This window comes from Carex rostrata, chromosome 7, assembly GCF_964058835.1.
Source record: "Carex rostrata chromosome 7, lpCarRost1.2, whole genome shotgun sequence".
Classification (NCBI taxonomy): Eukaryota; Viridiplantae; Streptophyta; class Magnoliopsida; order Poales; family Cyperaceae; genus Carex; species Carex rostrata.
The window spans coordinates 10188201-10258927 of record NC_135924.1 but is presented as its reverse complement, the minus strand read 5'-3'; the positions used below and the strand labels follow the sequence as shown (position 1 = coordinate 10258927).

The 70727-nt window shown below is 34.1% G+C and overlaps 8 protein-coding genes across 14 annotated transcripts; 5 read left to right on the top strand and 3 right to left on the bottom strand.

The window, feature by feature from the left end:
- The first annotated feature begins 8093 nt into the window (after nt 1–8093).
- On the top strand, nt 8094–10159 carry LOC144557273 (non-specific lipid transfer protein GPI-anchored 9-like). Its single transcript, XM_078305825.1, has 3 exons — nt 8094–8514; nt 9431–9475; nt 9920–10159. The coding sequence occupies exons 1-3, from the start codon at nt 8184–8186 to the stop codon at nt 10012–10014; spliced, it is 471 nt and encodes a 156-aa protein (XP_078161951.1). The 5' UTR covers nt 8094–8183; the 3' UTR covers nt 10015–10159.
- Nucleotides 10160–11004: 845 nt separating this feature from the next.
- On the bottom strand, nt 11005–14618 carry LOC144557322 (G patch domain protein). 4 transcript variants are annotated; one of them, XM_078305883.1, is made up of 4 exons: nt 14394–14618; nt 13266–13548; nt 11800–12064; nt 11005–11486 (listed from the first exon to the last, which is right to left on the bottom strand). In XM_078305883.1, the coding sequence occupies exons 2-4, from the start codon at nt 13432–13434 to the stop codon at nt 11189–11191; spliced, it is 732 nt and encodes a 243-aa protein (XP_078162009.1). In that variant the 5' UTR covers nt 13435–13548; nt 14394–14618; the 3' UTR covers nt 11005–11188. The 4 variants fall into 4 exon arrangements, with proteins under 4 accessions (XP_078162009.1, XP_078162008.1, XP_078162011.1 ...); XM_078305882.1 differs by having other exon boundaries at nt 13266–13495; XM_078305885.1 differs by having other exon boundaries at nt 13266–13491.
- A 2331-nt stretch (nt 14619–16949) lies between these two features.
- Nucleotides 16950–18182, top strand: LOC144557426 (RING-H2 zinc finger protein). The gene has a single exon (XM_078305993.1). It carries the CDS (start codon nt 16965–16967, stop codon nt 17880–17882), a length of 918 nt encoding a protein of 305 aa, XP_078162119.1. The 5' UTR covers nt 16950–16964; the 3' UTR covers nt 17883–18182.
- A 14574-nt stretch (nt 18183–32756) lies between these two features.
- LOC144557314 (calcineurin B subunit-like protein) lies at nt 32757–38959 on the top strand. Of its 2 annotated transcripts, XM_078305873.1 has the most exons (14): nt 32757–33257; nt 33807–33987; nt 34693–34752; nt 35329–35492; nt 35827–35890; nt 36498–36566; nt 36745–36840; nt 36946–36993; nt 37202–37272; nt 37354–37420; nt 37804–37854; nt 37953–38060; nt 38153–38197; nt 38389–38959. In XM_078305873.1, the coding sequence occupies exons 1-14, from the start codon at nt 32839–32841 to the stop codon at nt 38530–38532; spliced, it is 1587 nt and encodes a 528-aa protein (XP_078161999.1). In that variant the 5' UTR covers nt 32757–32838; the 3' UTR covers nt 38533–38959. The 2 variants fall into 2 exon arrangements, with proteins under 2 accessions (XP_078161999.1, XP_078162000.1); XM_078305874.1 differs by lacking the exons at nt 37953–38060; nt 38153–38197 and having other exon boundaries at nt 32759–33257.
- A 736-nt stretch (nt 38960–39695) lies between these two features.
- LOC144557315 (FAM63A-like protein (DUF544)) lies at nt 39696–47277 on the bottom strand. The gene is made up of 12 exons (XM_078305875.1): nt 46981–47277; nt 46728–46846; nt 46151–46257; nt 45881–45968; nt 44684–45596; nt 43855–43909; nt 43679–43760; nt 43507–43587; nt 43086–43190; nt 42952–43001; nt 40806–40989; nt 39696–39970 (listed from the first exon to the last, which is right to left on the bottom strand). The coding sequence occupies exons 1-12, from the start codon at nt 47123–47125 to the stop codon at nt 39899–39901; spliced, it is 2001 nt and encodes a 666-aa protein (XP_078162001.1). The 5' UTR covers nt 47126–47277; the 3' UTR covers nt 39696–39898.
- A 9525-nt stretch (nt 47278–56802) lies between these two features.
- Nucleotides 56803–60060, top strand: LOC144556933 (F-box/LRR-repeat protein At3g26922-like). Of its 3 annotated transcripts, XM_078305440.1 has the most exons (4): nt 57584–57785; nt 57878–58036; nt 59023–59067; nt 59211–60060. In XM_078305440.1, exons 1-4 carry the CDS (start codon nt 57720–57722, stop codon nt 59562–59564), a joined length of 624 nt encoding a protein of 207 aa, XP_078161566.1. In that variant the 5' UTR covers nt 57584–57719; the 3' UTR covers nt 59565–60060. The 3 variants fall into 3 exon arrangements, 2 of the variants coding, with proteins under 2 accessions (XP_078161565.1, XP_078161566.1); XR_013512521.1 differs by lacking the exon at nt 59023–59067 and having other exon boundaries at nt 56803–57785; nt 59211–59323; XM_078305439.1 differs by lacking the exons at nt 59023–59067; nt 59211–60060 and having other exon boundaries at nt 56803–57785; nt 57878–58256.
- A 4080-nt stretch (nt 60061–64140) lies between these two features.
- LOC144557027 (putative serine/threonine-protein kinase-like protein CCR3) lies at nt 64141–65848 on the top strand. Its single transcript, XM_078305564.1, has one exon. The coding sequence runs from the start codon at nt 64256–64258 to the stop codon at nt 65714–65716; it is 1461 nt and encodes a 486-aa protein (XP_078161690.1). The 5' UTR covers nt 64141–64255; the 3' UTR covers nt 65717–65848.
- Nucleotides 65849–68407: 2559 nt separating this feature from the next.
- Nucleotides 68408–69275, bottom strand: LOC144557125 (F-box protein SKIP23-like). The gene is made up of 2 exons (XM_078305656.1): nt 68565–69275; nt 68408–68428 (listed from the first exon to the last, which is right to left on the bottom strand). The coding sequence occupies exons 1-2, from the start codon at nt 69273–69275 to the stop codon at nt 68408–68410; spliced, it is 732 nt and encodes a 243-aa protein (XP_078161782.1).
- Between the last annotated feature and the right edge of the window lie 1452 nt (nt 69276–70727).

Below are 70727 nucleotides of genomic sequence, written 5' to 3'. Positions count from 1 at the left end.
CAGGGACAGCGTACAGAAATCGGTTTGGGCTCGGCGAAAGATGTGAACAAAAGATGAGCCGAACAACAGCCTTTTGATTTGCCAAGGGGCCCACTGGCCACAGACACTGCGCCTTCTTTCGTTTCTTTGTATGAACTGTGAAGTGTGAACTATCCTTTGCGCGCCACTTGGTGGTCCCACTCTTCATTTAAAGACCAAAAATCCAAATTTTCTATTGTAATTATATGGAACATTGTCCAGTAAATCGTTGGGTCCTACCAGCCAAATAGGCACCCGATGTCGATGCGTGGGGTCATAGATGATAATATGGAACCGAGAATCTCGAGAAAAGATGTGTTAACTTAATTATGGTTCTTTTTCCTTTTTCCTTTTTCCTTTTTCCTTTTGAATTATGGTTCATTATCTGTTCTATAAAGAAAGAACGGGTATGGGTCTAGGAGCACTCTAGCTGGATGCTTTGATTTTTCTTTTTGCTGAAATTATAGAAGAGAGATGTTTGCTGGCTAAAATCCAAACTTCTAGAAAGTTCGTTCAATGATTTTGTTTTCTAAGAGGATATTGAGCAAAGTTCTCTTTACTCATAATGCGCTAGTCTACGCAACCCCGCCAATTGCTGGTAAGTGGGTTGGTGCCACCTCCACAGATAATTAAATTGGAACATTGAGAAGGAAAAAAATATATATGACAATGAGGGATGGAGGTAGAATTATGATCTCAGAGCATCTTCAATCCAGAAATTCATTATAAATTAATTACTGCTGCCAAGAAGACAATAAAAATTAAAGTTAATTTTTAATTTCTTAATCCCTCCATCTCAGCAATTGCTTTTTAATTTGTTTGAACTCAACAGCGAGAGAGTGTGGTTTTTTGGCCAGAGTAGTTTTAATAGCCAATTAGAGTAATTCTTTTGACCAAGGTGATTTTAGCAAACGTTTTCTTTATAAGAAAATTTACTAAATTATACAACCTCCCACAACACAACAATTTAAAAAAAAAACTGTCAGCGCAGATTACAAACTAAAAAGCAATTGGCATTGCAGATGCTCTTACCTTTTTTTAGGATTAATATACACGTATCATTTTTTATAATTAGACAATTATGAAAATCAATTAAATAATTTATAAAATAGAAATGGGTATAAATTTAGCGTCTATGCATCATTTTTATATTATATATTATAGAAATTAGTATATGTTCAAGTAGATTTTTAGAAAAACGGAGGTTAATTGTCCTTGTTTAACATATGTAAATCCGTCCTTGATAATGATGACAAGATCAAATAATTCAAAGGAAAAAGAGGGTTGTAGAATTGTTGACATGCCATGTACTTTATCTGCTAGAGCATTAATTACTTAGGCCAGAAGTCTAGAAAGAACCAAGAAGACAAAAAGGACCTGCTTATACGAGGTGAAAACAATCCAACATAATTTGCTTGACAAAAGAGGTGAAATTTGCTCAATCAACGCCATAACAAATTTTGTAATATTAGATTGTTTGCCAGAATTTGTGCAGATTTGTTGACTTTGCAAAGTAGGCTCGAGCGGTAACCCCGGAGGGTTTTATTTAGTGAACCAAAAAAAAAAAAATCTAAATATGTTGGATAAATAATCCCATTTTAGAGATAGATCAAATATGAAATTTTATTGGTGCTGGAAAAGCTCGCATTATGATGGGTACAAGAAGTGATTCATGCTTTAATGTATAATTAAGCTTCTCATGATATTTTGCTATTTAGTAATTTTAATTTATTTTAATTTTGTTTTGGATAGAGCGGTTCAAACACGAGTTGTATTGAAAATTTGAAACAAATTTCTCTGCTACAGCAAGATATGTATTTTAATGTAAATACCTGACTGGATTTTAATCCCAAATTATCAGCCGAAAAACGCAACATTACAAAACCCTAAAAGCTGCGAGGAAATTTTTCATAATATTAAGGTTCCCAGTCAAGTGAGAACCGAGGAATGGTGTAAAACAGACAAATTAATGTGAAATATGCATGCTGGGAAGACAAATAATTTGGACTTAATTTGACAATAGTCAAACTAAAGTAACATGTCGGTATTGAGTACGTATTGACCAACTACTTTCTTGCTGCAGCTAAATGCGGTTTCTATACGGTATGTGAAAGGTTACCGCATAACGTATATACAGTATGCGACTGCGTTTGTAGATTTTTACGTAGATTTATATATGCAGATTTTAAAATGAGAATTTGTATATATATAAACAAGTATGTAGTAATATGCGGTAATATTCGGTATCATACTAACAAGTATGCAATTAATTGCTGCTGAATATGCGCTAAATATGCAGCCGCATATGCGGAACCGCATATATTGACCGCATACAAATTTCTATACATATTACATCTGAATACGCATATGCGGCCACATAGACCGTATTTTATTACACTGGTTGCAGCTAGTTCATACTAAAAAATAAGTATTTCCTAAGGAGGAAATGTTAACTAAATTAATTTATAATTATGACTACTGATAAAATTATTATCAAATTAAAAAAAAATGTTATAATATATCTTCAGAGAGATTGTGTGTTAAATTTGACTTGAAGTATTGTTCGATTACTTATTAAGTGCTAATAAAATAAATTATTACTTGTTTTAAGTCGCTATATGGATGACCGATAATTAGTTTCTAAATTACACCGAATTTATATACAAATCCTATTCTAATGATATAGATATATTAGCAACTTTACTTTTTTATTTTGACAATAATTATTTTATCAATTTTCATGATCACTGATAATTTTGTCATTAATACAATATCCATTTTATCGTGTGTATATATAGTTTGGGGCCTTTGGGCCGATCGAGAGAGAAACAATAGATTGCTGTGATCTTTTATAAACCATAATTTGAAAAAAAAAAAAAAAAAAAAAAAAAAATTTATGAAATCAACATGATTATTTATTTATTTTTACAAAATTCATAAGAACTAAAATGCCATTTCGTCCGATTTTTTTTTTTTTTTTGGGGGACTGAAATGGCAATTCGGTCCGATATATTTTCACAATTTTTCAACGTATTTTTTTTCTCAAAATCTATGAAAACGGTTGGGACCGAAATGGCATCTTAGTTCTTATGATTTTTGTTAAAAAATAAAGCAATCAAGTTGGTTTGGTAAAATCTATATTTTTATTTATGGTTTTTTTAAAAAAAAATTGATCTACTAGATTACTTAACCTCAAGCATTTACGAAATCTGATTAGATAATTTCTTTTAAAAAAAATGATCCTATTTTATCCGAAAAAACATGACCATGTATAGAGGTCAGTTTATCTGTACTGAGATTTGTCTTATTTTAAACCTCAGCGCAGGTCAATACTCAACATTTTAATTGAGCTGAAGTTTACAAAACGAAGTACCTGTAGTCCTTCATTTAAAAGAAAAAAATGTTGGAGGGCATATGCGCACTAAATTGAGGAACTTTATTTAGAAATCATAAAAACTGAGATGTCATTTCAATCTGACACATATATTTTTTTTTTTTTATGAAACCGAAATGTCATTTCGGTGCGAGGTGTTTTCACAAGTTTTATCCAACAACTACATTTTTTGATCGAAATTTGTAAAAATGACTTAGACTGAAATGATATCTCAGCCCGAAAAAAAAAATCGGATCTTATGATTTTTGTAAAACTTAAATTAATTAAGTTGGTTTGTAAAAAAGTTCCTAAATTGAGAGAATTCTCACTAAGTACTGGTTGTTCAGTTTTCACATGGGAGGGAGTAGGGACAGGTTGGCGGATCAGACAGCATATGCCTTGTTTTCAGCCAAGTTTGCTGTCATAAAATTATCTCTTGAGATAAGAAATTCCATTTACATTTTACAGCAATCTCAACAGTTAAATTAAATTAATACATTACCTTTATAAAATCAGAGTTATGTACAAATTTAATTGATACCGTGGTTGAACGGTTCTCTGTTCAACTTTTTTTTTAATCTGATAATTATGAAAACGAAAAATAAAAAAATTAATTTGAAAATTACATATGTTTAGAATTATAGAATTCATATATATTATCTGCAAATCTATTTTTGTTTCATATACATTGTTTGTGAATCCACCACATGATATACTGCATGCATGTTCAGTTGTTCACAAGCAATGTCGGCAAACTATAGACATTGTCCACAAACTTCTCATTTTAAGAAAATTTTCACCACTTTTCCTTTTTCACTTTGTAAGTTAAAATAGGATGAAGATATAATCAATATCAAGCAAAAGATTTTTTTTTTTGAAAGTAGAAAAAAAGTTACAGGCATATTTTGTATCACATATTACATGCAATTTTCATGCTGTTCGATATTATGTAGAATATCGTTAAATTAGATTGTTGCCCACTGATAAACGAGAACATATCACTGATTGTAGGGTCATGTTATTCTAAACTCAACCTTTCATTCGTTTTGAGATTCGTGCATAAAATATAACTTCTATAGAAATTTGTACAACTCAAAAAATAAAAGGTTGAATTTAGAATAACAGAATCCACAATCTCCTTGGGATGTATGTTTATTAGATCCCTGTCCATAAAGAATTCACGGTTGCATGCAAATCAGCAGGCATTGACATGTTGTAAGGAAAAAACAAATCTACTGAATAATTAATTTATATTATTATTGTCTCGTAAATCTAAATAGGCACCAAAAGAATTTAAATCAAATTTATCATAAATAAAAAGTTATCTCAAAGAAACAAACTCAAATTTCTAAAACTTTCTATGCAGCTTTCAGGCCCAGCTTGGCCCGTTCAGAAATTGGCTACGAACAAGTCAGACTTCAATGCAAGCATGGCAGGCTGGCAGCATATCCACAAAAAAGTAATTAGAATAAAAAAAGACAAGACAATGTTGCAATTATTTCGGAAGAACGTACAAATTGTCCTTCATTTTCAAACTAACAAACAAAATACACCTCTTCATAAATTATTAACAAAATATCCTTGTGGACTCCACTTTCTCTTCCCTTTTCTCTCCCTCTCACTTCTCATCATTTACTCTCCATCATCTTTTATTTAAAATGAAGAATTATGCAACATACCAACAAATATAAATACATTTCCTTGTTTTTATAATTTGTCGTGTTTTATTTAATAAACCAATCTCTTTATGCAGTTTTTTTTTTTTTCAAATGGAGGATTATACAACAGATCATAATATATAAAATGCATCAAGATTGATTTATTATTTAATGTTGGTCATTAAATTGCTTTCAATTTAAAAATTGTAATAAAATTATTTATTATTATGTTATTAATATTTTCTACTAGATTCATGAAGTCTGTAGCGAATATTATTTTCTTAATATTTTGTACTTTATCCATAAAGTTTGTAGGATGTAGCAGATATTTATTAATTTTTTTTTGTTGCTGATTAAATTGCATTGAGATTGTTTCATGATGTGTTAAATTAGTTTATTATTTTTGTAGCAAATATGAATTTTTTTGTCGCAAATATTTTGTACTTCATCGCATCAAGATTAGTTTATTATTTTTTATATCATTTTTCAAGCTTGCGTACAAAGTAGGAACAGATGCTTTTTATATCATGATTTATAATGTTTTTAATCATCCTTTTAACTACTGTTATTATGTTAAATTCAACTATTTAAATTTCAATTGTCGATTCTGGTAAAATATTTTTTTTTCCTACTGCACATTTCAAACTGGTACAAAGAATGTATGGGGGTGTCATTCATTTAATTCATGTCATGGAGCTAATTTAATACTTCATGAAACAATCTCAATGCAATTTAATCAGCAACAAAAAAAAATTAATAAATATCTGCTACATCTTACAAACTTTATGGATAAAGTACAAAATATTAAGAAAATAATATTCGCTACAGACTTCATGAATCTAGTAGAAAATATTAATAACATAATAATAAATAATTTTATTACAATTTTTACATTTAAAGCAATTTAATCGCCAACATTAAATAATAAACCAATCTTGATGCGTTTTATATTTTATGGTCTATTGTATAATCTTCCATTTGAAATAAAAAATTGTATAAGGAGATTGATTTCTTAAATAAAACACAACATATTATGCAACAATGAAATATGTTTTATATTTGTTGGTATGTTGCATAATCTTTTATTTTAAATAAAAAATGATGGAGAGTAAATGAGGAGAAGTGAGAGAGAAATTGAAGTCCACATGAACATTTTGTTAATAATTTATGAAGAGAAGTATTTTATTTGTTGGTTTAAAAATAAAAGACAATTTGTACATTCTTCCAATTATTTCTCATCAAACTTCTTAATCTCCGAATCCTTTTGTACCCGCAATATATATTAATATTGTCATGCTGTACTTTGTACTAGCGAACTACTCTAGTCTAGTCTAGTCTAGAAAGAACCCCATAAATGCAAACGAAATGATTAAACAGCCGTCCCCTAAAATTTTCCTCTTTCCAAAATGCTGTCATTTTGCTTTCACATTACAAGCAAACAAAATGGCTTGAAAAACATCGAATGCGGTCGTGGTAAAACACAAGGATTACTGTCAATTTTATTAGTTTATTACCAGGATAAATTTTGCAGGTGCAATTTAAATATAACATTTCATGATTTCAAAAAATTAATCGTATATGAAAATAATAAAATTTGGATAACGCCGAACTGAAGTACTAAAAATTTTAAGCGCAGATCTAATACTATTCGATCCTCCGGGGAACATTCCCTGGAGCAGTGTAGCATTTCCCGTTGCCACCAAACTCCGTCGCTCAGTAGCTGGCACTTGGCTGTAGGACTGGCAAAAAAAAGCTCGTGGTTTGTGACCTGCTTGGTATTCGTTCGTGACTCGATTGGTAACAACTCATTCGTTAGTGGATTAAGTTAAAATTAGCTTGCTCGCTGCATACTCAAGCAAGAATTAATGAGTTTGAGTTTGGCCTAGCTCGGCACGAGCCAACTCGGTCATTAACGAGCTATTTAATATACATAGTTTAATAGTTTAATCGGATCTGTTCACTTCAGATTAGGGATATTATGGTATATGGATGTTATAGCCAGTGTTATGACAATTGCACTTTGGACCGTGTTTAAGTTGATTGATAATTTTATATGGAATATGTGTGAATTAATTATAAGCAATTAAGTTAATTTGTATGAATTTATTTGGTTTGTTATGCATGAATTTATTATGGGAATATATTTGTATGAATTTAGGATTTTGATATATTTGTATGTATGAATTTAGCTATTTATTGATTTATAGTAGTTAATTTGCTTAATTACAATTGAATTAAGAGTATTCCTCTGTAATTAGTCATATAAATATTATTTTGTTTTAGCTATAATTAATAAGATGTGTTATGAAAATTTAAAATATAGCAGGAAAAAATATACAAATTTATAAATCTGCCAAGCTAGTAAGGAGCTAGCTCGGCTCGTTTGAACAAGCCACGAGTCGATCTTGGACAATAATTTTAGCTCGAAACCTAAAATCCAAACTCGTTCACTCAGTTTTTAATGCCTTAATATACCAACAAGCCAAGTACGAGTGTAATATAACTCGCTCCTTAAAAGCTCGTTGCCATCCCTACCTTCCTGAAATATCACTCAGCCGTACCGGCCACCATAACTGGAACAATAAAGGAAATAATTCTTTCAATTTTCTGTTCTCTCCATTTGGTATAAACTGGTGAGATTTCCAGTCAGATTGGTCAGAAACCAAGCTACATTTGTCGAGGCTGTAGATCTCATGTCCCAACAAGAACGGAGAATTTAATCCCTCAAAAGAAAATCAAGATTATCTGAGGCATTAGGAAACACGGAATTATGTTAATTGTCACTGATAAGTAGTTCAATGGACTTTTTCTGTGAAATGACTAGTATAAATTTCACAGAAGATCCGGACACGCAAAAGAAGCCCAATTATAAACACAAATATAACTTTTCCTCGCGGATCTAGAGACCATGTGGCGGGTAACAATGGTCTACAAAACTAACGCACTATCAACTCGTTTCACATTACATCTTGTGAGTAAGACACAGAAGATCTAGACAGACCTAGAAAAGACCGTCAAAGCGTCAACTCGTTACAAAACAGAGCCGCTTCTCTGTTTCTCAGTAGTTAAGTCTCTACTCATCACAAGTAAAACAAAACCTGTTACCACCTTAATCCACACAATCCCGTGATTCCATGGCATTCGATCTAAGAACCCTAGCCCTCTTCGTCGCGGTCTCTGCCTTGGCCGCTACAGTGGTGAGGGGGCAGGACGTGCCGCCGTGCGCGTCGAGTCTCGCACCGTGCGCCAGCTACCTGAACTCGACAGCAACGCCGCCTGAGACTTGTTGTGGGCCGCTGAGAGATGCGGCGGTTAAGCAGGCCGCATGCTTGTGCAATCTTTTGAACAACAAGGAGCTGCTTAAGAACTTCAACGTTGACCCCGCACAGGGGCTTCGCTTGGCCAAGAGCTGTAATGCCTCTGCTGATGCCTCCACCTGCGCCAAAGCCTCCGCTCCTACCACCAGTAATGATTTCTTTTAATTCCTGATTTAGAAAGTGAAATTTCGGAGTATGAAACGGACGGATCTGCGTTTCATGAAAAGTATCTTTTTTTAAGATCTGCTTGGGGCCCGCAAATATAAAATTGCAGAAAAAGTGAATGAGATTTACTCTGACTGTAGAAAAAGGAATACTTTTGAAAATTTCGTGCACCAGTAGCAGTACAAATTGATAATTTGATATATTAAACAATGGAAAGTTGTCTTAATTAAAGCGTAGATTTGCTGTCGATTCTCTTTGGTGCGGAAGAAGCTTGATTTTTCATAAGCAAGTTCTATTAGGACGTGGGAAATTCAATGCTTTTCCATGTTGTTTTGTTAGGAATTAGGAACATGTTGATTTTCATTTATTTTTTTAGTTTTGGAAGAAAGCTTATGTAGACTTTAGTTGAAATTTTTGTGGTTAACGTTTGATTGTTTGAAATTGATCTTAATTAGCTACCCTTTATTTTTTATATTGGATTTTCTGACAAGCATTAGGCACCAAAAATTAGAACATTAGTGGAAAACTTTTCCTCTAGTAAATGTGAAAGTTTTGTGTTATGTGAAAATGAAGTTTCAAATTATGGAAATTGTATTTTAGGTGTAAAATTCTGGTCATTTTCTGCTAGGAAAAACCTTTGGGTGGGATTTGCTTAGTACATGAGCTAATCTTTGATCTGCTTTAATTACGGTTTGCACTTATGATTTATGTAATGGCATTTTTCTCCAATGCCAGTTTACTTAGTATAGATTATTCTAGTAATTGAAAAATTGAAGACACTTTTCTACTATTGTTCTGATTTAGGTTGCACAAGAAAAGAATTTTTTTGTATAATAGAGATCTAATTGGCGCTATTTTAGCTAATAATTCTTTATGTTGTGTTTGACTTGTGATTTCAGCTCCAAGCACAAGTACTCCGTCAGCTTTATCAAAAAGCACCCCAGGTTGGTGTTTTAAGCTTTTGTATTGCAATTTGAGTCCATTTTTATGGTATAATCTACCAAGTTATTCTCAAATAGGTTTTCGATGAGTTTTAGTTACTCAATTGTATACCTGACTGATCTGTGGATCAATGTTTTCATTTTTCCTTAATTGTCAATGCTTTTTCTATAGTCATTTATGAATCAGAACCAAATAAGAAAACAGAAACCCAGCTATGTAATTATAATTTTTTATTAATGTATGAATAGATGTCAAAATGAACCAATTAAAGAAATTAATCTTTCTTCTCAAACTGAATGGAGACACGAAGAAAACTAAGTCTGAAAATCTTAATTTGTTAACCGGCATGTCACTTACCTTAATCTTATCAAACATCTTCAGATAATGTCTTTGACTAATTGAATCTGTTTTAGCTATATCTAATGTTGTTTATTATTTTTTAACAGCAAACAGCACCAACTCTGCACAAAAGGCGAGCTGGACAGCTAGTAGTGGAATTATATGCTTGCTATTTCCTTTCTTGTTGACAGTCATGGCTTAAGATAAAATGAGGTTGTTTGTGTTATTTATTGCGGGGTTTCTTGTGTTTTTCTTCTGGAATGAGGGATTACTTTTAAGCTTGTTTTGAATCTTTTACTTGTTGAATAAGACTCTTTTAGTTCAAATAAATTAGATTTCATAGCTCAGTTTACGTATTGTGCGATAGTATAAGAAAACTCACTTCATATGCCATGCCAATCAAATAAATTAGATGATTTGACTGTTATTGGTTCTTAATTAAAAAATTAAACAAAAGAATCGTGGTCTGCGAGTCAATTGTGTGTTGCAGTTCATTTACAAGCTTCACAAAATAACAATAGTAGTGCCACAAAGTAAGACCACTAATTCAACTCATGAGTTTGTTTTGTTTTAAAATCAGAATAATTGGGCCTCAAATGGACTTAGTTGGTGAGCAAACCATTTTATATTTTCTTATAAATAGAGGACTACTGTACCGAAGGTGTTAAACAGAATGGACCAGTACATCAACAATGAATTGTCAATTTACAATTCGTGACCCAAACAGAACAAAACTGACCATCTGACTTTTTTTTTTTTGTGTGAAGAAAATAGTTGTCAGTTCTCGCTCTAAACAGGATTGGCAAAAGAAACTATTTACCAATAATTAAATACCAAGTATTTCTACACCGTGCAAGGATTTCTGTCTTTTTCAGAAAACTATAACAATCCATTGTAAAATTCTAAGTGACTAGTCAAAACTACAAAATAAAAGAAAAGAAAAGGGAGTGAAGGTCAATTAATACTCAAGGCACCTACATCAATTAGCTTGCAAATATTCAGGAGCTTAACAGCTTAGGCAAAACCAAAGAAGATGAGATCAAATTCAGTTTGCAATTACAAAACAGTCATCGCTGCTGCACTAGTTTACCGTTCAAAGTATAAAGCGTACATTTCCATGCAACAGAAACTACCCTTGCTACTACACATATCTTAAAACACATTAGAACATAACACACCAGGAGGTTCTTCATAATCCAAATCATTCCCTTTCTTCTGCATTGATATTACATATTTTGTTGAAAAACCTACCACGAGAATACAAGCACTAAATTTTCTTTAATCCGAACCATTCCCTTATTTTCCTTGGATAAACATCGCTTATAGCAAACCAATGCCAGAAAGTATACAACAAGGAAGTTCATCTCTAATCAAACTCATTCACTTCTTCGGCTTTTGTGACTATGTTTCGATCTCTCCTCTCTCCTCTTCTTCTTGTGTTTGTGTCTTTCCTTCTTTTCCTTCCTTTTCTTGTCCTTGGAGGAGCTACTCTCCTTTGTACTCTTTTCTGAAGAAGATGATTTCAGAAAAAGCGGCTTTTCTGGTCCAAGAGCCCTTCGCTTTTGTTTATCTTCACCACGTACGTTGGAGCAATAATCAACATGGTGCATTGAAGTGAGGTATGGACCAGGCTCATCCATTCTCGAACCTATCTCACCTCTTCCTCGTTTTACTCTAAAATAAAATACAATATACAACCTCTGTGACTTTCTGATATTGAAATCATTTCTCAGTTGCAAAATAGTGCTTGTGCGTCATGTCATGCCACACCAGATGCAAGTACCCACTACTCACGGATTGTTGTGCCAATTTGGTGAGGTACCCCAGTATACCCCTCCAGTATCAAGCATAATTTTGCTTTAATATATTAAAATTTAAAATTTGTTTATCTTATTTTTTAAGCCAGTTAACATGTGTTGAAATAAATATTCATATTAGTTATACTCTCCTTTTTAGCAAAAATATACAATATAATCAGAAATCTAACCTTGAACGAAGAAACTGTTCGATTTCATCATCCTGTAATCCAGATCGATCCTCATCAGAGTAACAGTCTGACCGATCAGGATTGCGAGAAGAACAAGAGGTGACTTGATTTCCTTTCTCATGTTCACTTCTATGGCTTGAACTTCCTTTTGAGGATTCACTATGGTATTTACTTCTCTCCTTTGATCTACTTCTATGCTTAGTTTCTAGCTCTCGTTCCTTCTCCCTGGCTCGCCACATCTCGTCTACCTCAACTGCTCGATTTGCTGACATCAGAATAGGAAACAAGAACAATGGAGTGTAAATAAAAATGAGGGATGACATTCTGACATGGGAAGTAACAAGGAAATGTGTTTGCCACATCCAAAGAAAGTAGCAGTCTGTTTGGCCTGTGCAATTTTATCATGACCAAACTCAATCAGTAGCTAACTAAGGTTAGCATGCAAAGCTCTGGTAAACTTTATTTTTCCTTTCATTTAGTTGGATCAACCATCGAATGTCTGCAACCCATAAGGGAATTCAATGTGTTTCAGCAATTAACGGAACACATCTCATGCCCTAAATATCATCCATATCGCATTCAGCTATTATGTGGTTTTTAAACTTACCAAAACAAAACCCCACAATCAATCGATCAATAACCATAGAATGCCTTCAATCAAGAAACTACAGACAGATTTCCTACAAGTCGATCGAATAAAGGGAAATCACACAAAGAAGCAATAACACTAAGTTTCAAGTGGTTTGGCCACACCACCAATAAAAATCAACTCAATTACAAGCAATCCTTCAATTTCTCAAGTTCACACCCCCACTCTGTCTAACAATGTGTCTCTCTATCTCTTGCTAGATCCCAGTTTTCTCTCAAACCCTAGAGTGCAAGAGTTACAAGCAAGCTACAACATGTATAAGAAACAAGAGAAGGACTTTATCCAACCAGCTACAAAGATGTGGCTTCTCTGGTCCTAGCAAGGACAGGGCCATTTTAAGCAGAGATCCCAATAAATATGGTGGTACAGAGGCAGTACCAGAGCGGTGTAATGGCATCGACAACTCAGATTGTGTTGGGTTTAGCATCAAACCTGTCCAACTATGTACCTAATAAGTCGTATCGGATCAGACTTCATTTCCATAAACTGGTTGGATACTTCGAGATTCAAGCTGTACCAAGGCTAAATTGGCTTTCAAATTTTATAAACTCAGAAGATATCACACGTCCACAATACTAGCTACGATACTATATCATATCAACAAATTACTTGTATTCAGCCTATATGATAACACACAATCTACAATACTGGCTAAATATTGCACAAAATCGGGTCAGGTGAGGTCTAGCTATGTACATACTCTACCCAAATGGTCTCCTACTTGGGTTAGAATAGGCAAGAATAGATCTTGACACTCCGACTTTGCAAAGGTTGTGTATCTATTAATAAAATAAACCTAAAAGAGGGGAAGCAAAACCTTGTTGCACTCCAAGTACAGTTGCAGTAAGAAAGCGTGAATTTGGCCGTGCCCGCGCACCTGGCAGATGTAGATACGCCTGAACGCCTTCCTTCTCAGCTTCCATGCGCATTCTTCGTGCCTCTTCAAGCAGCGCTTTAGCAATTCTATTCTCTGTCTGGAGATCCATCTTATATGCTCACAATCAGAGACGGCGTGAGGCGGTGGGACAGCAGCAGTCCACAAACTGACTGGCCAAAAGCATTTTGGGAGAGAGAATTCAATCAAGGGTGGGCAAGCATAACTATATAAATAGTTGTAAAAAAAAAAATTAACATAAATAAACATCAAAAGTTTCAACTAGGTCAAAAGTTTATAAATTCAAAGAAAAAATTATAGTAGTATCTGTCGATTCTCTATTAACAAATTCAAAGAAAAAATTAGAGTTACCTAACAAATTGAACAAGATGTCATACTAAAGGGACTTTGAGTCTTACAATATCTAATAAATTTTGTTTTAGACAGTAAATGTTAAGCAAATGGTAAAAATAAACTTGACCTGATCCGATTTGATTCGCAAAATTTCAGCTTGTTTGAATTTTGGATACAGAAAAAATGCTATGTTTGAGTGACACAGAAAATTAACCAGGAGAAAAAATATTACAAATAGTATACCATATTTTTATGATCCAATTTCTTTGAGAAATTGTTGCAATTAAATCTGCTCCAAATGGAAAACCAATATTCTCCCTGAATGAGTTAAAGGTAGTGATTATTGTAACAGATATTTTATGCAACATTCAAGTCTTATAAAAGGCAAAAAAATATTGGTAAAGAGCAGTACCAGTACAGCCGCCTTACATACTGGCAAGATGATTATTCAATAATCAAGGTATTTACAAAATTAGTATCACTGTACCACCATGACAAAGAATACCATCAAGACATCATAATAAAACATGTTCGCAATAATCAGAAGCTTATTCTATATATTATCATATACACTTACCTCTTTTTCAAAAACCCAATAACCCAATAAGTAGACAGTAAATGATAACCAAGAGTCTAAGCAATTCTAAATTTCTAATCATCTGATTCAGACATTCAGTTCTAAGCAAGATTAACAAGAAATTTCCGAATTTGATTTACCGGCAGCGGCGGGCTAGGCGGCTAGGGTTAGCGGAAACGGCGCCAGGCACAGGTTGACAGACGGGCTAGGCGCCTGGCACAGGCGGAGGTGGGGCTGGCGGAGCGGAGGCGGCGGTTCTTCTCTTCTCGCAGAGGCGCGGAGCCGGTCTTCTCCTTCGGCGCAGGGGCTTTTTTCCCTTTTCCTTTCCTTCGCGCAGGGGTCTTTTCCTTCTCTAAGTTTTTTTTTTTTTTCTCTCTCTGGGCTTCGGTTATTGGGTTTGAGCCTAGTTAGGTAAAATTAATTATTTGGAGTAGACAGCCCAGTAAAAAAAAAAAAAAATTCTCAGGAGATCGGAAGAGATTAACCGTCGGAGTTGCGCTGATTCTTTTTGTTTGCGAGTCTCTTCAGATTTTATTCGTTCTTTTATCAATTCGAGATCCTTCGAAGGGAAAGCCGTAAAGGTAGTGGGATTAATTGATGATCAGAGAAATTTGAGGATGGGCTGAAGTATTTTCGTTGGCGGAAAAAATCGACCGTTATCCATTGGAATAACAGAACCTTGTTATTCTAATAACAGCCGTTCCGATTTTTGTGCACGAATCTTGACGAAGAAACTATTTCATGCGCGTATTTAACGAAGTTTAACGGCAGTCATTTGAATAACAGGGTCCTGTTATTCCATAAGAATAACATTTAATGTGCCAAGGAGCATGGAACTCTGATCCTCTGAGTCAACTCAAATTTTGAATTTAAGGTCAGGACCGTCCGATTTAGATTCGCACAAATATTAAAGATCTCCGTGCGTTTGAGTAGCATTTCATCCATGGTAATGTGCTAAGACGCTAATATGGTACTATTAATTTAACAAATTTTATTTAATTAATAATTTATATAAAAAATTATATAATTTTTTAAGCCTGATAATTACCCCTTAAAATAATTTCCGAATGTGTCATCTAGTATTTAATGTCTAACCTTCACTTCTAGTGCTCATATTTAAATATTTGAAGATCTGATTATAATTTTTTATAATACTAGTCGTAAGCATTTACACCTCTATTTGTAGAAATTTTTTTATTCATAGAAATTATTAAAACCAGACGTACGAAAATAGAAAGAGTGTCTCGTTTTCAACAAATATAAAAGGATATGCTTTATTGAGTTCGATCCAAATATTATGGATCAGACACAATGATTCAGATCCATGTTTTTTTTTCTTTTCTTTTTTAGTTTGGATCTAGGTCGTCTGATTAGAGAAGAATCCAGCTCTGATACACAGATGATCAGAAAAACATAATATTTGGATCTCATTCATTAAGTCAGATCTTTCTATATTGTTGGAAACGACTCTTTCTATTTCTATACATCCAGATTTAATAATTTCTATGGATAATTTTTTTTTCTTTATTTATAGAATAATTATATTCATCCCCACACTCCTATCCCCCCTCTATCCCCACATCTACAATTTAGGAAGGTTGTATTATGGTCCCCATCGAATATTTAAACACTTCTAAAATTAGAGAGTCCACGTTAAATAAGGAATGTGATAATTATTTAAAGGTTGTACTATGTCTCTATTAATTATTTAAACACTTCTAAAATTAGAGGTTGTACTATGGTTCCCACTAATTATTTATCCATACAAAAAATATTTATCACGATAAACGTATACGAGGTGATTATTCAAGTATTTTTTACATAGATATAAATACTCTAGTGTATAGGCATAAATACTTGTAATACCTGATATTAATACTTTGATATGTCCAGTGTCATATGTAAAAGATACTTTCAACTTTTCAAGTATAGGTATAAATACTTGCACGACTAGGTATAAATACTTGTGTGACGACGAGCCTGAAAATATGTTATCATGGATCTCATTTGAAATAAAAAATTACGTAGAAGACGTTCGTGGTTTTAGATTCGTAAAATTCTTCATAGATCGTCTAAAATTAGATATGTGGACGAGATTGAATGAAGAAAAAAAAAATTCACCTCTAAAAATGTGTATGGTCCCCCATGCAATTTGAGATTTGGTTGGAGATACAATTATTTATGTAAAAATTATTCACCTTATAGATATAAATATTTTCGTTGTTAGATATAAATACCTATGTGCACGAATATTAATACTTTAGAAAAAAAATCAGCTTTGAAACTTTTGTGGTTCCCAAGACAGCTATAGGAGTTAAGTGGGGGGGATAAATGGGGAATAGAAGTGTAAGGACAATTATCATGATCCTTATTTATATATTGTTCAATCTATATATAAATTAATTTAGGAAAAAATATCAAATAATGTAGGATCTGACAATAAAACTTACATTAATTTATCAATAATCATGCTTAATGTGGCATAAATAAATTATTTCATTGAATAGTGAACATTAAGATAATCTCTTATTTTTTCGGTAATTTATATTTTTCTTTTTTCTTTTTTCTTTTTGTCCAAAGTCCAAACAGCTTTGGAGTCAATTTGACTCTCATGCTCATGCGTGAAAAAGAAAGAATGAAACAGAAAACGCTCGACGTGGACCAATGGAGAGCACGACAAGAAATATAATATCCTTTTATCCTTCAATTTCATGACCACCTCCACCAGAAATCTACAATTTCTCTACTTACTTCCTCCACCCCTCAAAACGCCGCCTCCACCAAAGGCACCGCACTATGCCCTCTTTATCTCTTCCTTTCTCCTCCAATCCATGATTCCACCTCCCCCTTGCTACCCTCCCTTCACCTCCCTTAACTCCCCTTATCGCTCCCGTCGTCTCCTCTCTCTCGTCACCACGCCCATCTCCTTCCTCGTCAGATCCAATCCCCTAGGAAGAAACCGCCACCTGTCTTTCTATCCCATGGACAACTCTCCCCTCCAATCCCCTCCCATCACCTTCACCTCCCCCGATTCTCTCTCCTCCTTCCTGTCCCCTCGTCTCAGGGGCAACTCCCTATCCACCTGGGGCAGAGCTCCTGGCACCAAAACCCTTCACAATCTCTTTCTCGAGATCTCCCAAGGCGAGACCTCTCTTCTCGTGTCGGATCAAACCCTAATTCGAACTGTTAACGTCGCTTCTATCTACATACGGAATTCCCGAGGTTTGATTCTGATCGAATCGAAACAGCTGTTGTCAGACGGATCAATTCGCGAAAGATCACGGCCCTTGTCAGAAAAGATGAAACCTTTGGAGTCGATTGAGGAAGCCGTGGTTCGGGCAGTGAGAGAGGAGCTCGGTGAATCTGTGGTTGTGAATATACTGGAGGGCTCCAGTAATATCAGAGTGGAGGAGCGAGAGTCGCTGTCGTATCCTGGTCTAAGAGCGCAGTATGTTTTGCACACAGTAGAGGCTAAGGTGGTACAGGGGTTACCTGAGGAAGGCGAATTTGAGACAGAGGAAATTGGAGAGGATCCTGTGGATGGAACAGGAGAGGAGTTTGAAGGGAGGGCAGTCACTGTTAAGCGCCACTATTGGAAATGGGTTGATGAGAGAGATTTGAGACGATGAGGTAAGAATGTAAAATAGTTCTTGGGAAGGTAGGATAATAGAAATTTTGGTATACGATTTTTGAGTTGGTATAGTATTGTTGGGGAGTGAGATTATATTTGTTTTTTTTTTATCTTTTTTCTTTGTTTTGGTTTTGGAAATGGGTTGATGATAGAAGTTTTTGTGCAGTCAGAAATTGTAGAAAGGTAATCAGTATGTTAATTTTGCAATGACAGTTGAGATCGTTTTGACCACAGTACCCTTGATTTGTAGCTAACAATATTCTGGTTAATACTTTATAAATAAATAGATTGTTTTTAATTCTTCCCTGCAATTGAGTTTTTCTATTATACATGATTTTCAGTCTGTCATTTGCCAGAACTAAACTATACTGCTGCCATTTAACCTGATTGATAACTGGTACAACTGGCATTCTACATTGTATCACATCGTACCAGATTCTGGTAATGCCTAGAACTTATAATGCTCTTGTTATATTTAATATTTACCTGTGAGTACTTATGTGAATAATCTAAATTGATTGATCAGAGATACAATTGGATGAGGGATTACTTTTGTTTTGTGAGCATCTTGGATTTGAATTGCTTTTATTTTACTTTTTGTTTTTGGTGATGTGTGAATGCTGAAGCAAATTTATCAGGAAGGCATAAATCATGATTTAATACCGAGGTTTAAATTGCTTAATTAGCTGAAGATAAGATCTTAATTCAATCCCTTAAAATTAAGAGTTGTTTTACACTTAACAGTAGTTTCCGGATCCTTGAAGTTAAAAAGACGTAGTTCTTGGTATTCTTAAATGTACAGTGTTAAAGTGTTTGATAAATTTTATGTTTTTGTATTCCATTAAATTTCATTAAAATTTGCGTCTTATAATAGTAATCTAGAACAATTGTTTACTTGAAAGAGAAAAAAAAAATGAGGATTTGGAAATTATAGGGATATAAGTTGTCAAATTTGGCTTATATATTGTACCACATAAGCTTTAAATTTGTTATTAATAAAAAAATACCAAATAATCTTTTACTCAAAAAAAAAAAAACCAAATAATCATCCAGGGTCTATTATTGAACATTTTTATGTGATAAGTCAAAATGACATATTATAATTTAACTGAACTTATGTTAATTTAACTGAAACTAAAATGACCAAATAATAGTTCAGAATCTATTATTATCCCATTCCTGATCAAATAATAAGGGCGTAATTAAACAATGAGAATCGCTCAGATTTTTATAATGCAATTCATGCAACCAATTTTGCATCTCTAATCTTGGAGAATCCAGAAATATCTCTCAGACAAATTTTAGCTAGAATGGATTCCTGCAATTTTGATATCAACTTTTCAAATATTTTTGTACGTGAATTTCTAAAACGTTTTCAGAAAAGTAAGTTTTCATGCACTCATTTCGAGAAAGACCAATGGTTGAGATCAAAGATCTTATAATTCACAGAGAATTACAGCAGATTTATTTTCGAAAGATATGGAGAAATGGTCACTTATTTTACACCTACGGCCTACGGGTTATACTTAAAAAAAAAAAAAAACCAAAAAAAAAAATCTCTGACAATAAAATTGATGATTCCAGGCTGTTGACTTAGTGGCGGGCCACTTAATTACTTTTCATAAGATGTTAATATACCCCCTGAATTTATTTTTCTGACTTTTTTTCTCTTGACTTTTCGTTTTCCTTTAACATTGATTGTAATTTAGTTGCTGTCACTGAGCTGTTATCAGTTAATACGTTTTTCGTTTGGGATTTTAACCGTTAATGTTATGTACCAAACCAGACCAGGCCCAATAAAGTGTGAAATAGCTGATCAAATTATTTTTCATATCAGAAAACCTCTTCGAACTACACAATTATCCAAGAACGTGTTCAAAACATGATTTTTCATACCTTTTTAAATAAAAGGTTCATGAGAAATTGTTCAACAAACATTCAGAGTCATTCCAAAGAAGTAAAAAAAAAAAAAAAATTGGAACATGAAATTGAAAATTTAGAATCTTGACCGGAGAATTATGTTTAATATTTCTCGTAAAATTGTATAGCTATAACTTTTTCAGCTTAGATATTGATCTAACTTTAAGCTTGTCATTATGTAATCCCAAAGCATCATTAATTGGAGTACGAAAGTGGTGCGATGAGCATCTAATCAGATGTCGAGTTAAATGCCGCCTCATCCACATCAAGATTTGTTTGTACTCTATCTGCATGAATCTTAAAGTTGTTGGCACGGATCTTAATGCTCGTAGGGAAACTTTGACCGGACATTAGACTAAATTTGATCATATGCTCATCGGACCTCATTATTTTTTTAAGCGAGGTTAATTAATAACTTAAGTTGCAAGTGCACAAACAGTCAAACACCAAATTGTCATTTCTCTATCTGATTAATTTATCTCATGAGACAGCGGTAATCAGGGGAGATCAAAGGTTTAAATAACACTTATTGTGTCATAGCGAAACGGTTAAAAAAACAGCGCTATTCTCATATAACACTGCTATAGAGTGAATAGCGCGCTATACCGCCGATAACGCAATAGCTTATAATCTGAAAACACTATAACGCACTGTTTAGAACCTCGAGAGAGATTCATCGGTTTATGTTGACCCATAAAAACAAAAACAAAAACAATTAAAAGAAATAGTTTAGTACAAGTTGTTATGTTATGCATTCAATTAATCATAAATAATTTTCGTGAATCAGTCAATTAGGGGATTCGATCTTTCACTTAAACAAGACGAAAACTACGAAAGAAAAACAGATATTATATTATATTATACGCCCGTAATCAAAGGATTCAGAGTACATTTAATAAAATATAGAATGAGTTCCACGAGGCTTGTCAGTCGCATTCATTACTTGCCAAGTATATCTACCATCTTTCTTTCAAATTTTCAATGCGTTTCTTATACAGATGTGCAAGGAATGATGTAATAATAGTAGTTATCCGGATCAGTGGATGAGAATATCAGAATAAGTATATAAAAAGTGTAGATGTTAATTTTGCGTTATTCAAAATAATATACATGTTGTTTTGATTGTATGATTCAGAGTTATACAAACCCGAAAACTGTTAATTTTTCTTTTCTTTTAATAAATTATTGAGTTAGTAAAATAATACTAACTCAACACTATTTCCAAAAAAAAAAAATATTAGTATTGTGATATTTTATTGCATTCAAACAACTCGTATTATAACAACATAAATGACATATATTCAGTAGAGTAAGGCTGGGGTGCTATGGATAGCATAGAGGGCTACGGTGCTACGGCTCAATATTTAAGTTTTCAAAATCCTAACGGTTGATCCGAACCGTTCATCTTGTTCTCCATATTAATATGTGTTCGGAGACCAAATTTTAATTTTTTTGGAAATTTTTTACTATTTTTTTAGATAGGTAGAAAATCAAATATCTGAATGGTGCAGAATTTTTTAGATCAAGTGATTTTCTACCTATCTAAAAAAATAGTAAAAAATTTCCAAAAAATATAAAATTTGGTCTCCAAACACATATTAATATGGAGAACAAGATGAATGGTTCGGATCGACCGTTAGAATTTTGAAAACTCGAATATTGAGCTGTAGCATCGTAGCCCTCTATGCTATCCATAGCACCCAAGCCTTGTTCTATTCAGTATTATGTCAATGTTACCATGTAATTCTGACCGGTGATTGTGAGATTGCGAGACAGGGCAGGGGCGGGTCTAGGATTTTCGTCGGGGTTCAAAAAAATATCAAATCGGATTTAAACAAGTTAACTAATTGGGTACTCCATAAAAAAAAAAAAACAATGCTTTGATTTGTATTTTCTAATGCTCTGACTTACAATTTCTGATGCTTTAACTTATAATTCTAATTACCAGTAATAATTCATGATATTTATTTTGATTTTAATACTAAACTAATCCGAATTAAAAATCAAACATCTAGAGAGGGGCAAAAAAATTTTTAGGAAAAGATAAAGTCGATAAGTGCCAATAGATCACTACTAAAACTCAAAATTTAGAGGAAAGCAACTGCCCCTGTGACATGCTGGGTCCGCCCTTGAGACAGGGTATACTAACAACTGTAATATTGCTTAATTATGCATAAGATGACAAAAAAAATGTAAAACTAAATCATGAAAAGACATTACTACAAGTATTTATATCAACATAAATTAATCTAATTGATCCCATATACCATGATCTCATATTGTATAAATTAATAATTTGCTGTTTTTAGAGTTTCATACGCCAATGAAATCATTTTTTTTTTTGTATTAGTTCACATTAGAGAATTGACAAAGAAACTGTACAATTTTATTAGCATGAGAATTGAGTCATCTAATTTTGGATTATTCGTTAAAGAAAGGGAGAGATCGTCCTATTTAAAAAAATAAAAAATAAATAAAAAGCTAACAAACATCACTCTTCACACCTTATTGAAGCAAGTTAGCAAACCAGTGTTGACTTTAGAAATTCAGATTCAGTGCAGCGGCTTGTAAATGAGTACACTGTGTGCATCCTTACTGTCTACTGACAGAGTAACTCTGACAGGTTTGGGCCCGGCAGGGCAATGACCCGCCGCCCCGTAAAACACTGTAGAAAGGTCACATATAATCTGAAAGATAGTTTTCTGTGCAGACGTCGGACCTGACCCCAATTTGACTTCTAATAACAAGTGGGTAGAATGAGGCCTCAGATTTTTAATCATTGAAAAGATATGAGATCCCCACTTGTCAGCTGCTGACAAGATTTCAAAAAAAAAAAGAAAAGAGGCTGTTAGGCAACAACCCTTAATTCTAGTTAGGATTAAGTTCTAAGGAAGCTTAAGGAACCGGTATTCAGTAAGTTAAAGGAATGATCAACGGATTAAGGAAGCTAAAGGAGAGAGGAAGGTGTCTTAAGAAATGGGCAACGGATTAAGATCCGGATAAAAGAAGGCTAAAGGAAATAAGCTTAATCTGTGCTAAGGAACCGGTGTTTGGTAGGATTAAGCGGCTAAGGAAGCTAATGGAGGCTCCTTTAGCCTTAAGGAGACTTAATCCTGTCCAGCCGAACAACCCCATAATGCTGTGATCACTAGATAGCTACAATGATTCGGAATGTTTTTTAAATTGTAACCCATATAAATCTGTCCACCTTTATATCTATTTTCTGATGTTATTACTATCTTTCTTTCCATCGTTTTTGTTTCTTTTGAGATGATGTCAAATTGTCAAGAATTAAGTAATTGAACTATCTTATAAATGAATCTTCATTTAAATTTTAAACATGTGATCTCATACGAAAAATCATTGATTTTTGTCACTAGACTAATAGTTAGTTTTCTATTATCTGATATTATTGGAATATTACCGGTATATTTCCAAATCAATATAAATCTTTTGTGCTTCGAGTATTGAGTTGGATTAAAATATCCCATTCATGTTTTTGTGATCCCAATGACTCACATCATTATTTTTGTTTTTACACTCATCAATTGATTCAAACTGCTTAACACGATCTCTATATTAAAATATGTTTGATGACCAAATTGTATATTATTTGGAAAAAAAATTACTATATATTAAATAGATATAAAATCACTATTTTTAATATGATTTCAAACCATTAAAAAAATAATGATTTTGTACTTCTAAAAAACTAGTTAAAAAAACTATTTCCAAGTTTAATATGGAGTAATGGAGATCGTGTTAAGCAGTTCAGATTAATTGTTTGATTTTGAAAATAGAGATAAAAATTGCGAGACATGATTGAAGTTAAAAAAAAAAACAATGAACCATTTTAACTCAAGTATAATATTAGAGGGGTAAGGCTACGGTGCTATGGGTTGCATAGAGGGCTACAGTGCTACGGCTCAATATTTGAGTTTTCAAAATCCTAACGGTCGATCCAAACTGTCCATCTTGTTCTCCATATTAATATGTGTTTGGAGACCAAATTTTACATTTTTTTTGAAATTTTTATAACATATATTCACGATCAAAGTTATTTTATAATTGATAACATATATGTTAAAATAAAAATAAAATAAAAAAACGATATATGTTTCGCCACATTATATGTGTTGTGAATAAAAATTGCAGTAATTTGAGAATTATTTGGTAAATAATTAAAGGAAGATGCTAACAGTTTCTGGATATTAATCTCTGGATTATCTTCGAATTCAATTAAAAAGTGTATGTAATTTTTTTTTACGGGATTCTATAAACTTCAGTACTAATTTTGTAAATCAATTTAACGAATGCTACAAACATAACAACTTTTATTATCGTGTGGTTCCTAATAAACCTCCAATTTAACAGGTTTACCTGCTTTGAGCGGGACCACTTGTAGACCTTTAACCATGACCACTAGAACCGCATCTAGAAGATCTTTAAGAACTTTTCAAAAATTAGTAATTAACAGGAACCATTTAAAATTCAGTAAACAGATACAGGAAAAACAAATTAAAAAATTTTCAAAAAAAATTCCCAAGTATTTTATTTAAATATGCATCTAGATGCTACTTCTAATTATTTAAAATTTTGTAAACATTATCACATAAACAGTTTAGTATTTAAATTGGTAAAAAATATTCAAATTATAAATTTTTTATTTTTATTTTTAATTTAGTTTTCAATTTTTTTTTAATTCTACATCTAGATACTTCTTTCAATTTTTGTAATTCTGTAAATCTTATCACATAATTTGTAAACTTAATGTTTATTATGTTTACAAGATTCAAAGAAACGGTTTACGGGATTCATAGAAACAATTTATAGGGTTCAAAGCGGTTCCGGGTTAGTTTTTAGTTTTAAAAAGTAATTATAGAACTTCTACAAGCAATTCCAGTAGTCCTGGTCAAAATATTACAAGTGGTCTAAGTAGTTATGATGAAAGCGGTTAAACTAGGAGATTTATTGAGGACCACACTATAATTAAAAGTCACTATTGAATATTGAAGTTTACAAAATTATGAGAAGAAGTTTACATACACTTTTAAATTGTGATAGTTGATTTGGAAGATATTTGAAGATTGATGCTGGGGGCCGCGTGAGGGAACCGCTGCTATGATAACAGTTGAAAGCACGTGGAGACTGATTCAGAAATTTTCCGAAGATTATCTTCTCTCATAATTAAATACTCATAAATCCGAACTGTTAAATTTTCAATAGCTTAACGGATGACCCATAAACTTTTTAAATTATATAAAATTTAATATACAAGTTATTTAAATTAAAACGGACATAAATATAATTCAATTTCTTAATTGTCACTTGTCAGTTGTCAGTTCAGTCGGTTTGGTACGGCTGATTTTTGTTTAGATATATTGTTTTATTTATTTTGGGTAGTCTTTTCCATCTGTTTAGGTAATTTTTGTTCCACCTAGTCTCTACTTGAGGTAGGTGATGACATACCATGCCTTGCTGTCCATCTAGCTCTGTTTAATTAGTAGGTAAAGCAGTCCAAGCAGAATCAACAAGCACATGATACTAATTACATATGTCACCCCCGGTTGTAATTAAACTAAATTAAATCATCTTTAATTAAAGTCTAAATCCGCCTTCAAAAATTAAAATAACAAATAAAAGACCTGAGAAAAACAGTGCATAACAAATGCATTTAGCAAATTGAAAACCTAAAATTATGGATAGTGTAAAACATCTGAGGTACTCCTGCTCTGGTTTCTTGCTTTATTTGCATGTGGTTTTATTTTATACTTGTTTTAGTCTTAATAGAAATATGCAATTCTAAGAATTCTACAAAATCAAGTAAAATAGCAAAAGTAATATGATTCAACCTAAATTGGACATTTCTAACTCGATATTTGCAATATTTTAGATCAAGTGATATGAAAAAACACGACTTATTTCAACACTATTAGCTACTAGGCAAGACCCTCTTCGCTCGATTCAGAGACGCGAGATCCAACTCAATTTCCGTCATCATCTTGTTAGACTCAATTGTTAAATCTGATTTTCTGATATTTATAAAATCATTTTGTATTCTTCTTAATTTTCTTTTACTATAAAACATTGGCTTTCTTAATGTTCTAAGAATATAACAGCTTCCTCTTTTTGCTAGTTTTTTTTTTGGGGATAGAGATCAACATCTACCCCTTCCAAAAAATTAAGATGGAATTGTAGTTAGATTTTGCAGAAATAATTAAAACTTCCGATTTCCGAAGAAAAAAAATTGAGTAAAGGATATTTGAAAATTAATAGGAATTATAATTTTTTGGGTGAAATTTTTTTCTAAAAGAGCCAACCGGTACACATCCGCTCGATATATTGTATCAGTGATTTTCTCTTAGCATTTGATTTCTTGGAGAACCAACTGGTACAAGACTAAACGTGATTTTCTTGGAAAGTTTGAATGAGAAATAAATTTACTATTTTTGTTTTAACTGGTAGAGGTCCTAGTAATTGGAAGGGAGCTTCTCGTTTTACAATGAATGAGGATCTTAACAAATTTTATAACAATCATAGTTACAGGGATTGAGAATAATTGAGATGCAATTTTGTTTATTATACCATACAAATAATAGTCTAATATTAGCCAATATTTCATGTATATATGGTTTGAGCATTTTGTATGTGGACTTAAATACTTTTAACTCATAACTTATGCATGAGCTACTCACATAAAACTCCATTTACGTCCGTCCAAATCAGATATCTAAGGCCACACTTATCTATCGACACAAAAATCTGTGCATCTTCATACAGTAAACCGGACTATCATGGATGCATCCAGTACGGTTCAGCACAGGAGATGATAAGCACAAAAAGGAACAAGGAAGCAATGTCTGTTTCTCCGCCCTTTGACTAGGACTCGAGAGAAAAAGGAAGCCCCCACGTAGCACTTTCGGTATTCTTTTACTGTCTCAGGAGGCCGACCATTTACTGATATGAAGATTCGGCATTTTAAAAAGGCATGTTCTATATTCTGAAATTTATGCGGTTGCAATTAATAATTATGATTTTATCTCCAACAATTAATTATTATGAAAAGGCCCGGAGAGGGAATTGTGTTTGCACTTGAAATCACAGAAAATAGAAACCTAAGAGGGCCACACTTGTAATTACAAGTGTAGATGGGCCTCAATTTTTTTTTTTTTTTTTTATAGTATTCAAATTTTGTGATATTTACTAATTTAGACGTGGCAGACTATAAGTCTATAACGTCTTCAGATAGTATGACATTTACGGAGTCTTTTTTTTGCTTATTTTTTTTTTTTTCGTTTTTGTTTTTGTTTTTCTATGCATGTGTCAGCAAAAATGCTCAACCGGTCATTTGATGAGTCCAGATCGTCTGCATTAACTCAAAAGAGCATCTTTTGAGTTAGTACATATCGGCTGTCGGATTGTAAACAAAATTTATATGGCCTTCGCTTAAAACATAGAAGGATCTTTAATGTTAGTGCGGATTTAATTCGTACGAATTTTGAAGCTGATCGGACAGTCCAAATACATTAACTCAAAAAATTCCTTTTTGAGTTAACGCAGAGGATACGAATTCTTGTTTGATAGTCTATTGCTGAAATGTTTTTCTTATTGCTATAAATTATTATAATTATTATAAATTAAATAATTTTATAGTCATATGAATTTACTTATTAATAGTATTACACATTATTATTATAAAAATAATTTAATTAGCAAATATACAAGAATTTTTGTTTTGATATTTACTATTTTGATTTATAGAAATAAATAACGAGATTAGATATTTTTTGAAAAAAAATATATTAAAAAGTGAAACTGTGAAATGGTTTGCAAATTCGAATAAATCAAACAGATTGAACAATTTACAATTGCCATCACCCTGCATGGCTGCATCATAGTGACAAACCTAGCAAAAAATTATAATTCGAGAATGATTCGGCACAATATGGAAGCAAAAAAAAAAAAAAAACCCAGCAAAAAAAAATTGGTTTTTTTTTCACGTTTTTCTCACAAATAATTCGTGATTCATGCTTTATACGCGTTTTATTCGGAGTTCGGTTCAAAAACATTAAAAAAAACAAATAAAACGTAAATAAAACGCGAATGTATTGCAAGTCTTGTCACTGTGCCCTGCATAGGTCACTCTCTCAAGGATCAACTGCATACGGAAGTGCACTATTCTGTCGCCGCATACAATCCATATATAATTCTGACATAATTTTGATATTTATTCTCAGTCAGAAAAAATTTAATTCTAGAAACTGGAGAAGCAGAAACTTGATTTGGAGTGTGTATATTCCACATCTTCCCGAATTCTTATCCTCTGAGATATCTCAAACTTTGCGTGACTTTATGGAAAATCCTAACCGTTTAAATACGTTCTACACGAATCTCAAAGCACACATAATACTGACCCCTGCATCACACCCGAATAGGCACCGGACACGTCGGTCACGCAAAAGTTGAGATATCTCAGAGGATACGCACTCCATGTTCCCGAATTCCCACGAGAAGGCACCAATTGGCAACTATGGCAAGCTTTTCATATTTAATCCTCCTGACAGCTTAGCAAGCCAGCAAGGCAACAGACGTCTCTGCATTATAAATTCCCATTTAGTTACGGGTTTGCACGTACTGAAGAAAAAACAAACATTAAATTTGCCATTTCGCATCCTTTTGCCACGTTTTACGCAGTTGAAATATCACCATGAATATCTGAACATTTTTTTATTTATTAATAATTAACTATTTGTTCTTGACAGATATTTGCACAAAAAGATGAGGCTGATTTTTTGGACAGTTTCTGCATGGTTGTCGAATCAAAGCAGAAGATTATCATTGAAAGAGCTGAGAGAATTTGACGATAATATCGAAAAAAAATATTACAAAATTAAAAAATACTTACAAATCAAAATATTTATAATTCTCATTTAATTTGGGGGGGGGGGGGGGGGGGGGGGGGGGGGAGTATAAAATAATTTTAAGATGAATAAAATTGTACACATAAAAAATTACTTCTTTTTATTAATCTTGTTTTTAGAATCTGCCTCTGCAAACAAATTCACATCCCCTCAGGTTACCTCACTGAGTACAATTGATTTAGACGGCTCAAATTTGGAATTTTTAACTTGATACGAATCTCAAAGTACAAATAATACTGGCCCCCCGTGCTATCCCGAGCAGGCACAGATTGAGATTAAATCTGAGCCGTCCGTTTCAATTGTATTGAATCAGATATCTATGAGGATACGGATCCCTGCAAACAATATGATTTAAATATATATGTGCCAATCTTGCATTTAGACATATTGTGGAAGTATGTATTCATAATACATGTCAGAATTATACAGTCAAGTATTGTGAGGGATGGACTTTTAGAAAAATTTATAAATTCGTAATTTTTTTTTATCATTTTTAACACTTGATCGGAAAAAAGGTACATATTCTTACAAAAATTGTTAAAATCATATTGTGCATCTAGTCTTTATTACGTTGCCTCGGGCTTCCCTAGAGGTTTGCTTTTACCCGAACGGGTAGTATCCGTTTTGCCCGGCTCGTATCCGTGTCCGGGTAGGGTACCGATATTTGAGAAAAAAACCCGTCCAATCCGTACCCGTCCAATCCGTACCCGTCTTACCCGTACCCGAAACCCGCCTATCCGCACCCGTTGTACCCATACCCGCACCCATTTACTCGAACAACTTTACCCGCTTATCCGTTTACCCTTTACCTGTTTACCCGTTTTTTTTTTAATTCAAAATTCAAAATTATTTTGCCGTCGGAAAAAACAGTATTAAAAACAGAAAAAACCGTCGGAAAAAACAGTATTAAAAACAGAAAAAAAAACTAAAAAACAGAAAAAACAGTATTAAAAAACTAAAAAAAAAAATACCCGTACCCTACCCGAGGTACTTGAACCCGTTACCCGAGACGGGCACTGGTATGAAACGGATAGGGTACACCCTTTTAAAAAATTACCCGACCTACCCGTACCCGTTCTACCCGACTACCCATCCTACCCGCACCCGCCCTACCTGTTACCCATCCCGAATTTACCCAAGGTACCCGTACCCTGCCCGAGAGCAAACCCCTAGGCTTCCCCTAAAAAAACTTTATTACGTATCTTTTATTCTTTTTATATTTGAAACGTGGAAAATGGATAGTTTCCCAGAGTCACCAACTCTCATCATTCTGGAATCTGGATGCACCCGGAATAGAAACTTTTCCCCATCATGGGCTGTACCAACCATGTTCGGCGAAGATTATTTCGTGTCCTCTGCATTACTTCAAAAAAGAATTTTTTAGTTAATTCATATCGACCGTCCGATCCGTTTTAATATTCGTGCGGATTTAGTCCGCACTAATATTAAAGGATCCTGTGAATTATATGTAACGGTCGGATTGACTCTGTTTAAAATCAGACGGCTGAGATGTATCAATTCAAAACATGCTCTTTTGAGTTAATGCAGACGATGCGGACTCGGCGAAGATGGCCTCAAAGAACGAGTACGTATCCTCTGAGATATCTCATATTTTGCATAACCGACATGTCCGGTGCCTATTCGGAGGTAGCGTAGGGGGCCTATTATTATAGCTTTGAGATTCGTGCAGAACATATTTAAACGGTTCAGATTTTCCAGAAAGTCACGCAAAATATGAGATATTTCAGAGGATGCGAATTCTCAAAGAACGAGATCAGGAAATGCACGTGAACCAGGTGCCAAACGATTTTTTGTCGGCCGTTGCCCCCATGCGCATTGCACATGAGCACGAAGATCTGGATTCTCATCCTTTACCGCGTAGGCGTAGCACGCGAGAGCTTTTGATTTTCAGAGATTATACTTGGAGATTGGTGCTAACACAAATTTTGACACAAATAAACGATTCACAGTACGTTGGGACGATGTTCCGTTGGAGAGGATCTGGATCTGATCAAAGATCTTATGCAGCACATGCATCGCATCCTGATGCGATCTTCTCTCAGTCAATGAAAAAAGGCCATTTGTGTAGGCCAGTAACTGACGTGGATTGTCTGATGCACATTTAATGCAGCCATTTGTGTAGATCCTTCTAGTTTTGTTACACACTTACACGGTGTGGAGAGACTAGAGTAAAAACAAAATTGAAAATCGACACATCCAAATCCAGTCCGAATGTGATAAATTTCAAAATTAAAGAAGATGAGGGTGGTGTCCTGATCGAGACTTGAAAATTCTGAATTTAAAACAATCGATTGTTATCAGCGAATATAAAATTGTAATATGAAGCTATATGGTATTCGAAATAAACAGTAAATATACTTTTTTTTTCATTTCATGGATTTCCTTACGCTCTTGTGGATTTTTGAAATTGCAAATAAGTCGCCTCTTATATTAAACACTAAAGAGGGAAAATAATCTACAGGAATGCAATATATTTAATAAAAATTCAATAATGCATGACACTTGAGTTTAATCCATTATGTTAATTATCTGAACTTAAACAAATTTAAATTTTGAATTTTAATTAGAAATTTATAGTATTAAGCATTTAGTTTGATTTCAATAGACATATAACACTTTAGTAATGTTGATTATTTGTTGTATTTTTAATAAAATCAAATATTGAACGATTTTATTATCTTATGTTATATTATTTTTTAGTATTATTGGAATAATTTTAAATAATGTTCCTCCTTTTTGTATCCAAATTATAATCTGCTTCGCATTTGTTTGATCAAACATAAATAGTACCGTTTTCAAACTAATGTATCTTTCACATGCATTACCAATGTATCTTTCACATTCATTTGAATCAAGAACGGAGTCAAATTTTCTATGAAGTTCAAATATAAATGAAAATCAAATATATAAATTTCTTTTTACTACGAATAGATCACTTTTACACTATTTATAATATTTTATTTTAAATTATATTAAAAATAAGATATAAATATAAAAATTTAAAAATGAATGGATCAATTCTATAACGTAGATTCACCTCTGATTTAAACGCCTCTACGAAATTAGTAATTTACAAGTGAGATTTTTTTGTTTTCAAGTTTTACAAGTAGAGATGTCAATTCATATCAGTGTTGTAAAAGACATCCATTTAGGCCGATTAGTCAGTCAATTAGTCGTTGGCATTGATCATACCGTCATGGATTTTTCTGACTAATCGGACGATTATTTTCAAATATGATAAATTATTTTATTTCCGATTAATGTTTAGCGGTTCCTTGTCTCAAGGGCGGACCCATGATTTTCGTCAGGGAGACAAAAAAATATCGAATCGGGTTTAAATAGTTTATCATATTTAAACCCACTAACTAATTGGGTACTCGATAAAAGAACAATATTTTGACATATATTTTTCAATGCTCTAACTTATAATTTATGATCCTTTAACTTATAATTCTAATTAGTAATTACCAATCATAATTCAAAAAAATTATTTTGATTTTAACACTAAAATTTAACCCAATTACAAATAAAACATTTAGAGGGGGACATTTTTTTCGGAGAGAGACAAAGTCAATCGGTATCGATAGATCACCACTAAAACTTGAAATCCAGAACTTGCCCCATACTCGGGTACGGATCCCCTAAAGTAACCCAATTTTTGGGTTTTCAAATGGGACAGTCCAATTGGAATCCGTTGCTCGAGATTACTTCGTGATTTGAATTTATTTCTCAGAATGTGTGCACCCCACCTCGGATAGATTATCACGGATTTCAATGGAACGGTCCCAATTGAAAACCCAAAAATTGAGTTATTTTACTGGATCTGAACTCGGTCTAATGTGGGTCTGCCCTGCCTCGTCTAATCCTTATTAATTATATTGAATTCCGAACACAGCAAGTGCCAAGTGGGAACGTGAAACCTCCGCGGCTTGCTCGCCACCTGATGCGACATGCGAGCTGTTACTCTCCACTATTTTATCGCGTTAATTCTCCTCCTCTCCCTTTGCTCCAGCTTTACATAAAGCTTTCCTTTACCAAAATTTTCTCCCTTTTTCCTCTCCACCAACTCCTCTCTCTCTCTATTACTGTCTGATGTCAAACCCTAGCACTAATGGCGAGCTTACCTCTCCTCTTCTATCCACTTCCGACGTCATCCTCACCATCTCCGACTCAACGGCTAATGGCCACTCGGTCACCACCTCTCCACCGCCAAATCCATTCGATTTCTTAGGGGCATCTCCATTAGAGATTCCTCCACCAAGTCCCATCGATCCTTTCAGAAATCACACACTTGGAATTCGCGGATTGTATGAATGGTGCAAGATTCTGATTTGCTTGCCCATTGCTGCTGTGAGATTGGCGCTGTTCGGGCTATCTTTAGCAGTGGGTTATGCAGTCACCTGGGTGGCGCTTCGGGGATGGAAGGATTTGAGGTCTCCCCTTACACCGTGGCGCCGGCGCCTCATGTGGGTCACAAGGATTAGTGCTCGTTGTATCCTGTTTTCTTTCGGGTAATTTCGTTTGATCTGATTGATTCATAAGTTGCTTTTATTGATCTAAACGGATTGTCCATTATTCTGTAAAATGCACGCTCTTCTATCTATATGACAATCAGGAGAACAGATTATTAAAATCATTAGTTCTCTCTTGGCTAACCTGATGGGATTTGATTGGTCAAGGGGCTTTCTCTTTATCTTTGCATTAAATTATACATAACTATTGTTTGATTGGTTAATCTGATGCACAGCGGTCTATAAAAGTTGAATTTTGACTTTGATGCCCGATTGGTTCAATATGATAGTCACAGAAACTATATTTAAATTATTTGTTTAGGTAATTAAGGAAACATGCACAGGATTTAATATTATTACAAACTATTCTAAGAACCTTTATTTCTCAATTTCGAATAGCTTGCATGCAATTCCTTTTGTCATTAATTTCTTTTTGTTTTGCATCTGTTATTTGAGTTAATAGCTATTACCTGAGAAAATTAGATCTATCCAAAATTGACAATTCAAACTGATTTTTTTTTTTAACCATTTTTCAATTGTGCAATATAGGTACCATTGGATCAATAGAAAAGGAAAGCCTGCTCCGAGGGAGCTTGCACCAATAGCTGTATCAAATCATGTATCATATATAGATCCTATATACTACTTCTACGAATTGTTCCCTACAATTGTTGCTTCAGAGTCACATGATGCCATGCCCCTTGTTGGAACTATTATTCGTGCAATGCAGGTAACTCTTAGTCGTGATACCCTTAGGTATTAACTTATCATGTGTATACTTTCTTGTGCTTCTTTGCTCTTTTGTGATTTAGCGCTGTGTTAGATATATCAAGTCTTCAACATAAAAAATAATTATGATCAAATTCATATAAAGAAGATTTGAGTTGCACAAATTGTAGTTAAAGCATGACACGCGGCTCCTCTTTTGGGGCACTAAAGCTTCATTTTCGCATTTGCTCCATGACAATACCAACTTTTACAATATCAGTCCATCAACATTATTCAATAAAAATAAACAGAAATACTAGTCAGTGTTTCAAATCATTCAAAGTATACATTGTTACAATGACCATTTGAAATGTTGTGACCAAGGAACTTTTCTTTTTGTTGAGCCTTTGAGTGAAAAATGGTGCCAGAGACTAAAATGGTACCATGGGATGTTTTCGAACCCAAACTGTCCAGTGGGAATGTTCAAGGGCAAAAACCGTAACATTGGAATGTTAAATGACATATTGGGGAATGGATGACGCTGGGCAATTTGTATAATTTACTGCATTGAGAACCCAAATTACAGTCCTTCACTCTTATTACAGTAAATAACATTTTTTTTTTCCCTTTTTTCGTTTGTTTTTCTTTTTTTTATCTTTTTTTTTTCATTTTTGTCCTCTTCAAATAACAACAGACTACTCAATCAGTAAAGTTCCTGTTAATGTAGGTTATTTATGTCGACAGATTCTCACCAGCTTCAAGGAAATTTGCAGTAAATGAGATAAAGGTATATAAAACTACTTTATTAAATTAACTACTGGTACAATGTACTAATAATGTAATGTACAGAACCAGTGTATACCTAAATATACAATGAGGAGGGATCCGATTACACCATTTTTTTGGTGACACCGGTTACACTCTCCATTTTCAAAGTTTTCAAAGTCCAAACAGTCGATCCAAACCGTTCAACTTGTTGGATATGTTAAAATGTGCTTGCAGATCAAATTTTACATTTTTTGGATTTTTTTTACTATTTATTAAGTATTTAACAAAATCGCTATATTCAGACCGTTGAATTTTTGTACCCATCTTAATAAATAGTAAAAAAATTCAGAAAAATGTAAAATTTGATCTGCAAGCACATTTTAACATATCCAACAAGTTGAACAGTTTGGATCGACTGTTTGGACTTTATAAACATAGGGTGTAACCGGTGTCACCAAAAAAATGGTGTAATCCGATCCCTCATATACAATAGCTAAATGAAAAGGTGGCTATAGCATATTCCAGTTGCATCTTTGAATCATAATTATTATCTATATGATACCCATGTACACTTGTTAGGATGTGCTGATTTCAGAGAAAGGCTGCCTCCAATAGTTTTCCACGGGTCATGTTGTTTCCTGAGGGGACTACCAGCAATGGAAGATTTATGCTTTCATTTCAACATGGTGCTTTTGTACCTGGCTTCCCAATACAACCTATTGTTGTTCGTTACCCCTATGTGCATTTTGATCAATCTTGGTACTCTTCTCTCTCTCCTCTCCCTCATGCATGCACAAGCCATCTAGTAATCAAGTGTGATAATTTTTTCAAATATGAGTAAATTTTTTATGAGCAATTACCCAAGAATTATACTATGCATGCACCACTCTATTATTTTCAGAAGGATTTTGAAAGAAAAAAATTGCTGCATAAGACTTATTTGAAAATGACATAGCTGCAATCTGCACTGTATGACATCTTCAAGGTGGGATATATTCTCCAAGTATTTGTCTGAGAGCGACTTCATTGGTTCATTAAGGTTTTATCATGCAATTTGATTTGATTAATTATTTCTCTGCACCTTTTTGTTCAGGGGAAATATTTCACTACTTATGCTGATGTTCAGAATGTTCACTCAATTTCACAATTTTATGGAGGTATCTACTGCTTTTTATCAAACTTCCCAAATACAAAACAGATAAAATTAAACTAGCAATTATTGAAATTGCACAAAACCCCCGAATTATGCATAAATTGCAAAAAGAACTTGAAAAATTCATGAAAATAGTTGGTGACAAAGCAAGAAAGCTTTCATATGTGTGGATACAACATTTCTAAGTAGTAGATAACCAAACCAGATGACTTTAATGTTACTGACATGTGCACTCAGTATCATTTAATTATGATTATCCTTTGTTGTTGGACTACTTTGAAATACTAAATACTGACTCAATAATATGATTTTTATCATTTCTTCGATAGAGTAGGTTTTTTTTGAAAAAACCTATGATTTTGTTCTCCTAGACAGTTCCCTTTAAATGTATTTCTAATATACTTTTATTCTTCTTTTTCATTTTTTAAAAGCAAACTTTGCAAGTTATCAAGCCAATGGTTCCATAAGATGGAGTGCTTAGTACTCACTATACTTTAATAGTCGAACATACATATTCACAAACACCAACTTTTAAAATAACTTCTTATGTGGTGAATTTCTTGGCTACACTCTTTTCAAGTTATAATAACTTTGTTGATCTCTCTCTCTAGGTAGAGTATCTTCCTGTTGTCCATCCGCTTAAGAGCAAGAATGACAGCGTCGCTCATTTTGCAGAGAGGGTGAATCTTTTTCTTTCTTCTCTTATACATTCATTTTTGAATCATTGCAAATATCTTGACATGTTAGTTCTTGTTCACAGTGTTTGTCACCTTTTGCTATTGGCAGTTTTGTGGCGTGACTATTTTTCAGTTCTGTCAATTTTTGCATCGACAATAAACTCTTTTGTTGAATTTTCAGACGAGTAATGCGATGTCTTCAGCACTGAACGTTTTACAAACTTCTCATGCTTTTGGTGATGTATTGATTGTATCAAAAGCTGCTGAGGTCACAAAGGTTAGAATTTCCTCAAAATATCAAACTCTTTTCTTTTTTATTTTGTTTCAGCTTGAACTTTTAAATCGTGCCCAAGTCATTGGTTTCATCTCATTTTTCTAACAGCAAGCTGACTGCTCAAACTACATGGTAGAGATGGCATGGGCTAAAAATGTAAGTCTTGATTTAAATTTTGTTCCAAATTGATTGCTTCTTTTTAATCCGAAGATAATAATATTTTTTTTAAATTATGACTGAAAAAATGTAATTCCAAGCTGATCCTTTTGTTAAACTGGTGAGAAAATTCTACTGTTTATGACTATTTTTAGATATTTTGCTTATTGTGAGAAACGACCTAATCTAATTCTTTTGACCTTGCTAGATGTTTGATATAAACACCTCAGAGGCATTGGAGCTTTTGGATCAATTTTTGTCACTGGACCCTGATTCCAAGTAGGTGTTTCGCATTATCTTTACTTATTTTGATGGTATTGCAAACGTCTTTTTCTTACTATCTTTTCGTCTAAATAACAGTGGCAGAGTTGGCTTTCATGAATTTTCAACTGCTTTTGGGTTGGGTTGTAGTCCACTATCTGAGAAGGTAAATTTTATTTTGCTAAATTCCAGATAGCCATCCTCTCAACTAAACAGTAAACACCATATTATATCTCGACGCTTTTCTATGTGAGATATGCTATTCTAGAATAAGACAGTAAGTAGGCTTTGCTAGACTTAACAAAACATGTTTCTCTAATTTGGGTAATTATACAAACTACCTAATATATTTAGATCATTAGGTCAGGTTTATATAATGAGGCTATGGAGTATAGCCATACATTTATAATGGTGAATGTGCAAAAATATAATCATCGCAGAGAAATAGTAGTAAATGGATAAAGAAAAATTAGACTGGAAAATATGGATAGGATTTATTTTTAATATTGATAATTTGGAACTTGAAACTATTCTTTTTCTTTCTTTCAGATATTTCGATACTTCGATGTTGAAAATAAAGGGTCCATTTCGTTTCGTCAGGTACTTTCATCCTTAAGTTTTATACTCCCAGAGAGATCCTTAAATTTCATTATTTTATGAGTTGCATCACTGTATTTATTTTATACAAAATTATGCAGTACTTGGCGGGGTCAGCACACATCAGGAAGCAAGAAATGTTTTTGGGAAGTTGCGTAACTGCATTTGAGAAGTGTAAAAACACAAATTTCCATATCTCTTTTAACGAGGTAAACATAGAATTTAAGTTTGCTAAATGCACTCTTGGCTCTTATCATTTGATGTCAGACGGCTTAAAGATGCTTTTATCAATTTTATGCAGCTTGCTGATGTATTGCAATCAACACTTACATGCACCAACAACAATGTAAGTAAATAACTAGATGTATTGAAAGTTCAACTTGTTTTTTCTCCTGTATTGACACAGGGACTGAATTATTTGCAATAGAAAACAAATTTTTTAAAATAAAATTAAGCCAATAGATGCTCGGTGTTATATTGTCCTTTCTTTTACATTATTAACAACAAAATAACTCTTTTTACCTTGTTGTTTCACAGGTTTCTCGGCTATTCAGCATATTTGACATTGATAAAGATAAGTTAGTGAGCAGAGATGATTTTATGACGTGCTTAGACAAGTACCCTTTTCTGATTGCTCTTTTCACACATTGTATCAAGGACTCCATTATAGAAATCGTTTGAAGGCGACAAAAATGCCCTTTTATTTAAGTGGGGCTGTTGACGTGCCATCTTTTTGTGCAGAGGAAGCAGCTGTTTTGCTCTTCTAGCGACCGTAAAATCTGTAGGGGACTTTATTTTCCTTAAATTTTTTTTTTTTTTTTTTTTGTAGTAAAGCAAATCAGCTGTTGCCAAACGTTGTAGAGGGTGGATTGTGGCCGAGGTCCTAGTACTAGTTAAAGAAAATTTGTGATGAATTGTAACGTGAGAAAAAAAAGAGGGAAAATACAATATACAGATTACATGACATCAGGACTTTTGCCACTTTTTACCCATGTCATGATATCGATTTGTTTGCTTGAAAGAATCAAACGTGGTCAGAATTTTGGGTGGTTTTGTTAGATACACGTGTAACCTGGTTATTATAAAAGCTTATTCATTTCTATTATTATCTGCAGAAGTGCTATGGCGGTAATATTATATTATAAAAGCTTATTCATTTATATTATTATCTTCCGAAGTGGTTATGGCGGTAATATTATATTATAAAAGCTTATTCATTTATATTATTATCTTCCGAAGTGGTTATGGCGATAATATTATAGTTGTTTATGAACTTCGCTACAAGCTTTCACCAGCAGTATTTTTTTTTAGAAACTTGGCAGATGCTGCTCCATCAGCAGCAATTTAGGTTAAACTTTTCAGGATTGAGATCCTTTGAAAATGATTATATTGACAATCACAATGATGATTGAGATAACCTTTAATTTGTTAAAGCTTGACAAATTTGAAGTAGTAGAAATAATTTATGAATGTTATATTAACAATCACGACGATTAAGATGTGAATGAGTTGTAGCCTTGTAGGCCTTGGAGATTAGTCGTGTATCAAGTTTTATACAATCTGAATGTCATTGCATGCCTACAACCAGGTTAAATATAAATTATTGCAAGTATAAAATCATTTGATGAACAGAAAAAGTAACATTAAATTCAACGAATATTATAGATCATAATTTGAAAGTCATATATGAAGTTACCTAGTTGTGACTACCTTAATTATCAAATTAATCCATTATCAATGCATCCTAACCAACTTTTAACGTATGAAATTGCATCAAAGTAGCCAACCATCATCAATAATTGGAACATCCATCTCATGAAAACCACAATTCTGATAAGAGATCATGCAACAAAAAAAATGAAAATAACAAAATATATAAAAGAAATCACGTATACAAAACTTGAAATTCAAGGTTTATAGAGAAGGACAATTCGGCGAGCTAAATTTTATAAATTTCGTAAATTGTAGTAAGATGAACATTGTTTTAAGAATTTATTATGTACAACAAAAGTCTAGGGGTGCTGTTCACACGACTTTACAACATGCTTCACATAATTGTGCATTTCTCCTTCGGCTTTGATTCACTAGGTCTTTGTTGAACATTTGAGGCGCCAGATCGCTGAACCAAAAAAAGGAAAAAAAATAAACAATGACAAATTACAATAATAGAAAATAATAACCAACAAAACAAATACAGAACAACAACAAAATCACACCACAAAGTAAAGAAAAACACCTCATTCAAATTAGAAACAATATGCAGGCGTTTGACTAAGATCTAGGATATGGCCGTTATTCTGGTAAATTTCATTTCAAAGGATTAATTGGCCTTCTGAAAGGAATACTTAGTTTAGAACAAAGGAGAATAAGATGTAAAACAAATATTTTCTAACTAGTTCAAGAAAAGAAAGAATAGAATCAAAAGATAAATAAGTATTAATGGATCTTGAGTATATATAACCTGATTATGCATGATTTAATAGACTTAGTCTGGGTAATCGTAAGAAACTGTAAAACTTCTTTAGACAAATATATAACTGACACACACAACTTTTTGCAAACAAAATGAAGACATTGACAAGAAATAGCATGTAATCGTAAGAAACCGTAAAACTTCTTTAGACAAATATATAACTGACACACAACTTTTTGCAAACAAAATGAAGACATTGACAAGAAATAGCATATTCCATTAGGATAACCTCACCACCCAATTAATTTTGGCCATTGGTAATACATTCATGCACCAACAAATAGTAATGCCAGTTTTTCCCAAACAATGTTCCCCATTACCCTATTACCCCAAAAAACCAAAACACCTGCCCACTGCATATATGCTCACATCACATGCCCCGCACCTAAACTGATGCGGTCAATGCCCAAAAATATCTAACCACCTAGGAAAGCAAAGTGAACCTATTAAAGAATGAAAAGTTAGTCCAGTTAGAAAATACCTGAGGGCCCACAATAAGCCTCGAACCGCTGCCAGGTGGACGCTGAGGATGGGGAAGCTGCTGCTGCTGTTGTCTTTGTTGTTGCTGCTGCTGTGGCTGCTGTTGTTGCTGCTGTGGCTGTTGTTGCTGCTGCTGCTGTTCAAACTCTTGTTGCTGAAGTGCTATTGCCAGTTGCAAATCCGAGCTGTCAAATTTCAAGTTGCAAATTATTGATTACTCTGAAGTTACAAGCTCAATGAAAAATCTATCATAAGATTTCAGCACCAACCTACTTGTAAATGATAAAATTTCTGAGTCATGTTGTATGAGAAACTAGAAAATGGATTATTGCACAGAAAAGTAATGGTATACTAGGATTGGTATGGTACACCTGTTTGACATATTATGCCCAGAGAGTTCAAGACCCAAAACATATTAAAATATTAATAATAAAGGACCCAAATAAAGAGATACCAGAAATGGTTTAGCATCTTAACAGAGTCATTTCCTTTTTCGTTAATAAAATGGTTCTCAGGTGATATCTAATTTCTCATATTCAACTATTCACTCTTTGTTTTACATCACCTATTCGAATTTATAACTGCAAAGCACAACAATTTTAAGTCGCGTGTCCTATTACAAAAGTAATCATTTAAAAAAATGGCTTGTCCATTAAAAGGAAGACACTTTTTAAATGCTCTAATGCGTGAAACTTTTCCATTAAAAGACGACAATTATGAACAATCATGAAAGCTAGTATTTAGTTATTATGGATATATAAATGATGAGAGGCATATGCATCAGTACTTGATGTTTAGGCAAGTCTTTGACATAAGTGCCATAAAGTCACCCACAGAGAATATGTTTCAAGCTATGTCACAGTAAATCAAGCACATTTTCAGTCTGACACATTAAAATGACACCAGGCATGAACTGACCTGGGCTCCAACTGTACAGAAACCTCCATTAGACACTCCAAAAGTTCCATTTTACTGATTTGAGGATAGATAACTTACCCTTAATATTGAGATTGTGTTAGAACTTGTCACTTAAGCTTGATTGATTGAATTTACACTACATACACATGTTTTTAGCATCCAAATTACGTTTTATGTGTCATTTTTGTTAAATTTTTTTTTTTTGAGGACCGGGAAGCATTGCCGATGTCACACTGTGAATTTTTTAAATCTCATCTCCTTCTGCAGGCAAACCAAAGAGCTAAATATGTCCTGCAATCAATTTCTTAAATTCTTTGGCTCTGAATTAAAAATTGACGTCATAGATTGCATGTTACTAGAATCAGAGGCGGAGGTAAAGAGAGAGTATGGGGGTCAATTGATCCCCATTTTAAATTTTTTTTTTTTTATATTATGTGTGATTTTCTATGTAATTTAGGATAAAATGTCAAAAAACCATAAAATTAACTCCCATTCTCCACACGAAAATTTTATACAATTGACCCCCATAGTTCGAAAGTCTGACTCCACCCCTGACTAGAATATTCTTTTTCTAAAACATTAACTAAACAAATATAATGAGAATTAGAACTTAACTTATTAGCTCTCAAATAATAAATGAACGAACAGGGACTTATTAGAAATCTCAAATAATAAATGAACGAACAGGGACTTATTAGAAATTTCAAACTAATTGAGTCAAAGAAATGCTGCTTCCTAATTTCCGGGCAAGAAACCAAAATTTAACCCATCTGGACAAGGTAAGGTACAAAAATCCAGGATAAGTACATAAATTCAAGTATGTCCAGTTCACTTTTGTCTTTTTTATATTTATTAAATAAAAATAACAAGGGCTCCAGTAACCCTGGCATCCTTTTAAATGCCTCTTGCAAGAATTGGACCTGCATCTCTCTGTAGAGAGGCGAGGTCCACTATCACCATCTGTGTTGGGCCATGGTTCTTACTGGAATCTTGCTAAACTACATATACTTTACCAGACTGGTACCAATAACAACTAGTCAATAAAGGAAGGAATCATGTATAGGAACAGCAATATCCAGATAAAAATGAAACAATCACCAAAGAAGAACAATGCACTTTAGTCAACAAAAAGGAATAATTCACTATAAATATCAATTAACCTCCCTGGAACAAGGATAATGCACTTTAGATGGCTAACCAAATATAAAAGTTTGTTTAGAGATAATTACTTTGCAACTGAGAGCGATGAATCTGGGGTTCCAAGCGTGGCAAGATAGTCCTGTTAGCAAAATTTAAATTTGGTAGTTGGAATAAAGAACAGGGACTTCAAATATTGAAAAATGTGCTTTTAGATAATTCATACTGCAGTGATTGTCATGGCTTGTTGTTCATTCCATGATTCACTTCCTCGATTCTCAACTTTGAATTGGGTGAAGTTGCCAGTCATGAAAACAGTGTCACCGTTCACCTAGTTTATTTCATGCAAAGAATATGATGTTATAAATCATCTATCAAATTGGTCAACAACTGAACAACAAAAATTTAATCAGCTCTAATTAGACTAGAGTCTTCATCCCCCTTTGTTTTTCTTCTTTTCTTTTAGATATGTTTGGCCTTCAGTATATCTTATTTTCTGAGAACTCTGTAAAGCAAATTTTGAGCAACTTGTAATTACTCCTATATGGTTCGGAAGAAAATAGATAAGTTGAGCCAAAACACAACATGTACTTGTTCTCATATAGTTAAGAAAGAAATAGACAAGTTGAGCCAAGATGCAATCATACCTCATTCAGCTTTTCCCAAACCAAGTCAGGCTGATTGATGTAACCTTGGTCAGTAGCTAATAGGTACAGCTCCCCATTGTACTAGAAAGAACAAACAAGTGAAATTTTAGTTAAGCAAGCAAAATCGTATCTTACGAGTTCCAGAAGAGAAAGAGCAGCATGGTATTTGTACTTTGAACATAGTGCTGAAGTGGTTATTACGAAAAAAGACGCAGAGTTCCCTTTCCTTGAGGCCATCTTGTAAGCAAAATAAGCTGAAAATTATGAAGAACAAACATTGCTATATTTTATTTTTATTATACATTACAATAAGCACAACAAAAGGAGACAATTTGAGGGGAACAGTACCCATATATAGTCAGCTGGCTTGCATTGTTTTCCAGAAATTGCTTTATCAGTTGCCCTGTAAACAAAATATATGCACCAAACCAATGAATTTCAATTTCAAATATTCAAAACAAATATAAGTTCCATTTGCACCCGCACCCTCCAAATATGCATATCCAATGCCTGTTTTTATCAGCTGAATGAGCAAAAACTTCCAATATATCATGCATATGTACAATGCTCCCGTAGGACCCATACCCTGGTTCAAACAAGGAAATAGTAATGACAAGCTTTTAGTTGGCATGTCAAATCCATTGTCCATCAAATTGACAGGATTTGCAAGTACATGAACTAAAGATCCCAATAGAAACAAACCCAGTTTCAAATCCTAAAGATCAGATAGATCTTAATCAGACAGTTTAAAAGGCAATAAAAAAAGACAATGAACACGATTTTCCATCATTTTATACTCAATACATAATGATTCCATAGTTAGATGATAATGCACCAATGCTGTCTGCTCCTATAAATAAAATGTTTTATATTCGCTAAGGCCCTGTTCGGCGGAACCGATGGAATGGGAATAGGAACAGGAAAAGTTTGAACTGAAAATTACTGTTCACGTGGGAAAAAAAATTCAGTCTGAGTGAATTTTTTTTTCCCCACGTGAACAGTAATTTCGTTGCTGCAGCCGAACAGGCCCTAAGTGTGAACACTGGGTACAAATAATTCCCCAAGGCATAACTTTGTTGTAGGTGCACATGCCAAACTAATTATTCATGAAACTAACCAGATCCACTGAAACAAAATATGCTTCCAAGAAAGTATTTTCAAATATAGAAACACTTACACTGATGATCCTCGGGTTCATCTCCTGATTCATGAGGAGAAGCCTCCTTGTTAGCTTTCTCTGCAAGAAGAACCTCCCCTTCATAAACTGGTTCGGGACTTTCATATACCATGCTCCTAGAATTTAGTATGTGCTCTTCTCCTTGGTACATTGGCTCATTGTCTACAACATCAGGTCCATCCAAATAATTGTCCTTCACTTCCTCAGGTACAGTTCCCACTGAATCATATTCCTCTCCAATTGTCCCAACTAACTGTTCTCCATGGTTTCCTGCCATGAATTGATTGACATCCAGAGAACTGTTCTCTGATGACAACCTGGGAAATGTAACCCCCTCTGAATTCTCAACACCTTCAGGTGCAGATTCAATTAGGTCAGTTTTGTCCTCCTTTTTATGAGGCAGTGCTAGTTCGGGTTCTGACAAAGCACTATTTTCAGTTTTCATTTCAAATAGTGGAGACTCGTCAGGTTTCTCAGTTGCATCAGGTGTGCTCTCATTTTTAGGTGCCACCAGCTCAGAGTTCTCAACTTTAGCATTTTCCTCTGAAACAGGAGAAATGACAGACGAATCAATAACTGGGTCAAGTATTTCAGATTTGGATAAATCCAAAATCCGCTTAAGTTCTTCTTCCTCCTCTATGTCACCCCGCCTCTTCTGCTCATCAGCTGAAGGAATAACAGGTGGGACTGGGATGTCCTCGAAGGATAATCCTCTGGAGAGAGAAGGAGATGGCACACCAAGGGTTGCAGTGCAGGAAGCCGCAAAATCAACCGTTTGACCTTCTTCATCTTGGTTGACTTCTTGTTCTGACTTTGTCGGTTTAGTCTCCTCTTGCTCCGATCTTCTTGTAACAAACTCAGCAACAAGAGTATTGTAAGATTTGGAACCAATAACAGATGCTGTTTCTATATCCTGAAATATAAAAGGTGGTAAATGATCCACAAGCAAATGTACCAAATTAGAGGATTGAATAAAGTATATTACACGATAGTCAATTTTACACTAAGTACGGTCTAAAACAAAGTTTAAAAAAAAGAAGCTTTAGTACAAACAGAAGACATATTTGCCATAGCCTTTTGTCCATGTGTTACCAAGGAGTTCTATCAGTTCTATTTATTTCCACCCTTCTACACAATTAAACTAATGTACCAACTAGTACCATATAGGTTCTAGCAAACAGCTATTTTCGTGCGTACCTGCGGATCAACTATCCAACCATGGTACAAGGCGATATCCAGTAGATCAAATATAGCACACTCCCTTGTGAACTCAAAATCATTGATCCTGCATCATAGTAAAATTTGATGAGAATATCATGCAATGGTGAACCCAAATAAATAAAATATCCCTTTTTTTCTCCAATTCTAGATGTTACTAGAAGGCTACATTGCATCTTATATATTTAAGGACCTAGTTACTTGTGAAATTTCAATCTCATATAAGAATTAAACAAACCAAAGACTCACTTTCTAAAAAGCACATTGACATCAATTCCAGTTGAAAGACGAGGCAGCAAATCAATAGCATCCGATATGTTCTGTTGTTGGTTGTTAACATATGCATCATCCTTATCCTTAAAAGAAAAATAAGGGACGATTTATCAAAATATTAGGAAGTAACTAAATTAGCATACAATTGAAGGTTCCTGGTGCAGAGATAGAATGACTACAATAAGAAAAAGAGCAGCACCGTTTCAACTATGGTGGGTGTTTTTTTTATTTACCATCAACCAATTGAGCATGAATATATGAGATATCTATCCAAAAGAGTAAGAGAAGAGGATATCAAGTTGCCTTCAAGACCTTAGAAAATCACTCTTTTCTCCATTTTTACATAATCTTCTGTGCCAGTGGGACGGTAACTCCTTTCTAAATGGTATGACATTGGTATATCCAGTAATGTAAAAATGAGGAGAGGAACCTGGGTTCAACTTACTAACGCTGGGTTTTATATGACAGGAAGCTGCCCTTTTCTCATTGATTAACCTATCAAGGTATAACTAAAATCAGCAATAGAAAGCTGAAGGAGTTAATTAAATCAAACCTGCACATTGCTATTGGAATCGATCAACCTCTCAGCCACCAGAGAAAGAAGCTTCTGTTGAGTAACCTCTGGTTCATCCACACTAAGATTAATGATATTTCTCAAAAGCAACACATTGCCTAGCATATATCAGAACAAAAGAAACCAGTATTAGGTCAAACAACACCTAATCAAACAATATTTGTAATAAAAGGAATCATACTATTCGACTCCAGTACAAGAGCGGAGTAAAAGTGAAAAAACAAAACAATACAGATTGCTAGGAGAGGGCAAGGTCCGTTTTCGTTTTGGAGCACGATCGGAGTGGTCCGACCAAGGAACTGGACCACCTTAGTCTTGTAGACCGGGTCTCCGGACGCCTCCGCCTCGTCCCGCCGCCCCTCAGCCTCCTCCGCCATTTCTCGGCCGCGATCGCAGCAACCGCACCCCTTGTTTCTTTCAACTCCTTTTCTTTTCTCTTTCCTATTTTGACCGCGCAAAGATTTCTTATTTTGTATTAATTTTCTTGGTTTCCATTTTGCTTTCTGGTTTAGGTGATTATATATCAGTGGGTGATTAAATAATTAAGACAGGCTGTGACGACAGCGGGGTCCGGGCCGTTAGATAGCACCCAATGAGATCGAGCAAGGAGATCTGGCCGTTGATTTGTGATTAAGTGGGGATTGATTAGAATTTAGTTGGGGTAAGGTAAGGTGGAGAGAGATATTGGAGTTGGAAGAGGAACACAGTACCGACGCCGGAGATATCAGTGGGATTCTTTTTTGGTATGGTTGGCGACTTTACGCAATTGTAAATTTTGTTTCTGACCCCGGGAAATGTTAGAATATGTAAAATTACCCGTATTGGTTAATGCGTCATCAGGTAAAATGTGGAACGCCTTTCCTATTCCAATGTTAGTATCGGAATTATTTCATAGCTTAAGTGCCAAGCAAAGATGTCACAAGTTCTGAGGTCATGCTTTCTGGATGGAAGACTACTGGATTTAAGAATACATTAGAATTACTGAAAGAGACTTTTATAGACGAAGGAACATGCATGGAAGTTGAATGAAAATTTAGGATAAAATTGATGAACTTTACGTCGTTTTAATTGCATTTCTTGGGTCCCAAGTCGAACCCTGATTTCCAACAAAAGAAATGAAAATGAACGAGGGGACCGAGGGGTTGCCGGGTTGGTGGAGCGGTCAAGTTAGTTGTTTATCTGATTAATTGATAACACGGTACGGATAAGATATCGATTCCGCTAACTAATTTGTTTAACGTGTACGATATCAGAATAAGTTTAAAAAATTGTAAATATTGACGAATATGATAATTGTAAATATTCTCATATAATTTCATTTTTAATAACCTTTAAAGTCTCATCTGTATGATGCTCAATTTTTTTCTGAATAAAAAGATCTCAAAATAAATTGTCTTGGTCGAGACATCGCTTACTTTTCTTTTATATTTATTACAGTATTTATGTAATTATGCTGCAGCTTTGTTGCTTTAGTTTATAATTTAATTAGGATTGTTCGTCAGGCATCGTTTCGAGAAAGAATATCTAATGAAAAAAGATAAATTATAAAAAGAAATAATTTTATGAAATACATTTGTATTTTAAAAAAAAAATAGGCACAAATATATATTTTTATTTTAACCACGCAGTAATTTATATAGAGGAACACAAAAAAACCGATTTTTTTTTTTTTTTTTTTAAGGTTAGCAGATGACTGCCAACAAATTTTATAAGAAAAAAAAAGTTTAATTATTACAACTTGACTCCATTAAAGTAAAGAAACTAAAATGAGTAATTCACACTCTGTAGTCTGTACATTGCTATTTCTTGTCTAAATTACTAGACCAACCATAGCACGCTTGGTTTCCTCTCGGTATACACCTCATCATCCATTATCTATCCAAAAGCCGTATCTAATTTCCCCTACTGTGTCCGCCAAAAGCCGTGACACCAATCGCCGCTTATTTGAGAAGAGCTTTCTATTCCGCTTTCTATGACAGACGACTGTCCTTGCCCGACTCGGAAGTTGTAGTGTGCATTCAGTGCTTGCTCGACTCGGAAGTTTTAGTTACCACCTCAATATTTTAAAATCTGATATTACTATCGATTTCTAAAAAAATTAAAACTTAGTACATCCTTATCCTGATTCTGCATTGTGTTTTGCAAACGGGACAGTCTCTCACGGTTTGTGTGTTGGTCCGGTCCAAGGATTGATACGGTCCAGGTTAGACTGGCCAGATTTCAAGGGGACGACTCAAACCCGTGCCATGACTTTGGTCCCGGTCTACACCAGTTGGTCCGGTCCGGTCCAGAGTCTGGCCGGTTCGATTTTTTTAATCAATTGTTTAAAAAAAAAAATTTGGTTGAGGTTCGGTCCAATTTAGTCTATATTTGCTAGTTTTGGTCCGGACTTTGTTCAGGTTTGGTCTGCGTTGGTTCAGGTTTGGTCCGGGTAAGTATGGTTTGGTCCGGGTTAAAACAATCCATGGGTTTTGAACCGTTCGGGTTGGCACGGTTCTAGTGGAGAAAACCAACTCAAATCCAGACTAGACCTGTCCCGTGACCCCAGTCCACGTTGGCACGGGTTTAAACTCCAGTCCATGTTTTCCTATATTTTAGTTCAGTATGAGTAAATTTGAGCTGGAAACTCATGCGCAGCATTACTCTGCACACATAATTTTAAATTGTACATAGAGAAATAATAATGTCTCAATTTCTCGAAGTAATGAAATGGTAACTAAAAAAAATACCGGCAGAAAAAATTGCATTTCTTTAAAAGTTATATAAGACCTTAGATCTATCGAAAACTTTTTAAATGAAATGAAGAATGGTGACATACGAGTCATCAGATCAAAATAAAATGAGATGAAGGAAACAAATCAGATGGATGAAAACATATCAAATGCTATGACATAAATTATAATTTTTTGAAGGCTACTACTATACATCAAATATCAATGACTTCTTTTATATATTTATTTCTAGGATGCATATGCTCAGGGGCGGATCTACATTGGTCCAAAGTTAGGCAATTGTCTTATCCTGAGTTTTGAAAATGAATCTTCGAGTATGGGGAAAATTGGTTATTTGCCGCTCCAAAACTTTCAAATTGTAAAAATGTCATTCCGAAATTTGAAATTATAAAAATGCCACTCCAAACTTCATTAATTTGTAATTTTGTCACTCCAAATAATTAATGACTAAAATGCTCTCCCTTCTTCTTGTTCTCTTCTTCTTCTCCTGCCATGGTGAAAACATGTACCATTTTCTGGTGGCAAGGCTTCTACCCATAAGGTAAAACATGGATCCAAATGCAAACTAAAAGGGATGAATTGTTTGAGATATCAGAGCTACCCCAAAAAGATCGATAATCTCAAATAGGTAATGGGGGCAGATAACAAGGTCGAAGAGGCCACCTTTCAGTATCTTGCAAGTCTTGTCTCCTTTCTCCCTTAGCTTTGCCAGAAGGCAGTGGTGGTAGAAATTGCTGATTATTCTAATCAGAAATAGCATAATTCCGATATATGTAAGGTTAATTTGTGGTTCTGGCATGTTTTTGTTGAGGTATTGAGAGTAGATTATGAGCACAGTGTTGTAGAAGTAGCTGAAGGTTATTACAAGTGCTGAATCTATCATCATGTTCCCGTTGAATTGATGGACAAATAAGACCTACAAAAATTAAATCACTCTTGGCAAATTAGATTTTATGTTAAATCAGAAACCAGTTCCAACTGTAAAGCACGAAACGATCATGGGTAGACTCTCATGTAGAATTTTCAAATGCAAAAAAGAAAATTACTATATTATCAAACAGTAATTATTGCATGTTTATTTCTTTATCAGCAGGGTTGTAGATAGGAATAAACATGTAATAGGTAATAGGGTTGTAGAAAGAAATAAACATGTAATGGCAGGAGAAGAAGAAGGGAGGGTATTTTAGTCATTAATTATTTGGAGTGGTAAAATTACAAATTAATGAAATTTGAAGTGACATTTTTACAATTTCAAATTTCGGAATAATATTTTTACAATTTGAAGGTTTTGGAGTGGCAAATAACCAAATTTTACTTGAGTATATTATTTGGCTCTTGCCTTACCTTGAAAAATAAGTTTGCCCTACCCTGTTGAGCAGTGACAGAGCCGGTAAGAGCTAATGTTTATCCTGGATTTTGAAACCATTCTTAGATTTGAATTTTTTTGATAAACCATAATTAGGAAAATGTTTTTTACTGATTCAGCATGATTGCTTTTTTTTTTTCAAAAACCAGAAGGACCGGAGGGCTCCTCCGGTCTCACTTTTTTCCTTTTCTCAAGACCGGAGGAGCCATCCGGTCTCAATATATATATATATATTTTTATTTTTTCCACTTTTTCCGTGCGGCGATCTGTGTAGCATCTCTATTTTTTATCCCAACAAAATTTATTTTCAAGACCGGAGCCTTGGTCCGGTCCCATTTTTTTTTTTTTTTTTTACTTTTTTTACTTTTTTTTTTATAAAACAGAAATTTGTTTTTATTTTTTATTTTTTGTATTGAAATATTAGAAATGTTGGATATATTTCTTTGAAAATAGATGGAATACAATATAATTTGATTTATTAGAAAGACTGTAACAAATAACCCGGATCAATATTTTTCAGGCCGGATTTTTCGCGACTGTAAGAAAAATTAATATATTTCTTTATGTATTATTGGAAAAAAATAAAAATACTTAGATTCTGAGTTATTGATCCCGGTTCAAAAGTCACTTCTATGTAATCTAGAAAATATTGTAATCCTTCTAGGACATTTAATTTATAAAAAGTTCTATCTATTTTGAGAATTCTTTTTGAATAATAATTATTAAATAACTTAAAGTTTTTGTTTTTTTTCAAAAATAGATAGAACTTTTCATAAATTAAATGTCCTAGAAGGATTACAATATTTTCTAGATTACATAGAAGTGACTTTTGAACCGGGATCAATAACTCAGAATCTAAGCATTTTTATTTTTTTACAATAACACATAAAGAAATATATTAATTTTTCTTACAGCCGCGAAAAATCCGGCCTGAAAAATATTGATCCGGGTTATTTGTTACAGTCTTTCTAATAAATCAAATTATATTGTATTCCATCTATTTTCAAAGAAATATATCCAACATTTCTAATATTTCAATACAAAAAAAAAAAAAAAAACAAATTTCTGTTTTATAAAAAAAAAAGTAAAAAAAAAAAAAAAAAATGGGACCGCACCAAGGCTTCGGTCTTGAAAATAAATTTTGTTGGAATATTAGTGAGATCTTCTGTGGCTTTCGTTAAATTTTGAAATAAAAATAGGGAGACCGGAGGGCTTCTCCGGTCTTGAGGAAAGAAAAAAAGTGAGACCGGAGGGCTCCTCCGGTCCTTCTGGTTTTTGAAAAAAAAAAAGCAATCATGCTGGATCAGTAAAAAATATTTTCTTAATTATGGTTTATCAAAAAAATCCCTTAGATTTTATGTTTTGTCCGATTTTCTTTGAATTTTGGTCTATTTTCTGAGGAAGAAGATGACGAGATGTGAGAAAAATATTGTACGGACATGGTACACATGAATCAAAGAATTTGTTATAAAGAAATTGAACCGAATTTAAATGAAAAAGTAGCAGAAGAGAGTGGGCCCCGGGGTCAGAATAAATGAACGACAGCGCAAATTCCCTTTCTTTCCTCTTCTTCGTTGCAGCCGGCCCTTGGAACAGATCAAATTCCACTTTTCTCTCTAAATTTCCTTTCATCTCCATTTCTCTGCATGGAGGACACCTCCATTTCCTCTGATTTTTTTTTTCTGATTTGATTTTAATATTTGTTTCTTATTCTTTTTGTTTCTCTTTATATTCTTTTATTTTTTCTATACTTATTCTCTTATTGAAAGGGTACGGTTAATCATGAGATTTATTTTATGAAAATTTTAATGGTGAACTCGATTAGCTAATGACCTGATTGACTATTTTCTAACACTGGTACCAGCCGGTATCAGTGTTATTTAGTGTACTGTGCACACAATTCTTACTTTATTATGATGAAAATTCTAAATCCGTCCCTGCGTATGCTGCATACTTATTGGTTTATCTTGTTATATAAATTAGATTATAGATATTATATTTTCAATATGATTTACTTGTTACCCAATAGCATTAAAGATATAACAAGATTCAGTGTTTACTTGACTTGTAATTTAATATATCGTTGCTTCGGTGTATATATTGGTTAGTCATTAATTTAATTGGTGGAGTTTTGAACAAAACGGTGACAAAAAATATCAACATAAATTTTTCACGAATTACTCTTAACCCGCATAAAATATGAACTAGCCACAAATGGTAACTCTGTATAGAATTTAGGATAAATCTATATGCTTGTAATACGGAGTAAATCTATGCACGGTGTGAAAAAACTTAGCAGCACTTCATGATAAAATATGTGTTACTCAAGAATAGAGATTCAATCGGTAAAAAGAAACACTAGTCTGACAGTTTATAAGTAATTACAACTTTGATTTCATATATAAAACGGACACTTGTATGTCTTTTATAAAAGAAAATTCACTCCCAAAAGACACTTTTTATTTTTTACCGTATAGACTTATCTATTAGATTAATAATATCTGTATTTATGAAATTATATTAAAAGTAGAACAAAAATAAACAGAATTAATTTATAAAAATTCTGCACCCATGCAATTAATTTTGTTTCCTTTTAATGTTTAGAAATTGATTTTTTTTCATACATTTTAAAAATTAATTTATGATATGAATGAGCAAATAAAAATTAATATTTTTGCCAAAACGACGTTCTAAAAATAATTTCATTACAAGATCTTTCTATTTATAATTTTGAGTTATATATCATAACATATGCTTACAAGTCATATATCATTTTTCAAAGTTCAATGATAAATTCAAACCGTCAAACTGATCTTCTTCTTGAGAGCTTCTTTTATCAACTATCAAATTAAGCAGTAAAAAAATAAATTTTTTTGTGCACATCTTAATGCATTATTTTTTTGAAAAATCTTTATTTTAAAAAATAAAAAAAGTAAAACTTTTCCAAAAAAAAATATAAAATTTAATTTTCAAACAAAGTAGAGATCATGTTAAATTGTTCATATCAATTATTTGAACTTTACAAATTAGATATATAACTTAGAGTGAGTCTATGGTACTATGCATATCACGGGTTGGTCCGTGCTACGGCTCAATATTCGACTTTTCAAAATCCTAATGGTCGACCCGAACCGTTCATCTTGTTCTCCATATTAATATGTGTTTGGAGACCAAATTTTACATTTTTTGAAATTTTTTTACTATTTTTTTTAGATATTTAGAAAATCACTTGATCTGAAAATTCTGGACCATCCAAAAACAGTGATTTTCAATAAATCTAAAAAAATAGTAAAAAAATTTCAAAAAAATATAAAATTTGGTCTCCAAACACATATTAATATGGAGAACAAGATGAACGGTTCGGATCGACCGTTAAGATTTTAAAAAGTCGAATATTGAGCCGTATTACGGGCCAAATCGTAATATGCATAGTACCATAGACTCACTCTATAACTTATAAGGATATGTTTTGATATTCTCTTATAAATAATGTAGCCAGACTGTATAAACTTATCACATATTCTATAAAATTATCACATAAAATTTAGAATTGAATTTTGTTTACCAATTCTCCCGAGTTTTTTAAAAATACCCAAATTTATAAATATTTTATTATAAATAACCACATTTTTGTCAAAATTTTATTTTTGCCCAAACCATAAAAATTATTTACGGTTTCAATTAAAAATTCAAACCGTAAATATTCCTTACGGTTTGAATTTTTTTTTTGATTTAAAAATTTGGACCGTATATAATATTTACGGTTCGAATTTTTTTTTTTAAGCCCAACTTTGCACCTCTGATTAACATAACAAAATACCTTCAAAAATCATAAAAATTTACCGACATGCATTCTTGACTTCATAGAATAAGACTGTGAAGTTTCATACAAAATCTCAAAACAGATTGTGAGATATCGGCTCTCAAAAATTGCCTGAACTGCTGAAGGAGTGCTTCTGAGCTCAAATTTGCACCTCTGATTAACATATCAAAACACCTTCAAAAATCATGAAAATTTACCGACATGCATTCTTGACTTCTTAGAACAAGACTGTGAAGTTTCATATAAAACCTAAAAACAGATCGTGAGATATTGGCTCTCAAAAATTACCCGAACGGCTGAAGGAGTGCTTTTGAGCCCAAATTTGCACCTCTGATTAACATATCAAAACACCTTCAAAAATCATGAAAATTTACCAACATGCATTCTTGACTTCATAGAACAAGACTGTAAAGTTTCACATAAAATCTCAAAACAGATCGTGAGATATCGGCTCTCAAAAATTGCCGGAGCTGCTGAAGGAGTGATTCTGAGCCCAACTTTGCACCTCTGGTTAACATATCAAAACACTTTCAAAAATCATGAAATGCAAGGTAGGCGACAAGGCCACCGTCCTCTCCGTTCCACTACTGATAGGTAGAGTCGAGGTATGTAACATTCAACCTTGATTATATTTCATTCCAATATTGAACAAGTCGTATTGTTGTTCCTAATTTTCTTGTTTTAGTATAGTGTTTTTTTGTTGTATAAATACTTTCCAAGAACGATTACAATATATAACATAGCTCAACTCAAAGCATAATAAAATATAACGAAACTAATTGGTATCCTTGCAGGGTCCTGCCTACATGCCTCCACTTTGCCTGTCAAGCACCTAACCGATATAGCCCTTCGGATTACCATTGATAGAGAGTTTTTTTTTTTTTTATAGTTTTAGTTCAGTTTAGCTATGTTATATTTTATTATGTTTGAGTTTTAGTTCAGTTTAGCTATGTTATGTTTTATTATGTTTGAGTTTTAGTTTAGTTTAGCTATGTTATGTTTTATTATGTTTGAGTTTTTAGTTTTGTTATGTTTCATTATCTCACGATCTGTTTTGAGATATTGTATGAAACTTCACAGTCTTGTTCTATGAAGTCAATAATGCATGTTGGTAAATTTTCATGATTTTTGAAAGTGTTTTGATATGTTAATCAGAGGTGCAAATTTGGGCTCAGAAGCACTCCTTCAGCAGTTCGGGCAATTTTTGAGAGCCGATATCTCACAATATGTTTTGAGATTTTGTATGAAACTTCACATTCTTGTTATATGAAGTCAAGAATGCATGTCGGTAAATTTTCATGATATTTGAAGGTGTTTTGATATGTTAATCAGAGGTGCAAATTTGGACTCATAAGCACTCCTTCAGCAGTTCGGGCAATTTTTGAGAGCCGATATCTCACGATCTGTTTTGAGATTTTGTATGAAACTTCACAATCTTATTCTACAAAGTCAAGAATGCATGTTGGTAAATTTTCATGATTTTTGAAGGTGTTTTGATATGTTAACCAGAGGTGCAAAGTTGGGCCAAAAAAAAAAAAAATTCGAACCGTAAATATTATATACGGTCCGAATTTTTAAATAAAAAAAGAAAATTCAAACCATAAGGAATATTTACGGTTTGAATTTTTAATTGAAACCGTAAATAATCTGTATGGTTTGGGCAAAAATAAAATTTTGACAAAAATGTAGTTATTTATAATAAAATATTTATAAATTTTAATATTTAAAAAAAACTCGGCCAATTCTCTTGTACTGCTTGCCACGTACATATTTACATTGGGTACACACTTGCAAAATCTGTACATCGAGCCCAAATAGCTCTCATCGAGCTGAAAAGCAATAGGTCCTAGAATATTCTTAAAGAAAATGACAATCAAAATCGATTAACCACCAGATATAGTGAAGTAGTGAACTATTCCCACCGAAATTCCAAAATTTGCCACCAAAAAAATTATCCAAATTACACGCCGAGTTATCAGTAAATACGATCTTGCAAATATCACAATAAAAAAGAACCCGCCAAATCGATTAGCCACCAGATATATTGCATAAGATCTTTCCAAAATCCCGCCATTTTCCCAAACATCATTAATCCCAATTCCTTCCGCTAAAAATCGAAAGAAAAACGATCACCTCCCTCTAGCACACAAAACCTCCCTTATGGGCCCCTTTCTCCGGCCCCGGCGCCGGCACCTGGTCTGCCGCCTGAACGACGACCGTCTCAGCAACCTCCCTGACGGCGTGCTCCACCAGATCCTCACGCTCCTCCCCATAGACTCTGTCGTGCGCACCTCTGCTCTCTCCTCCCGGTGGCGCTATCTCTGGCGGACCAACCCCACCCTCCACTTCCCGACCTACACCGACCTCGCCGCCGAGGTCGAGTGTGACGACTATGTTGATGCCATCGACTCCTGCCTCGATCTCTGCGCCTCCACCGAGCACTTCACCTCACTCTCCTTCACCATAAGCTGGCTCTTCTCAAGGGAGGAGCGCCGAGATATGGCTAACTACTGGGCCAGCTTCGCAGCTGTTCGCATTGTCGATTCTCTCTCGTTCAAATTTGAATACCCGGATGACCTAGATGAGTACTACAATGACGAATTGTCTTGGTTTATACCTTTGCCTGATGCCGTTTTCTATTGTTGGAGCATTACAACCCTGAAGCTTGATCATTGTGCGCTCTTTGATATACAGCCTGAGTTCGGTCGCCCAATCTTTCCATTTTTGGAAACAGTTTTTCTCAGATCAGTGGCTTTCATTGCTGATACCCTCTCAGGGCTTATCTCATCCAGTCCAAAAATAAAGAAATTGAACATTGGAGGTTCGAGGCTTACCAATCGAATTGTCATATCTAGCCCGACATTGGAGACTTTAGATATGTATAGGAATGTATTTTCTATCGGTTGCCCGGTGGAGATTAGCTTGGCACCAAGGCTTCGTTTTCTTGGCCTGTGCTGTGACCTTACATGGACTAAGACAGCACCGCTGGTGAACATAGAAGAGATTACACTGCTTAATGATACCAAAAAGAAATTCCGTGATCGTACAGAATGGAGGCTTCTAGTTTCGGTGGTGAGAAATGCACGTGTGCTTGGGCGGATGAGTGGTTTACTCAGGTAATCATAACTATTATGCATATGACATGATGATTTGTTTCAGAAAAGTTAACTTGATGAAATTGTAATGATTATGAGAATTATCCTTTCAGTTTATGTTGAACGGTGATCGTGATTTTGGTCGTCGGTTGCCTGTGTTTGAAAACCTTAAGCGGTTCGATTTCTGTGGGAGGCCAGATGGATTCAATTGGGTGCTTGGGCTAGTGCATAACCTGTCAGAGTGCCCGGTTCTAGAGGAGCTCTACTTCAGAGTGAGTAGCTTTGTGCTGTTTATTGGATTAGTTTTAAAGCAAGACTTATGTTTTCCTTCATTAATTTAGATCAGTGGTGAAATTAACAACCATAGTGGGGTTTCAATTTTATCCCCTGCTTGTTTGGGACTAAAGGCTTGGTTGTTGTTGTAGTGGGGCTTCAATTTTAAACTGTTGACCTCCATGTATAATCATTTGAAGCAAGGTGATAGTGCTGGACTCAAAAAGTGCACATGGGTTGTCTGGTCAAAGTCAAATGGCCCAGATTACGCCTTGATTTTTCTTTGATCGAGGACCCAGCTACAAAGTATGGAACAAAAGTGGTATCACTTCAACAGCTTTGGATGGGTAGTCTTGGTCTGGGTACTATACCAGTTAGGTTTCTTATTGTTTCTGGTACAGAATGACCAGCATCGGCCCTACCAATCAGAATTTTTTTTTTCCTTCTGCTCCATATTTCGTTTGATTTGAATTTAGTTGGATGATGGGGCTGAATTATGGCTTAACAGTGTGGTTTGTCCTTTTTTTCATATAAAATCTTCAAGAAGTGTTGTAAGTTTGTCGGTATCTTCATCTTATTAAAAATAATAAGTAGACAGAAACCTAGTACAATATATCATTAAAAATAACTGGCTATAATCTGTAAGGAGACATAGGTTATATACAATAATAAGAAGATATATCAGTGAAAAGAAAATGAAAAGATTAGTATGTACAATTTACTTGTGAATAATCCCTAATGCTAGGTTTGTAGATTTGGACGTGTACTGTAGTGGTTTAGTTTGGAATTGTGTTTGTATAAACATGCTGATCTGTAAATTCCTCTTTAGTTAATTTTTGGTTCTTTCAATTTAATTTAATTGTGGCCCAATTGTGAATTGTTCCTTCATATAAGCTCTCAAAAAAGTCTTATATTATTTAAAGCTTTACTGAGATTGATTTCTCATATAGAACACTTTTCTTATTTCCTTTACAATTCTCTGTAGCTGAACTGTATGTGGTCAAGAAAAGGCACTGCCGCTGATGATGATGTAAGCACTGGTCTCTACTAATATGTTTTTTGTACTTAACATATCAGTTTGATAGTATTACTATTATTTTTTTGGGCCTTCTGGTGCAACAGCTTCTCCATGTCTTCTATATGATGTTACAGCTTTTTTCCTGGATCTTGTAGGATCTCAATCCTGACGGCTATGGTGATGTGCTAGCAACGAAAATTTTGGAAGAACTCGAGAAGGATGTGCCTTTTGTGTCTCCTCTCAAGAAGGTAACAATTGAAGATTTTACAGGAGAGGTGGCAATTACCACTCTGGTGCAGTTTCTCTTGTACAGGGCATCTCTTCTTGAATCAGTTGTGCTGTATCATTGCAAGCATGATGTTAATATAAAGAGGGGAGTAACCAGAGCTCGTAAGAAGATGTTGAATGTCCAAAAGGCATCTCCTTCTGTGAAGATAGCAATAATTGATTCTAGCACGTTTTGTGATGGTAGCATATCAGAAAAGCAACCTCGACAGACTTTGCACTAGAATCCTTATTTCGATGACTTCTAATGTTGAAATATTCTGTATTTATTACTTTTGAGACTTGAGGTTTATAACTGGCTGTAAGTATAGAAACCAATGTCTCGTTTAAGTTTCTTAATGGAAAGTAGAGAATATCAAATACGAGTTGTATGTTGCAGAGGCTTTTGGAATCGGTAATCTTTCAAGTTGGGGCTTTTCTAACCTTGAATTGGATGACCCTTATTTTGAAGCAAGGTCCAGTATAACTTTGGATTTAAGGTGTGAGTGCTTTACTCTGGAATTTCGAATTCAAAGTACGACTGATTCTCAATTTAAGGTAAGTTAAGGATTTCACATTTAATTTTTTAGCAGCTAATATTCTGGAAGAACTCAAGAAAGATTTGCTTGTTGGGCCTTCTCTCAAGATTGAAACATATACAAACACTTTATAGAAGAGGCAGCAATTAGAACATTGCCGCTGTTTCTCTTGTACAAGACATCTCTTCTTAGGAGTGCAAACGGGTCGGATATTATCCATCCATATCCGAAAATTAAATATGAGTATCTGAATATCCATACGGATACGGATGCGGATACGGATACGGATACATATATTGTTTAAAATTTTAATTATCTGTTTCTGAATAGTAGATATATATCATATAGTTTAATATAAATTATGAATTTTTTTTTGCTATTCACCATTATAAAAGCCGGATATCTGTATCTGTATCTGTTTATTCGAAAAATAAAAAACAGATACGGATATGGTTTTACCACTATCTGATCCGTATTTGATCTGTTTGCACCCCTATCTCTTCTGGTTTTGTATTTGCAACGAGCCTAGATCTCGTTTGTAAGATAGAAAGAAAAGATTCAAACTTTATGCAAAAGAAGAGAGTAATTTGGATAAAAGCGATGGAGCAAGTAGCAGCCAATCGCTCGAAAAGCTCAAAGCAATTCGTTCATTTCACTAAGTAATTTCTGGATATAATTCCATACGCACATTTGCCTTATAAAGGCGATGCGATTTGTAAAAAGAAGTAAGAAAAACGATTACAGAATTACTCAATTTATTCTACAGTTGCCATATCAGCTGAGAAGCTGAGTTGGTGTAACTAACTCAAAACATAATCTGAAATCTGTCGGGGACAGTCCTCTAATCTTCTCCATTTCCTCTCTGTTTCTGCATTTGTGAGGCCCAGTTGTCAGGGACAATGCAGGTTGCAACTTTGGGATTCGTTTTAATTAACGGGACCCTTCTGTCAGCGACTCCTTTCGTTATTTCTTCCTGCCCCAAATCTAACTCACAACTCCAACGGTCATCCCCAAATCGCAGCTGCTTCGTTGCAGTATTATTGCCAAAATTAGGTTAATATTGAGAGGAGAATGATAACAGTTGGTGAGATGTTTGGACTTTGGACAGTGGACTGCGAGTGCAATCTAGACAGAGTGTTTATTGAAATCCTTATTTCTATGACATGTCAATGTTGAAACAGTTTCATTTGGGATGTGAAATGTACCACCCAACATTCTTGTTAACCATGAAACTTGGGTTGTTAGTGGACTCTAAAGATTTTCGCAATTCGTGGAGTCAATAGTGATGGATTTATAGAGCTTTACAAACAGTAATTTCAAATAAATATTTAGGCTTGCTTTATTTGTTTTAATAATCTCAGCTTTTATGAGAAAATGAAAAATTTGTAAATTATGAATAATTATTATTCTCCTGCTCCATGTGACCATGTCCAAGACTAACCTAATAATAATAATAATATTAACTGTTTGAAATGTTTGACAATGTTGTACTGCGCCAAGTTAAATTTACGGTACAAGCAACCCATTTTTTATGTAACAAAGAAAAAACCCCTCTTTCCTATAAAAAATTCTTTTCATTTCCATTGTATTTAATCATGTTGAATTCAAAAGAAATAACTTTTGAATAGAATCAAGAATCAAGGATATTCACATTGAGTCCCAATCTGCTGCCATTGGCGGATTTAAGTGGTACAAATGATGGTGCAATGTCCCCCATTTTTTTTTTTTAATAAATACAGGTATATACCGTATTTTTTCTGTTATACATATCTATAAAAATATTTGTTCCATTACGGCTCCATAGTTGTAATTTATTATAACATTTGTTCCGTTATGATTCCCGTAATTATATAATTGTAATTTTATACTTTTAAGATTGTTATTTGTAACATCACAATTTTTGAAAATATGAATAATTTATTTGACTTGAAAATAAAATGTGTAAAAAAAAAAAAAAATTTAATTATAGCAGAAGTAGAATTAATATAGTTATACATACATAGAAATAATTATTTATATTCAATTAATAAAGAAAGTTATAATTATAATATCACACAAGTAATTATATATGTTTTATTTCATTTTGGTATATTTAAAATTTGTTAACATTTTACAATTAGAAACTTAATATTTAGATGCCAAGTTTTATATCTAAAGTTATAAGGAGTTTAGTGTAAATTAGTTGATTATTAGGTGAGAATAAAGATAAGTGAATGTATTTTATATAAAATAATTTGCACGAGGTGTACACTGTCCATCCATTCTTCTACCACCTAACTCCACTAATTAACACTCATTGTCACTATTATTTCACCAAGCTTAATCGGAAAACAAAAAGAAAAATAAAAACAGAGAAGGAGACGGGTTAAAAAGAAGAGGGGAGAAATTAAGAGAAAACAATGAAAGAAGGAAATAGAGAGGAGAAAGAAGAGACGTCGGAAGTTCGAAGGTGGCCGAGGCACGAGGAAGATGGAGAAGGAAACTTGCTTGGTTGATTGTGTTCCTGGGGCTGCCCTCGAGTGACTCGATCGGCCTGATTCTGAACAGTGAACCGACTTTGGTCTCTATCGTGCCCAACGTTAACAGGTGCGGGTTTCGAGTTATTCTCAGATTCCTCTAACTTATTTTATTGTTGTTGTTTTCTTGTCAATTCCATTGCTTGTTGTTGGGGCTTGCTTTGTTGTTGATGCTTGCTTGATTGCTTGATTGCTAATTAGTTGTAATTAAGTTTTTGAATTGCATAGCATGAATGCATGAGTTGTCATAAGGAGCATGGACATATATTTTAGAATTGAATTGTGACATAACTTGAAGAGTATAGTGGCAAAATAGGATTTGTAGTATGTGCTAGGGTTATATTTTTAGATTAAAGCATCATGATGCATGATCACATCTTTTTATAGCAAAAATATGAAAATGATGTTTAAATTTAGAATTTTGGTTTGAAACATGACATGTGATTTGCATCAAGTGTTTGAGTTGCATTGCATATGTATAAATGATATAAGACATGAGTTGAACTATTTACTTGTTTCAAATGGAATGTGTTAAAAGAACCACAAGTCTGAAAAAACATGTAGGCGCCCATATTTGGGGTAAGCGTGCAATTTCAGTTATATAGGCACTGAACTTGTAGCGCATAACATAAATTGCATGGGCGCTATTTTTGTGGTAGCGCATGACTCGATTATGTAGACGCTGAACTTGTAGTGCATAACTTTAGTCATGTAGGCATCTTATTCGGGGTAAGCACATAATTTGAAGTTATGGCCATAACAGAAATTGTATAGGCGCCATATTCGTGGTAGCGTATGATCGGAGTCTTGAATGAATCTTGACGGTCATGTAGGCACTGAACTTGTAGTGCATGACCAGAGTCATGTAGGCGTTGTGTTTGTAGCGCATGACCGAGATATTGTAATACCAAAATGGTTACCAAATATAATGATATTTTATTCTATCATGAATAGTCTTGAACAAAGCATGATTGTACGATATGATTGCACAACTAAATTGGATTGAACTTTTAAGTCTATTGCACATGAGTATTGCATATTATAATATTCATTATGCTTGATTGTTATATATAGCTATCAATAATTGTTTCTCTAGCTTGCTGATTTTCTTTCGCGGTATTTCATCATTCTTAAGGTGAACTTTGGTTTATGTTACTTAAAATGATTATAGTTTATAACTTAGATTCTTTGACTCTTCGATTATTGTTGTACTCTATATTGTTTTGCTCGGTGTTGTTTTGGTTTCAGTTGGTCGGATCTGGGGATAACTCAACTGAAACTGAATACCGCACTGGGAGATTTTCAATCTCTCACTGTTCTACTTTGTGAGTTCCAGATACAAAGCACGATATTCGGGAACAAGTTGTAGAACTTGAAGATATGCGGAATTTGCCACAGCTGCTATGGTAATTCACTTGCATATTTTATACCGTAGTAGGTTTGTTTTCAATTGATTTATTAAATTTAAATTTATTCATGCAATAATGTGGCTCTTGTCTGTGTCATTGGTAATTTATGTATATATTTGATTGTGTATGATGATTGAATCGGCTTGCGCTTACAGCGCGGCGGGTTGTCGGCCCCATTGTTGGGGTGTGACATAATTATTATTATATTGATATTAATTTTATTATAGTATTTGGTTTCTGGCTCCGTCCTTGAATGCTGCCTAGGTCACTGGTACACGGGCCCCATACAATACTAGGGTCTTAGAAAGGCACCGTTTAGTTAGGTTTAAGATAACAGGCATGATCAATGTTCGTTTTAAGCCATAACCTTTAAGAGCAAGAACCCTCTATGTTTTTCCAAGAATGCGCGTTTTAAGCTATAACCTTTAAGAGCAAGACCCTTCTCTGTTTTTCCAAGAATCAAAGAAAATCAATGGCTCCTTCCATATTGCTTCTCCTCCCAGCTCTATTCTTCTCTCTTGTACTCCTGATGGTCCCCTATAGCCACATCATGGACCCCACCTCTACCACACTAGCAATCAGCCAGGCAAGATCAGATGAGAATGGAAGAAACCGGTCAGCCGTTACCCTATCCCTGCCAAGAATCCTGCCCGGTGCTTGTGTCCCAGATGACACCTTTTGTTCTTGCGGGGTTTATCCCGACTCAGGGGATCTGTGCGGTGGGTCAGGGGTTATTTGCATGAGGTCCGACTCTGGCACAGGTACAACAGACTCTTCCCCATTTTCTGCAATAATCGAAATGTCACGTGCTCTGTTAAAGACAATACGGGAAATGCTCGGCAAATGGTGGCTTGTTTATGTCATTTTTGGTATAGTATTTGCCATAGTCGGTACATACGGTGTGTACGTCTGTATGAAATGGTTGAAGTTACGCTGGTGTGGAGTACCGGCGAGCAGTTCATCGCCTCAACAAGAAACTGACTTGGTTGTTCCCAGCTACCCCCCTGCGCCATCCTTCCCAGACTTAGACAATGTGCAGGAATTCAGCTTCAATGAGTTAAAGGATGCAACTTTTAATTTCTCAGTGGCTTTTCAGATTGGTACCGGGAGTTTTAGTGTAGTGTACCGCGGCCGGCTTTCTGATGGCCGGAAGGTGGCAGTGAAGCGCTCTAACACCACAGGTTCGCCTCGGGAGGCAGTGTTCAAAGCTGAGGTGGAAACACTAGCCAAGGCCCGCCATGTGAATGTGGTGAGTCTCATCGGTTACTGCACAGAAAACAATGAGCGGATTTGTGTCTTTGAATACATGATAAACAAAGATCTGGTAGGGAACCTTCACCCAAGAATGTGGCAAATGAGGACGCAGCTTTGCACTTCTTGGAAATTGAGAATTAAGGTTCTGCTTGATGCAGCAAGAGGAATCGAATACCTGCACCGGTATTGTGAACCCAAAATCATACACCGTGATATCAAGTCAGCAAACATACTGCTGGATGAAAAATGGGTTGCCAAAATCTCAGATTTCGGGTTTGCTGTGTTTGGGCCTGAACCAGGGAGTGACCGTGTTGATGTTGACGTGGCGAGTGGGACAACCGGGTACGCGGACCCAGATTGCTATGGTGATGCCCCATTTGTAAGTCAACGAACCGACGTGTATAGCTTTGGGATGGTAATGTTGGAGATGGTTACTAGCCGAATGGCATATAATAGAGCTGATAACAAATACTTGGCCACTTTGGCAGCTCCGAGAATTGCTGCAGGAAGGTTTAGGCAAGTGATAGATAATAGGCTGTCTTTGCCATCGGAACGTGAGATGGAGGCCGTAGAGATGGTGGCGCGGATCGCACAACAATGTGTGTCACCTGGTTTAGAAAGACCAAATATGAGCGTCATTGTAACAAAGCTTGAAAGTGCAGTCGCACGGTTTGATTAGATATACCAAATGGTTTGTACCATTAGTATTTTCATCATTTTTTGAATGATTTATATGTATGCTTTGAATAAGAATCTGTTCAAAGCTATAACCTTTAATTTCTTTGTCTAAGCAACTTTGCTAATTGAGATTTTTGTGGTGCTCAATCTTTTAAATTCTTTATTATCTATTTTAGATAATCAGGTTTTTGTGTTGTACGAGCAGTCTTTTTGCTCATCTTTCCTCTAGGTACTGCGCCAATCTGGAACCAAAGTATTTTCACAAACTTTACATAACTATACGAAATTGGTTTTAAGCTTCCTCATTTACATGATAACACATGAAATAATCATAATTTAACCCAATTTTGTATAGCACTATAATTTTTTATTTTTTTTTGAGAAAAAATAGGGATCAGGTCCCTATTTTAATATATTGTTAAAGTTAAATTGGGTTTGCAACATACAGAAAAGGAACTTAAAATGTGTTCAAAACATTTGAGTTGTTGAAAAACAAAGAATATAAATAATAGTACTGGTAAATGCTAAATAGGGAAACAAAACTGAAATCAGAAAACATTGCAAGACTTGCTAGTAAGATTCAAATTTGTGCTTGTGTGCTGAATCTTAGTTGCAGCATGATTTCTTCCATCAGCTCTTGTATCCGTTTATGTTGCTCCCAAAAAATTCTCGAACATCTCTCTCTCCAAGTGATGAACTCTGCCATTACTACACTATATTGCCTCTCCTCTTTTGTGTACCTGGTCCGGTACACAGCTTGTACCGCATCTGATGCCCCATTTGGCAGCCTAGTCCCTAGAGTTTCATTTATTGTTCTGTACACCCCTGCATGTATGTACAATCAGTAAATAAGTGTCAAACAGATTCAGAATTCACTATGCACATGTTAACCAAGTTCTAGCCTTTTTTCGTTAAATTTTCAATCGTCAGAAGCAGTGTAACTTCTAGCAATTGCAAAAATCTAAAAAATATATAAAAATATATGAAAAATTTGCAATACAATAACCTAAAAGGCTAATCCATTTACCCTCAGTCAATATGTTTGTCAGGCATTACCAGTTTTACACCAAAATGATTAATATTGATTAACAAAATATGAACTCACACAGACACATACAAACGCAATTTAAATGCATTCTAGAATATTTTTATAAATATTATTTGTTTTGTCTGTTTATTTAAGCACGGATAAATTTATACTCATATAATAGACATAATTAAGTTACATTTATCCCTGAGTTATGATTAAATGACTCAAGAATTCAATTCATTTGAATGATTTATTATGGAAAGGCAATAATGATACGTACCACTGAAGGTAGCTTCTGAATATTTCCTTCTATAAATTTGGGTTTACTGGATGAATGGCCCAAAAATATTATAGTTAAGACTAATAGGCTGTAGTTAATACTTAATAGATTCGTGTTCTAATTTAGCGCTTCAAGGCTGCAGCCATAATTTAGTGAAGGAACTCTATTTTTCAGTTGAGCTCAAATATAATTTCTGGGCTTTCAATCCTATATATACTGAGCATACATATAATTTCTGGGCTTTAATTTGTTGCAAACTGTTAACACTTTCTAAACCACGATCTACAATATTTTTTGTTCATAAACTTACGCCCAATAATGTCCCAAGTATTTATACTTGCAGCAAAATTATATTTATACTAATTTCTTATCGTGTAGATATATCATTCAAATATATTAAAAGATCATCCAAAATATTTTTAACAATTAAAAATTATAATGCATCATATGATAGTATACCTCAGCGCTCAATTGTCAATACTACAGCTATCAGGGAAATATATATCCAGCATTCATTATCCCGCCGGGAGTTTATTTTATTTGTTGGAATTTGCCTTTGATCAGTTGCAACAAAAAAATGACACCAACATTTTTCTTCTCTCTTTATATCTTCGTGTATTTTTTTTTGAGGGAATTTTCAATTTTGTATGCACATGTTTGTGTGTTTGAGTTGCAACTAAAAATGATTCTTTCATATGAATGGAATGACATTTTTTAAGAGAAGCTTGTAGTTGCATTATAAATTTAACCTGCAATATCATGCACTTTAATTATCAAGCCTTTGAATATATATATTCCACATATGTTTGCATTTTAAGTAGTTTATAGTTTACTATCTAGATATCATAAATTAATTCTTCTATTGTAAATAATCTAATTGAAGGTAAAACAAATATTAATAGCCAATAGACCACTAACTAAATGACAACAATATGCACCAAATTTAATATAGTATGAAAATTATTACAACACTCCTGCAGGGTGAAAGACCTTTTTGTTTACTAAATCAAATATGTATTTTTTTTTCAAGCAAGTTCACTAAAATATGAATCACTCTTTCATGAAAAGCAAGTTTGGTCTAAACCAAGAGACAGTATCTGTATGTTGCCACTGGTCTTGGGAAGTTGCTACAATTTCAGTGGTACCATCTGATAAATGCACCGCTTCTATGGAGTGAACCCCATTCTCTCTTTCGCCGTTGTTATACAAAACACTTGAGAAGTAGATGCACTCTCCTTCACATCCGGAAATATTCCTACCCAAAAAATTCGGGCTGGAGCATTCTGACACAAACAAGGTTAACTCACTTCCAATGCTCTCAACCTTGCACCAAGAAGGCTCTTCAGTACTCAAATCAGCCCGATATACCACCGTATGATATTCTAAAGCAACCATATCTTCATCTACATTTGGGTCAAATACAAGTGCTACCAAGAACAATCCCTCACTGGATGCCACAAGGTTCCACCGGTGTGTGTCCGGTGGCACATTCATATTTGGTAGAAGTGTTCCCATTCCGTGATTACGGATGTCACATACCGACATCTCACCGACATAATCCATAACAAAAATTTTGTCCTGGTAGCAAGCAATTGATCTAATATTGCAAGAAAGCATTGTATCAAGAAGAGTCCAGGTTGGTTCTCCCTTCTTGCAAAATGCAATTTGGTCAGAGCAACCAAACACACCAACAGCGACAAAATTATCTCCATCATATTTTGGTGGTGAGAGAAGGATGATCTCCTTAAAAAATACCTCTGTTAATTCAAATTTGGTGAGAGGAGACGGGGCCCCATCAAAATCATATTTGATCCAATGACCATCCTGATTTATCACTTTATATATTGAGGTAGATGCTATTTTTTCATCTACTGGTGGTAGATTTATTTGAAATTTTGTAAAAGGATTAAGCAATGAGACAACTCCTGTCTCATCCACAAGTGCAAGAAATCCATGGGAAGAACCACATATTACCTTGTTGTGAGCTTCAGGTAGATGTAGTGTAATTCTGCTCTTATCACAAAGACTGTAGAAAAGAAGTGTGTCGTTGTGGGGATCGAATGGTAACATGAGGAGAGGTGGGAACCTTACAGATGGTACAATGGAGCGCCAAGATTCACAGATTGATCGAATTGTGGTACGATCAATTGGTGAGGGGAGTATTTTGAAGATTTTTTCAAGGATTTCATCTGGTAGGCCAGAACTCCAATCCAGCTTATAATTTTTTTTCATTGAAGTTTGAGAGGCCATGATTAATGGAGGAGTTTAGGCTAGGGTTTGCTCAGGGTATTAGGGAAAAGCTTGATTTTTGTAGAGAAGGGATAAAATGGGAAAGTGATAACGGCACAATATTACTGCCACGTGGCCTCACAACTTGTTATGAATTTACATATACTGATGGAAGTAAATTATGACAGTAAACCTTCACAAAAAAAAATTATGACATGAAACGGTTTATGACAGCAATGCAATGCAAATGTGCGATGCACTTGTTAGCTAACTTGGAAAGTACTTTTGAGTAAGATTTATATGTGGAAGACCAATTCAGAAAGACATGAGAATAAGTGCATGTTTGTGCATTGGTTTAAGTAGGTTCATATTTTCTCAATTAATTCTATGATTTTCATTCATTTCATCTTGTTCATTTGATTCTAAAATAGCCAAGATAGGGACCAGACTCTCTTGCTGCATAATTAGATAAAACCAATATTACCTAGCAATCATATCACATCAGATAGTTGGTATGGATGCATATATGAATGATCTCATGATCTGTTGAGTAGTGGCATATCAGTAGAAATTATAATTCACTTTTCTCTTTTATCAACGTAAATAGTGTTGTTTTGTTTCTATTTGATAACGCGCCAAAAATATTCATATTTAAAAATAGTAGGAATTACATTACCGCCAAGATACAAACGTCATATATACCGAGATGCACTTGCGGATCTGCGTAACCGTGCTTTAATTGTTAATAACATGCACATGTGTAATCATATATATGTTTCTTAAGAAAAACATAAAAGCTCTTTCTTTGGTGATCAAGCTAATTACCAAAAAAAAAAAAAAAAACTAACTATGTTTTGTACGTACAACTTTATTTTTAATGGAAGAACATTATTTCATGGATCTCAAAATTTGAAAAACAAGAGGTTGTGCTCTCGACCATGTACATTTAGGAGAAATATATGTTCAAGTTGCAATTCACTTAAGTTCTATGCAATAGAGATAGCTAGCTAGAAGGGGCAAGAGAAAAATATTCGAACATCAGAATGAACTAACAATAAAAGCCATTCCAATTCAAGATGAACATTTATCAGTATAAAATAGGCGTGTGCCAATTCAGTAAATCAGAATCAGAAGCCAACGGTACCAGCACAACAACATATCACTAATACCTATGGCAACAACAACAGATTAATATTTCCATCAGTAGAGTTCCTAACTTCCAATTAATCACTGAAAATTGATCACTATTCACTACTTAATTACATGGAAAAAAGGTATGGTCTAAAGCCTTTATTACATGGAAAAAAAGGTGTACTCCAAAATTTATCAGGTTTGCACAAAGAAGGCTAGCTAGCTAGCTATAAATTCATAATTCAAATCTGTCCCATAAACCTGAATAATAAATTTGAGTTATTATGTAACAGTACCTCCATCTTGTTCAGCTTTAAATCTTTTAGGACTACCAAAATTAAT

Excerpts from the sequence above, each read along its gene's own strand:
- LOC144557273 (XM_078305825.1), top strand. The coding sequence starts at position 8,184 with ATGGCATTCGATCTAAGAACCCTAGCCCTCTTCGTCGCGGTCTCTGCC. Across the intron at positions 8,515-9,430 it reads AGCCTCCGCTCCTACCACCA|CTCCAAGCACAAGTACTCCG; the intron begins GTAATGATTTCT and ends TTGTGATTTCAG. Across the intron at positions 9,476-9,919 it reads TTTATCAAAAAGCACCCCAG|CAAACAGCACCAACTCTGCA; the intron begins GTTGGTGTTTTA and ends ATTTTTTAACAG.
- LOC144557322 (XM_078305883.1), bottom strand. The coding sequence starts at position 13,434 with ATGGATCTCCAGACAGAGAATAGAATTGCTAAAGCGCTGCTTGAAGAG. Across the intron at positions 12,065-13,265 it reads TGTACTTGGAGTGCAACAAG|CAAATCGAGCAGTTGAGGTA; the intron begins GTTTTGCTTCCC and ends TTCTGATGTCAG. Across the intron at positions 11,487-11,799 it reads GAACAGTTTCTTCGTTCAAG|AGTAAAACGAGGAAGAGGTG; the intron begins GTTAGATTTCTG and ends ATTTTATTTTAG.
- LOC144557426 (XM_078305993.1), top strand. The coding sequence starts at position 16,965 with ATGACCACCTCCACCAGAAATCTACAATTTCTCTACTTACTTCCTCCA.
- LOC144557314 (XM_078305873.1), top strand. The coding sequence starts at position 32,839 with ATGTCAAACCCTAGCACTAATGGCGAGCTTACCTCTCCTCTTCTATCC. Across the intron at positions 35,493-35,826 it reads GTGCATTTTGATCAATCTTG|GGGAAATATTTCACTACTTA; the intron begins GTACTCTTCTCT and ends CTTTTTGTTCAG. Across the intron at positions 37,273-37,353 it reads TCACTGGACCCTGATTCCAA|TGGCAGAGTTGGCTTTCATG; the intron begins GTAGGTGTTTCG and ends TCTAAATAACAG.
- LOC144557315 (XM_078305875.1), bottom strand. The coding sequence starts at position 47,125 with ATGGCGGAGGAGGCTGAGGGGCGGCGGGACGAGGCGGAGGCGTCCGGA. Across the intron at positions 43,761-43,854 it reads AGCCAGCTGACTATATATGG|CTTATTTTGCTTACAAGATG; the intron begins GTACTGTTCCCC and ends CATAATTTTCAG. Across the intron at positions 39,971-40,805 it reads GGCTTATTGTGGGCCCTCAG|CGATCTGGCGCCTCAAATGT; the intron begins GTATTTTCTAAC and ends TTTTTGGTTCAG.
- LOC144556933 (XM_078305439.1), top strand. The coding sequence starts at position 56,830 with ATGGGCCCCTTTCTCCGGCCCCGGCGCCGGCACCTGGTCTGCCGCCTG.
- LOC144557027 (XM_078305564.1), top strand. The coding sequence starts at position 64,256 with ATGGCTCCTTCCATATTGCTTCTCCTCCCAGCTCTATTCTTCTCTCTT.
- LOC144557125 (XM_078305656.1), bottom strand. The coding sequence starts at position 69,275 with ATGGCCTCTCAAACTTCAATGAAAAAAAATTATAAGCTGGATTGGAGT. Across the intron at positions 68,429-68,564 it reads ATTATGTCGGTGAGATGTCG|ATGAAGATATGGTTGCTTTA; the intron begins GTATGTGACATC and ends ACCCAAATGTAG.